Source organism: Cydia splendana, chromosome 26 (assembly GCF_910591565.1).
Source record: "Cydia splendana chromosome 26, ilCydSple1.2, whole genome shotgun sequence".
Classification (NCBI taxonomy): Eukaryota; Metazoa; Arthropoda; class Insecta; order Lepidoptera; family Tortricidae; genus Cydia; species Cydia splendana.
In genome coordinates, this window is record NC_085985.1 from 4,035,243 (window position 1) to 4,100,424 (window position 65,182).

A 65,182-nucleotide genomic window follows, 5' to 3' on the forward strand; every position below is an offset into this window, starting at 1 on the left:
GGTAAAGATATTTATTTTAAATTTAGCTATAAGGGCAATGTGGCTAATTCCGTCATAGGGCCTATTCTGTCCACTAGCGTTATTCTCGAACAACGAACAACATTGATAATTTCGTCGACAAAACAGCAAATGCTTTTAGTTTCAGCAATCAAAAGCAAATGGTTTTTTTCTCTTACGATTGAAAATCAATGAAATATACGCTCGTGGATGGAATAGCCCCTATGACGGAATTAGCCACATTGACCTTATAAATTTAATTAACAATAACGATATACTTAATATATATTAACAGTTTTTGTCTATAAAACCTAATAGAGTTGCCCGGGGCATCGTCAGGACGCTTGCTGCATTTCCCCGTTGGATTGCATTGCTATTGCATTTTACGAAGTTAATGTAAGCATTATGTACTCAACTGATGGGATTAGTTGTCAAGCGGACCCTAGGCTCCCATGAGTCGTGGCAAAATGCCGGGACAACGCGAGGAAGAAGAAGAAGATTAAGTATGTACTTAACTGATAAATGAGCGTTTTCCAAAAAAAAATTACATTTCATTCATGTCTTCAAAATATTGACTTCTTGGGCTCATTTTACTCAAAATCATTTGAACATTCACGCCTCATACATGAAAAAATGTGTCCCAAGATTTCCTTTCCCGATCGTCACCTTTTTGTATGATTTTTTTTTATTTGTATGAACATGACGCACTGGAAAAATATTTTTTCATACAAAATTTTGGGACACACTTTTTCATGTATGATGCGTGAACGTACAAATGATTCTGAGTAAAATGAGCCCAAGAAGTCATTATTTTGAAGATATATTATGAATGAAATGTACATTTTTTTGGAAAACGCTCAAATATGAACTGTCTGTAGAGCGGTTATTACGAATATATCTCGAAATTTAAAATTTCTACGGTGCACACCCTTTATCTCTTTATTTCAGTAACATGCATAAATTTACAGCTGGGCCACTTGCACCATTCACTAACCCAGGGTTAACCGGTTAAACCTGGAGTTACCATGGTTACCAAGACAAATTGATACTGGGTTAACGGTTTAACCGGTTCAGTGGGATGGTGCAAGTGGCGCTAAGCCTGTTAACTCCACAGAGGAAACATTTTATTTATTTATTTTTATTTTAAACTTTATTGCACAGTAAAAAATATACAGTGACAAAAGGCGGACTTAATGCTACACGGCATTCTCTACCAGTCAACCTTTAGGCCAAACAGAGAAGCATAGTTGGTGCGGGGTATGTAAAAACACTAAAACTTGATGCTTAAAACTAATAGGTACAAATAACTACTTATATCATAAATAAAAACAAATAATAGTTATTTGTTTTACAAGGGGGCAAAGTTGTTGTTTCACCGCTCGTGCTAATATTGATACCCGAGCAAGCGAAAGATTCCAAAATTGAACCATACGCTACGCTCGTGGTTCGAAAAATGGGATCTTGAGCGTTGCGAGGGCTTCAAAGCACGAGGGTTAAACAAAATATGCCCCCGAGTGAAACAAAATTTTTCACCACACCAACCCGAAGCAAATGTTAAATGTAAAATATCAAACAAAATCAAACCAAATCAAATCCAAATGAATGTTATTAAATATTTATCATCCAAAATCATCATTTAAAAGTCAATTCTACCAGCAAACATAAGAAAACAACTCAAATTTGCATTTGATTACTTTGCCTCACATGTGAATAAAATGCAACTTTGCTATCAGTTTTTGAAGTGCAAAGTAAGCCTTTCCGAGCTGGTGTGGTGAAAAATAATAAACATCGTGAGGAAACCTGCATATATCTGCGAAGAAATTCAAAGGTGTATGTGAAGTCCCCAGTCCGCATTGGGCTAGCGTGGGGACTATAGCCCAAGCCCTCTCGCGCATGAGAGGAGGCCTGTGCCCAGCAGTGGGACGTTTATAGGCTGAAATTATTATTATTATTTAACTCCATAGATGCGTAGCGTAGTAGTAATTACCGTGGTCAATATACTCGTAAACTGTTTATTTCCAAATACCCGTAAAGCTTCAATTAAACATCTGACCCAGTTCACCATTTAGAGTGGACTAATGTGTTTTAACCCCAAGTGACCATTATAGAGGAGACTCCATTACGAGAAGATAATAGTGATAATAGCTTGTTTTTGGGACACCCGTATCGTTTACTAATTTGATTCTCTGGTGTTACATTACCGAGCTATTTAAATATTATACAGGACACCTAAGCGATGACAAAACTCGACTAACTTTTAACTTCCTTTTTAGGTTAACAAAAAAGCTTAACTTTTAGGCTTTTTAGGTTGGTGGTTATACTTTTGTCTTAGCGCCACTTGCACCATCCCACTGACCCGGGGTTAACCGGTTAAACCGTTAACCCAGTGTCAATTTGTCTTGGTAACCATGGTAACTACAGGTTTAACCGGTTAACCCCGGGTTAGCGAATGGTGCAAGCGGCCCTTATATAGTCTGTCAAGCCATCTCCGTCAGAAGAAAAAAGCATTTGACCGGTTCGAGTCCCGACTGAGGCAAGCGATTTTTCATAAATCCTTAAATGCAGAATTTATTGTTTTTAAAAACAAAGGAAAGTCTCCTTTACACAAAATGTGCTATTTACAATATTTAAGGTAGTTGCCATCCATGTGGCACTCGATTTTTCCACCCTGTATATATATTTTTTTTTTATTGAAAGAGACGTTTGGAACCATGTCGTAGGCTTGTGCCTGCTCGGTCACTACAGAGAGCACTCCGCTCTCGGTCAATCGGTCAAACGAACTAGTTCGGTCTTTTAGTTCCTTTAGTTCAGTTCGGTCTTTGAGAGCTGGGAATGTATGAATCGATTTTACAGTAGTTTTTTCCTAAATCTTTGGCAACTGAATTACGATTCAAGTTGTACGATACTATATGACGATTAAACATCAAAAAGCTAGACATAATAAAATGATATAAAAAATACAGAAAAAAATATTTGATTATTCTTCATACTTTTCAGGTTTAGGACTGTTTGTCACTCTTTTATCTCGTTCGCACTCGTGCCAGCGTCATTGTGAACCATTTCGTTCAGTCTATTTTCTGTTTCACTCATGTCAAGCGCTCACCAATCCCACTGAACTAAAGGACCTAAAGACCGATTAAGAGCGTACAAAAAGATTTAGTTCCTTTCGGTCCTTGATGGGATTACATTCTTAACAGTTCTTAGTTCATGACCGACACAAGCCTACCATGTCGGTTGAACTTCTCTTATCGTAGCAAACACTAATTAATTTTCACTAAGGTTTTTGTGAAGAACTTTGCTAGTATATCTTTTATGTGGACTCGAAGAGCCGATCTTTCATACAAATTTTGAATTTCGAGATTTTTTATACCGACAAATTGATTTGCCAGACTATCTATAGCTAATAGCCATATAGGGTTATGTTTTTAATCTTTTTACTTGTTTTATGATTTACTAGCGACCCGCCCCGGCTTCGCACGGGTTACACCAAAGCTTGACAAATTATACACCTAAACCTTCCTCAAGAATCATTCTATTGATAAGTGAAAACCGCATCAAAATCCGTTCAGTAGTTTTTGAGTTTATCGCGAACATACTTACACACAAACATACAGACGCGGCGGGGGACTTTGTTTTATTAACCGGAAGATCAGCGCTGACTTTTGGGTTAGCATTTATGCTGAGGCGGGACCTTTTCGTGGTAAACTATTTATTCATTTTATGTTTAACATTCTTTGTTGTTCTTTACTTGTGTATGTTATGGTTTATCACGAATAAATGAGATGATTTATGATTTATTGATAACTAGCGAGCCGCCCCGGCTTCACACGGGTTAACAAATTATACACCTAAACCTTACTCAAAAATAATTTTATTGATTGATTAAAACCGCATGAAAATCCGTTCAGTAGTTTTTGAGTTTATTGCGAACACACATACAGACGCGGCGTGGGACTTTGTTTTATAAGGTGTACTTGATAACTAGCGAGCCGCCCCGGCTTCACACGGGTTAACAAATTATACACCTATACCTTACTCAAAAATAATTTTATTGATTGATTAAAACCGCATGAAAATCCGTTCAGTAGTTTTTGAGTTTATTGCGAACACACATACAGACGCGGCGTGGGACTTTGTTTTATAAGGTGTACTTGATAACTAGCGAGCCGCCCCGGCTTCACACGGGTTAACAAATTATACACCTATACCTTACTCAAAAATAATTTTATTGATTGATTAAAACCGCATGAAAATCCGTTCAGTAGTTTTTGAGTTTATTGCGAACACACATACAGACGCGGCGTGGGACTTTGTTTTATAAGGTGTACTTGATAACTAGCGAGCCGCCCCGGCTTCACACGGGTTAACAAATTATACACCTATACCTTACTCAAAAATAATTTTATTGATTGATTAAAACCGCATGAAAATCCGTTCAGTAGTTTTTGAGTTTATTGCGAACACACATACAGACGCGGCGTGGGACTTTGTTTTATAAGGTGTACTTGATAACTAGCGAGCCGCCCCGGCTTCACACGGGTTAACAAATTATACACCTATACCTTACTCAAAAATAATTTTATTGATTGATTAAAACCGCATGAAAATCCGTTCAGTAGTTTTTGAGTTTATTGCGAACACACATACAGACGCGGCGTGGGACTTTGTTTTATAAGGTGTACTTGATAACTAGCGAGCCGCCCCGGCTTCACACGGGTTAACAAATTATACACCTATACCTTACTCAAAAATAATTTTATTGATTGATTAAAACCGCATGAAAATCCGTTCAGTAGTTTTTGAGTTTATTGCGAACACACATACAGACGCGGCGTGGGACTTTGTTTTATAAGGTGTACTTGATAACTAGCGAGCCGCCCCGGCTTCACACGGGTTAACAAATTATACACCTATACCTTACTCAAAAATAATTTTATTGATTGATTAAAACCGCATGAAAATCCGTTCAGTAGTTTTTGAGTTTATTGCGAACACACATACAGACGCGGCGTGGGACTTTGTTTTATAAGGTGTACTTGATAACTAGCGAGCCGCCCCGGCTTCACACGGGTTAACAAATTATACACCTATACCTTACTCAAAAATAATTTTATTGATTGATTAAAACCGCATGAAAATCCGTTCAGTAGTTTTTGAGTTTATTGCGAACACACATACAGACGCGGCGTGGGACTTTGTTTTATAAGGTGTACTTGATAACTAGCGAGCCGCCCCGGCTTCACACGGGTTAACAAATTATACACCTATACCTTACTCAAAAATAATTTTATTGATTGATTAAAACCGCATGAAAATCCGTTCAGTAGTTTTTGAGTTTATTGCGAACACACATACAGACGCGGCGTGGGACTTTGTTTTATAAGGTGTACTTGATAACTAGCGAGCCGCCCCGGCTTCACACGGGTTAACAAATTATACACCTATACCTTACTCAAAAATCATTTTATTGATTGATTAAAACCGCATGAAAATCCGTTCAGTAGTTTTTGAGTTTATTGCGAACACACATACAGACGCGGCGTGGGACTTTGTTTTATAAGGTGTACTTGATAACTAGCGAGCCGCCCCGGCTTCACACGGGTTAACAAATTATACACCTATACCTTACTCAAAAATAATTTTATTGATTGATTAAAACCGCATGAAAATCCGTTCAGTAGTTTTTGAGTTTATCGCGAACATACATATACACAAACATGCAGACGCGGGGGACTTTGTTCTACGTGGGCCATACTGAAAGTTTCTGGATTCTGATATATGAGACGACTTATTTTTTCTGAGTGGGCAGTCCAGGAATTTTCAGTGTGACCTAAGTATAAGGTGTAGTGATAGCTGCCCTGGAGGCGACCTGTGTTGGTCGGCACTGTCCTATATATTATACTACTCTTTGGTCGGCACCGCCCGCTTCCCAAGGGAACCGCGGCTGGCATATCTATAATTCACAGGTTCATTCACCTTTTCGGACTTGCTTCTTTGTCTTTCGGGCCAATGACGGGCTTTGTTATGTGCCACTGTGCAGTTGCCATCAGATTAATTTGTAGCCGTTTAAAATATTTTTCAATCGTAGCTGTATGCCTAAGGTCTGTGCTTTCGATGCCTATTTCGCTTAAAAATCTTAAATTTTAGTTTTTTCTTCACAAGTGTGATGAAAAACATTGTGTGTAACTCCGGGGGTAAGAATGTTGTAAGTTCGAGTCTTTAATTCCTCGCTTAGTTATAGACCGCGCTTACAAAATCTCACTTACCCCAAGTTGCACAATACCTAGTACATTTATAATACATATAGCGCTACTTTCCCGCGCTGGTGCGCTTTCCGTGCCTATGTCGAAAGTTTAAGGGGCCACATGTACTGTAATAGTACATTACGATACAAGTGCGAAAGGCAGGAAATTACCTTTTCACACGAGTATTGTACAACGTTATACAGTACATATGGCTCTTTAAATTTTTGACATAGGAACGTATTGTGCTAAGTACAGACTTAGGGCGGTAAAGTAGCACATAGATAATTTCCTACTTTTTGCACTTGTATCGAAAATAACTATTTACATTTATATAATTTAAAATTAACGTTTGGCGCAGTCGGTAGGATGGGAACCAAAAAAATTACGTCATTTGATGAGAAGCATCACTTTAAGAATAAGAATAACTATCTCATATATTTATCTAGACAAAAATTCACTGATTCTGAATACCTATGCAATTTTTTTTTTGTGGGGTGGCGGTTAGTACGTTGCCGCTTTCTGCCATCGTTATACTAATTTACCCTCTGTTTGAAACTCGCACTAAGGCCCAGTTGCACCAACCATATTTAACAGACCGATTAACGTGAAACAACAGTAAAGTATGAAATTTCCCATGCAATCAAATTTAGCGAACGCATTAAACTCTTAAAAGGATGACTTACGCTAGACCGGGCCAAATGGAAAGCACCACGTGATCACCGATCAGCCGTCATAGAAAATCTCATGTCGGACGCCTCGGCCCGGGCACGGCCCGGTCTAGCGTGAGTCGTCCTTAACGGTGACAGACCGTTTGGTGCAACCGGCCCTTAGCAATGAATTATATGTAGGTATAGGTAGGTAAACGTAAGTTATAATGAGATTAAAGACCCCCCCCCCCCCCCCCGAGTACGTCATCTACCTACTAAGTATTTTCCTGTTCTACTTTTACTTCAAAAGTCATCTCAACTTGTGAAATAGTTCGCGAAGTTTCGTAAAAGTCACAATTGACTTATTTCCTGTTTCCTGCGCTTGGCCTCGGCCCGTGAATAACTTTCTGGTTATCTTCTTATTACTAAATTACACACAAAAAACAAAAAAACCGGCCAAGTGCGAGTCAGACTCGCAAACGAAGGGTTCCGTAGCATTACGCAAAAAAACAACAAAAAATCACGTTTGTTGTATAGGAGCCCTACTTGTTGTTATAGTGGCAACAGAAATACATTATCTGTGAAAATTTCAACTGTTTAGCTATCACGGTTCATGAGATACAGCCTGGTGACAGACAGACGGACAGACAGACAGACACACAGACGGTCATTGGAGACTTAGTAATAGGGTCCCGTTTATATCCTTTGGGTACGGAACCATAAAAAATATGAAATTAGATTATATGCCCGACTACGGGCAAGCCTAAAGTTATGACTTGAACAATCCAAGTAGATGTGGGTTGATAAGTTTTTGACATATTAAATAATGTATAGGCCCCGTGCATGGACTATAGGGGGCAGCATAGGAGTCCTTTCTGTGCGGTAGTACTATTTATATGTATTTCGGCACTATACCCATTCAAAGTTGTCTGGAAGAGATCGCTTTTTAACGATAAGACCGCCTGTTGTTACCTAGTCTTAAGCTTGTATTTCGCTTTCTGTGTATTTTTTAACTTTATGGTGCACAATAAAATATATATTACTTAAAAGTACTTACTTAATATTATTAGTTAATAGAGGCTTCTGGTGACCAGAGGGCTGGCCACTATTTCGCCCAGCGTATTAGTATAGCCATACAGCGGGGAAATACGGCCAGCCTTCTGGGCACCTTGCCCATGGACGGCGATCTAGGCCAAATTTTTTATCTGTAGTTTTTTAAGTTTTATTATGTTTGTTTATTTATTTCTTTGTTCATCATCAATAAAGTTCCATATTATTAATGTATACAAAGTAATGATTGCAAACTTGCACCTGTGACCCGGCCTACTAACATGACAAATGGCGCCCGAATTGGGGTCACACTATGTTTACCTCGTCAATCACCCTCTATTATTGTTTGTCGTACTAACGAGTCTTTTCAAGTTTCGTTGTCGACGAATTAAAGGTTGTTTTCTCAGCGTATAAGTTGGCTGGGAAAACAATTTTTAACAGAGGACTTACGTCCGATTAGCTATTCTGCCATTGAGATATCTTTGATCTTTGTCTTCCTTTAGGACGTTTTGCTGCCTTCAGCCTTAAGGATGACTCACGTTAGACCGAGCCGGCTGGGCCTTGTCCGGGCCGAAGCTTCTGGCGCTTACCTTTCTATGACAGATGACAGGTGATCACGTGATCCTTTCCATAGAAAACGAAGCTCCGGAAGCTCCGGCCTTGCTCCGGCCCGGTCTAACGTGAGTCCTCCTTTATGTGGATCTCGGTCTTCGACCTTCGCAGATTTTTTCGGAGTCACAAGAATCCGCCGCCAAATGCCGAATACCGCATATATTCTGAATAAGTTTGAAGTTGTGTTACACAAAACTTCATCAAAGTAAGTATAAAGTATATGCTTGTTTCAGATCATATAAAAATGGGCGGGAAAACGGGAAGAACTTCTAAACTCGCAGCGACGGTGCTGCTAGTAGTCAACTTCATTGTTATGGTTGGTACTTTTTGACTTATTACAAACTTTTAATTTGCAATGCTGGTTTATAACTCACGTTACCCGTGAACAAGATGCATGTAACTGCGTCGAAATATCGGGAGCTCGAAAACAATACAAAAGGTAATCACGGTTCATATCCCGGTCGATATAAGTCTAATAAATCAACTACATGCAAGAGCAAGATTTGGTGCCATCGTCTCGTTTCTATCACCGCACCTCCCGCCAAAGGAGCAAAGTTCATCCCCACTTCTTAGATACATGGCACACCAAGAATAAGCGGGCATCTCGCTCGTTTCTTCCCAGAACGTGCAGAATGTGGAATGACTTGCCTCCTGAGGTATTTCCTTTGCGCTACGACATGGGATTCTTCAAGAAGCGGGTATTTAGGGTTCTCAAGGGTCCGCAACGCTTAAGTGGCTCCTGTGATGTTGCTTATGTCCATGGGCGACGATGACCGCTTCCCATCAGGCGGCTCGTCTGCTCGCTTGCTGACTATAACAAAAAAAAAAAAAAAAGAGCTTTAGTCACTTAAGTCGGGGGTGCGAAACTCCTCCCTTCGGGCAAACTCGACTCCGTTCGGCTCAGCATTGCTCCGAGCAATTATTAGGGTTGACACAACTTGACGTCCCTTTGCGTGCACGGCCACAGATAAGATAATGTCTTGAATTTTGACAACTCTAAATAGCCGAAAGGGGTAGTGCGATATATTAGAAAGGGACAGCCTGATTCGACCCTGAACCGCTGTCAAACTTCGGTTTTGTAGGAAGTTTCCTTTCTGTACGGTAGTACTATTATTTTTTCTGTGCTTAAGTTTTTTACTTACATATAGAGTCACACATAAACACAAAGTGTGGCGGTGTCATAATTAATGACAGATTTCTATGAAAATATGACGAATGACTGTTTTGGTGCAAAGTTAGCTTTAATATCCTATCACGCTTCGCGATTGTTGCGCCATTTAGGGTCCTAGCTAAATTGGTTGTTCAATACTTACGCTATAGAATTTCCAATTTAGCAAGAACCCTAAATGACATAACATTCCCGTGTGGTGACTGTACCTACAAGACGGACCATAGATAAGTGTATCTCCTATAATCGAAGTACGTGGAGTAATACCAACAGAGCGAAGCAACCGTCACTACTGAAATATTCAGGATTCGAAGGCCAGCTTTGCTTAGGCCTTCAGATTCGGCTGAGACCTATCACGCGATCACCTTGCACCTGTCTCTAGTACTTTACTTGATTAAGACCTTGATTTCTGGGCTTTTGGTCTCAAATAAAGCTTAAAGGATGAATCACCCGGGCCGGGTCCGGGCCGGAGCTTCCGGCTCTTCCTTTTCTATTGAAAGCATCACGTGATCACCTGTCACTTGTCATAGAAAAGTAAGCGCCGGAAGCTCCGGCCCGGACCCGGCCCGGTCTAACGTGAGTTCTACCACAGTCTATCAAACAAAACAGTCATTCGACGAAGTCGTCTAGGCCGTCTAGAAAAAGGTTCCGCCCGAGTTTCTTGCACCGGTATCTTCTCGGGTCTGAGATGTAGATTAGAAGGGGTGCCAGTTTTTTGTACAAAAATACACTTTGAAGGTGATTTAGATCGCAGGTGATTGTTCTGTTCTGTCATATATTCGCTTAGGTACCTTTTAAATTTTTAACTGTCGGTCCCGACTATACATAAACATTAATTACAATTGATTTCTTATAGATGGCGTGCGGAGCAGTGTTCGCGTTTGGTCTTTGGGTGATCGTCTCGCCTGTCACGCTCTCGGCGGTCGTCAATAAGATTGACAGCCCTGTGGTCAAGGTAAGGCAATGATTTTAATACCAAAGGCTGGTAAAGTCTATGTGTAGGTTGAGCTCTAACCGATAGTTTCCTTAATTCACTGTCCCCGTGAAAAATACTGCACCCGTGGATAAAATAAAGAGAAACCTGTCCATAATTTAACACCATAATTGTACCTATGTTTTCACAAATAATAAGATTCTGATTCTTATTCATACGTGCCCTAAAATATGTATAGCTAGTTGAGCCCACTGAGACTTTCCAAGCGGCATAGTTTAAATATTCTGTACTACATATCTAATAACCAGGAACCAATTTCTAAAACAGAAACCAGTAGATCAACAGTGTAACAATAACGAAAGACACAAATATAATTGAATAGAGCAGTAGTTGCAAATTCGATAGGTATTCTATAAATAGTTTCCCGGTGTCAGCCGCACGGCGGCACCGTGCCATCGACCATTCCATAATGCGAGAAGCGCAAGTCATATGGCTCCGTATTTGTGCATCCAAGTTAATGGGTCATGTATATGTAGGTACCTACAGATTTGTATACACAAAAGTTAATAATGTGATGTCGATCACGATTTAATTTTATATGTAAATCACATCCAGAAAGTACTTCCTTACCGTAAGTACCTACCGGCAATGTTAGTACGTAATTTCATTGCCGGCACACCTCACTTATTCGCGGTTAAGAACGTAATGACAAAATTTCTGAGAAAATGTACAATGTTAATACCTTATGTTCATTCTTAACCCTTATTGCATATTCAAACATTCTATTTCTTAAAAAATCTGTATGATATAAGCCTTAGTAAAATGTACCCCTTTACCCAAATCGTAAATTATTACACTGCCCATTTCCGATAACGAATGACCCAAATAATTACCCTTTTTTATCAGAAATCGCCCCAAAAATCTTCATTAACCGACATATAAAAGTGGCATGTCACCGTTATCGGATCACACATCACAAATTGCCGTATCATGTTCGATACGTTCCGGAACCGGGTCGTCCGGACAAAGCCGGATCCGGGTCAGCTGATGAAGCAATGAATGTAATTGTTATCTAATAATGGCAATCATTGAGGGCATGTAAGGTAAACGTACTAGTGCTCGACATGCTAATGCCCAATAGATGACACCCTGCTGTCACCTCTATTGACAATGACTTAAGTTTCAAGATAACATGTACTGGGACCGCGTCGAGCACCCGTACCTTTACCTTAGTTCGAAACTAAATTGTTATTACAGAGAGGCAGTACAGTGATCCCCACACTAGGCTGATGGGAGTCCGAGCTTTGCTCGGAAAACGTATAAAAACTCAATAATGCGCGTTTTCCCAGAGATAAGACAGAGCTACTAGATCGATTTTTCGACCCCGAAAACCCCTATATAGCAAATTTCATCGAAATCGTTAAAAGCCGTTTCCGAGATCCCCGATATATGTAAATATATAAACAAGAACTGTTCGTTTAAAGGTATTATAGATAGATAAGAATAAAAACCGGACAACTGCGAGTCGGACTCGCCCACCGAGGGTTCCCTTACAAATTTAACTTATTTTTTGTTTTATTTGTTATTTCTTTTATTTTTTTAGTATTTAGGTTATTCCCTGTACTTATAGTGTAAGACGATATTACTTGCTTTTACCCTATAAATTTTAATTCCAGTGAGTGTCGAAATATATGTAGAGATATGATTTTTTCACAGCTTCAAGGGACTGTTTTAATTTCAACTCGATATCTCCACGCGTTCCCGAGATAAAGGGTCTTGACAGACAGACGGACAAACGGACGGACGGACAACAAAGTGATCTTATTTGGGTTCCGTTTTCTTCCTTTTGAGGCACGGAACCCTAAAAAGCAGCCAAGAGCTTGCCGGGCCATGCCCAGTGTAGGGTCCTATATTTGTCTGTTATGCATGTATAACTAAATGTTTGATTTACATTCCCTACTACTACTACGTTCTTTTATGTTATTTTTTTTTTATGGTTCAAACGCTCTTTCTAACAAAAGCGCTTGGGTATAAAATGCCCACGAAATCGTTCCACATCCTGACGGCTCAGCCACGAAATTGAGCGACTTGCGACGGCGGCAGCGATAACCATAGGTTGGAGCGAGACACAGCGATTGGACCTTTCGTTCCCACTGGTTCCCGCCTATAGTTGTCGCTGCCGCCGTCGCAAGTCGCTCAATGTCGTGGCGAGCCGTGAACGTTCGGTGAAAATCATGTGAAAATGGAGTTAAGTCGCGTTCAGGGCCGTCTTAACTATGCCGGGGCCCTTGGGCACATAAGAATTTGGGGCCCTTATGGAAAGTAAAGAAAGCGAATTTAACTAACATTTTTCTACTATGATCTTCTATTTATTATGAGTAATCAAATATACTGTTACTGTCTGTCCTTCGGGGCCCCCTGAGGATGGGGCTCCTGGGCACAGGCCCCATGTGCCCTTATGGCAAAGACGGTACTGGTCGTGTCTTTTGCAGACCCTGTTGGCGCCACACACGTTGACCGCGTCCCTTGGCGTGGCCTTGGCTCTGCTGGCGCTTTTCTTTTTCTTCGTGGCCTTCATGGGGTTCTGCGGGGCGCTTACACACTCACAGTTCCTGCTGATCATGGTAAGATGGCAAACTAAAAAACCGGCCAAGTGCGAGTCGGACTCGCGTTTCTAGGGTTCCGTACATAAGTCCGACTCACGCTTGACTGCACATTTGTAATAGGTTTCCCAGTCATCTATAGGTAAAGAACTATTTGGTGTATTTTTTTCAAAATTTTAGACCGAGTAGTTTCAGAGATAAAGGGGACCTTCCCCCTTTCTGGCTATTTTCTTAAATAACTTCGAAGCTATGTATTTTAAAATTATAAAAAAAAGATGTTCATCTTTGGGTAATTTACATATGTGTACCAAATTTCAACTTAATTGGTCCAGTAGTTTTCGAGAAAATAGACTGTGACAGACGGACAGACAGACAGACGCACGAGTGATCCTATAAGGGTTCCGTTTTTTCCGGAAACATGACATTTATTTTTATTTATCGTAGATTTCCGATTCAAAAATTATAGCTGCTTTGTTAGTGCACACCGTTGTATGGGGACATTGCACTTTGAGACTATGCGCTGAAACTTGGCACAGTTGGTTCTTAGCTGGTCCTGAGCAGATACAGACCTGGAGACATCGAGAGCCACCTCTCATTTAGTGGGGGGGGACGGGGAGAAGTTCGACGCCGCCGCGCTTCACTTGGAGCAACATTTCTCTAAAACTATACCTATTAGGGCATGTGATATATCATTTTCGGATAAATTAAGGATGAGAAATCTATTATTAGAATAAAAACAATGCACTTTCTAACAAAAAAAAAGCATAAAGTAGAAAAGACTAAAAAACGTATTTTTGATTTTTTTATATTTACCAATTTTTTTTAAAAGCGTTGTAGGAATCTGAAAACAAAAAATATAGTCGTAAAGCTACATTTATTACGTTTAATAAAATATACGGTTTATTATACAAATCTGTTGATAAATGGGAGATAAAAAATAATATCAAGCGTGGGTCAGAGTGATCTCATATGAAGGTGAGAAGGTTACTTATAATTTGTTTTGCAATCGTTTATTTTTTTTAGTTTTTCGTAAATAACTCGTAAACGGTAGCCCACAGCAAAAAAATATCTTTTACGTAAATAATCTGTTTCAGATTTCTTATAATATAAGTGCTACTTTTTTTCGCTAGGATCAATATAAAAAAATATATTGAAGGGAGAAAATAAATTCTAAGGTCCCCTTTTTTAGTAATTCGTAAATAACTCGTAATCGATGGCCAATAGCAAAAAATGTTTAATTACATGAATAATCTACATAAAATTTCCTACAAAAAACTTCAAACTTTTTCGCTAGGATCAATATTTAAAAAGGGGACCTTAGAATTTATTTTCTCCCTCAGATATCGTTTTTAATATTGATCCCAGCGAAAAAGTTTAAATGACCTTTTTTGTAGGAAATTTTATTTACATTATTCATGTAATAAAACATTTTTTGCTATTGGCCATCGATTACGAGTTATTTACGAATTACTAAAAAAGGGGACCTTAGAATTTATTTTCTCCATTCAATATTTTTTTTTAATATTGATCCTAGCGAAAAAAAGTGGCTCTTATTTTATAAGAAATCTGAAACAGATTATTTACGTAAAAGATATTTTTTTGCTCCGGGCTACCGTTTACGAGTTATTTACGAAAAACTAAAAAAAAAACGATTGTAGAACAAATTATAAGTAACTTTCCCATTTTAATAATATTTTGTAATGAGATCACTCTGACTCACGCTGTATATTATTTTTTATCTCCCATTTATCAACAGTTTTGTATAATAAACTATATATTTTTTTAAACGTAATAAGTGTAGCTTTACGACTGTATTTTTAGTTTTCAGATTCATACTACAATTAAAAAAAAAATTGGTGATTATAAAAAAATAAAAAATACGTTTTGTAGTCTTTTCTACTTAATTTTTTTTTTGTTAGAAAGTGCATTGTTTTTGTTCTTAAAATAGATTCTTCATCCTCAATTTATCCGAAAATGATGTATTACGTGCCCTAATAGGTATAGTTTTAGAGAAATGTTGCTCCAAGTGAAGCGCCGCAGCGTCGATCTTCCCCCCCTCCCCCCACTAAATGAGAGGTGGCTCTCGACGGCTCCCGGTCTGTATCTGCTCAAGACCAGCTAACAATCAACTGTGCCAAGTTTCAGCGCATAGTCTCAAAATGCAAGGTGTCGTGCACTAACAAACCAGCTATTATACCGTAAGCGCAAAAAGATCTTTGACATCAGTGATGCTAATCTTTCATTATTTCTACCAAGGATCGGAAACCTCTTAGAGCCCAACCACAGAATAAATAATAGTACTACCGTACAGAAAGGACACTCCCTACAAAACCGAAGTTTGACAGCGATTCAGGGACGAATCTGTCTATCCCTTTCTAATGTATGGCACTATCCCTTTCGGCTATTTAGGGTTGTCAAAATTCAAGTCATTATCTTATGTGTGGTCGTGCACGCAAAGGGACTTCAAGTGGTGCCAACCTTAATTGCTCGGAGCAATGCTGAGCCGAACGGAGCCGAGTTTACCCGAAAGTAGGAGTGTCTCCCCACTGGTCCAACCAAGTTTACAAGAGAAGCCACAAATTGTATCGGTCTCGATTCGTCATGAAAATTGTATGCATGTGTAAAGGATGGCTCACGTTAGACCGGGCCGGGGCCGGGCCGGAACTTCCGGCGCTTCGTTTTCTACGGAAAGCACCACGTGATCACCGATCAGCCGTCATAGAAAATGACATGTCAGACGCCTCGGCCCGGTCTAGCGTGAGTCTTCCTTAAAGTGGCCTATTTACCGTTTTATCTATACCTACTTTTTGCCTTCGAGATAACGGGGTGTTAGGGGTCTGACGCCATAGCTTTTATAAGGGAGGTGGGACGTAGAATTAGGGAGAGGACCTCTGATGCTCGCGCGGGTTCGTACCTGGTGCAAAGGCTGGCCATCGCTATCCAACATGGTAACGCGGCAAGTGTGATGGGCACCTTTGCACCCGGTACAACTCGCGGAGGTCTTTTAGATTAAAATATTTTAATATTTAGATATATTTAAGTTATTTTTGTATGATTTTATATACCATTAACCTTTTGTATAAATAATGAAATGAAATATATTCTTTTTGTCTACCTCTTTATTAATGAAACAAAATGTTGTTACAGTATTCAGCGCTAATTCTGCTGCTGCTTCTGCTGGAGTGTGCGCTGTTTTATTACTTCTCGTCTACCCTACTTGAGGTCAGTATTTCCATTGTAGACCCCTTTTGAAGTATAGTCCGACAAGAAGTTGTAGAAAATTACTAGCGACCCGTCCCGGCTTCCCACGTACGAACGTGTCTTGCTATTTCAGTCAGTCTCGGCTCGCTACAAAAAGTACCGAGGTTGACTGAAGTATCAAGACAAATACTAATTCAGAGAAAATCCGATAGAAAACAAATATACACTACATCTGTACTTATATATTTTTTATTTTTAAACAGTTTTGTATGGTTGTTTTGTTTCCAGAAAGGTCTACTAACAGAGGATGGACAGTGGACTCACGCGTTTCGCATCGCGTTTAGCTGTTGCGAGAATGTCAAGTACGTGGTCATCAGTTTGTATACTCTGGCATATCAACTTTGTCACTAGAAAAGGGGCGAAATTCAAATTTACTATGGGAGTTCTTCTCTTGGTCTAGGGAAAACAGTGTAGCAGTTGTTATAGTTATGAATTAATTTCCGCTATATATTTCTGAGGTTCAGTTAATAGTACTGTCAAAATTAATCGGTTTCTATTAATGTAGAAAAACAGTAAATTTACATACCTAAAAGTTAGATAAGTAATATTCTAGAACTTCTAGAATATGTACTGGCCAATACATAGTATTTTGGCCCTAAGAAGCACTATAGTCATCGGCACTTACGTTTATGACCTTAGGTATCTGCTATCTACAAGGTTTTTTTCAGCGGTACTACAACCATACCATCTAAGCTACCATGGTCCTGCTGTGGCCGTGCCGGCATCCCTGACAACTGCACTACCGGCAATATGTACCAGAAGGTTAGTGCTACCACATATCATATTATTCTATAGAAATGAAGTGTTCCGTGAACAAAGTTTTGTATGCAAGTTACGGAACACTAAAAAATAAAAATTTACAAAATCATGTAATTCTAGTCATGTGGTTTGTGGATTATAAAATCCTGGCTCGTGCTTTTTTGTAACTTTTACATTTTCGGATTGTCATTAAATTTATCTTTTCATGACGAAAACTATTGTAATGAAACTAGTTTTATCTGGTTGTAACTTGTAAGGTCAGAAAGTGTTAATAAAAAACTAGTTCTTGTAAATTCTGATAAAATATTAAGATGAAGGAAACTTATCGACTCCCGATTGTATTTACATCCAAAAGGGAGCCAGATTGAGAACGCTCTAGCAGGTATCGACTGATGTGTATTCTTTCCGTTTCCCAGGACTGTTTACAAACTGTAACAGCCTGGCTACGGCGCTACCAAACAGCAGCGTACGCGTCGCTAGTAGCCACACATGTGGTACTGTCCTCGTGTGCGTTGCTGCGACGACGAAGCTAGCGACACGCGCGCCGCGGCAGCAGCGGCGGCGGTAAGTAGAGTTACTGGACTATCAGTTAGGTAATCAGCTGGCTACACCGCTACTAAACAGCAGCGTACGCGTCGCTAGTAGCCACACATGTCGTATTGTCGTCGTGTGCGTTGCTGTGACGACGGAGCTAGCGACACGCGCGCCGCGGCAGCAGCGGTGGCGGTAAGTAGAGTTACGGACTATCAATTAGGTAACCATCTGGCTACACCGCTATGAAACAGCGGTGTACGCGTCGCTAGTAGCCACACATGTGGTATTGTCCTCGTGTGCGTTACTACGACGACGGAGCTAGCGACACGCGCGCCGTGGCAGCAGCGGCGGCGGTAAGTAGAGTTACGGACTATCAATTAGGTAACCATCTGGCTACACCGCTCCGAAACAGCGGTGTACGCGTCGCTAGTAGCCACACATGTGGTACTGTCCTCGTGTGCGTTACTACGACGACGGAGCTAGCGACACGCGCGCTGCGGCAGAAGTGGCGGCGGTAAGTAGAGTTACGGACTATCAATTAGGTAACCATCTGGCTACACCGCTACGAAACAGCGGTGTACGCGTCGCTAGTAGCCACACATGTGGTACTGTCCTCGTGTGCGTTACTACGACGACAGAGCTAGCGACACGCGCGCCGCGGCAGAAGTGGCGGCGGTAAGTAGAGTTACGGACTATCAATTAGGTAACCATCTGGCTACACCGCTCCGAAACAGCGGTGTACGCGTCGCTAGTAGCCACACATGTGGTACTGTCCTCGTGTGCGTTACTACGACGACGGAGCTAGCGACACGCGTGCCGCGGCAGAAATGGCGGCGGTAAGTAGAGTTACGGACTATCAATTAGGTAACCATCTGGCTACACCGCTACGAAACAGCAGCGTACGCGTCGCTAGTAGCCACAGTAGTAGTAGTAGTAGTAGTAGTAGTAGTAGGTAGTAGTCGATAGTGGCGGCGGTTAGTATTTATGTACAATTTATTTCATCCACTGAACAATCTAGAAATCTAACCCGAGCTCCGAGGGCCACGGAACGCATGCTCCGAGCGTGCACCGTGCATGCTCGACGCCGACCACCGTACATTTGTTTTAATCTATGGTGCGTGCGTTTTGTGGCAGAAGCGTAAGGGCACAGATCATACATACATACAACGATTATACATATACCTATGTAACGAGGAGGCGTTCGGTGCGGCGTCCATTTTAATTAAATGCAATCCTATGCGAGTGCCTCAGTGCACATTTAGTTAAACAACTAGGTAAAGTAATAAATGACGACTGGTCTGCCTGTGAAGCCGATGGTCCTGGGTTCGAATCCCGGTAAGGGCATTTATTTGTGTGATGATCACAAGTATTTGTTCCTGAGTCATGGGTGTTTCCTATATAAGTATATATCGTCGCCTAGCACCCATAGTACAAGCTTTGCTTAGTTTGGGATTAGGTTCATCTGTGTAAGATGTCCCCTAATATTCATTAAAAAAATATATATTTATTTAAGTATTCATTAAACTACAGGAATAAACATTATTCTCTCTTACAACATCATCATCTACGATAAATAACGAAGATTATAAACTGTTTCTTTATTTCAGAAACTCCTCAACTCCCCAGCAAGCGGTCCTGGCACCTCTCCCGCGTGTCTCCCGGACCTGGACAAGATGATGTGCTCATGCTCGTGCTCGGCCGTGGTAGACTCGGCTGGGTGGAGAAGACTTAGCTTCAATTATTTTTTACGCCGAGCTGAAACGGCCTTCGACTTTGTACCAGTAGCCACCAGGATCGCACGTACCGAGTAGAATGGCGAGACAGTAAAACGAAGTATGGAATTTTTACTCGGCCGAGTAACAATTTCATACTTCGTTTTACTGTCTCGCCACTCTACTCGGTACGTGCGATCCTGGCATTAATACGTCATGTATAGCCGCCGCATATATAGTCCTGCATAATTCGCTGGCCGTTCAAAGAGGCAACGCCAGCAGCGGTCTAGGCACATTTACCCGGGTACCTATCGACCCTAGTCTATAGTACACTTAATTTTTAGATTTAGTTTTTAAGTTTGTAAATTACTGTAATATTACTTTTTATATCTGTTGTATAAATAAATTCTTATCTATAATTATTACAAATGAAACACTGCCATGAATTAATAAAGATTTATTACTATTTTTAGTGAATTTGATAATTAATGCCTTTGTAATATATTTCTACTTTTGTACAAAAAATGTACTGTTACGTCTTGAAAATAGACGCGTGACAGATATTTTAAGCATGGCGATTGAACAGTCAAATTATCTTACGTGACGTACATATTTTTTTTCTTTTATCTACTAAGGTAAACGTGCTCGTCACTGTCCCAGTACATCTTTAAACTCACTTCAATAATTACCTTACTGTCAATAGCAATACAGGAAAATGATGTCAACTATTGGCAGGGGCGTATTTACCCTGGCCAAGGCCCGGGGCGCCAACCCAACCCCCAGGGGCGGCATATGTCGCCCCTGACGGATTGCATTTTGTTTTTCTTCCTTGACTTCTGGGGCGGTGAAACGTATTGACCCGGGGCGCCAAATTTCAAAATACGCCCCTGACTATTGGTCATCAACATGTCCAGCACTGGGACGTTTACCTTACAGATTATGCAAATAAAATTTAATTTATGCTACGGGTAGTAATAAAATAAAATTAGTGCACTTAATTATGTACTTAACCTAGCTACTTAATAACATAGCTCAAAAAAGCTTAAGTATGCTCATGCTGTCAAATAGTGCCTGCCTTTTTCAAAATGTTTCTGTAAAACAAAAGAAAATTAAGATGTGCGTTTAGTAATTATTGAAAATGCTCAATAAACTTTACTACGTGACCAAAAAAATAGGTATTTTATTGTAAGTATAGCATAGCGAAAAGCATATTTGGGCTAAATAATTAATTGTTAAAGCAGGGGGGCGAAACTGTTCCCTTCGGGCATACTCGGCTCCGTTCGGCTCAGCATTGCTCCGAGCAATTATTAGGGTTGGCACAACTTGACGTCCCTTTGCGTGCACAACCACAGATAAAGGGCTATTCATAAATTACGTCATATCAAATCGGCTGATGGTAGCATGACGTAGGAGGAAACGGGGTCATTCGAAGCATGATTTTTGGATGATTTTAAGGGAGGGGGGGGGGTTAAAAATCGTCAAAAATAAATGACGTAATTTATGAACAGCCCCTAAGATAATGACTTGAATTTTGACAACCCTAAATAGTCGAAAGGGATAGTGCAATACATTATAAAATGATTCGTCCCTGAATGACTGTCAAACTTCGGTTTTGTAGGAAGTTTCTATTCTGTACGGTAGGTACGATTACTTATTCTGTGGTTAAAGCTAGAATAACAGGAATAACCCGGTAGCAACACTTTGCTCAGCGTGAAACTTTAATGTCTCCCCAACGAGCCGACGAGGGAGTGAACTGAACACGCAAGTATTGCAATCATAGGCTGTGTGCATAGTGATTTGGGTCAGTGTGAGTACATGTAAATAATTTAGTAAAAGCCCCTTTTGCAAGCGTGTACAGTGGACCTACCGCGAAAATCGAAATTTGTTTTTCTGCCTCTCTATCGGTCGAATAAAGGATGAGTCACGCTATACCGGACCGAGGCGTCCTACATGTCATTTTCTATGACGGCTGATTGGTGATCACGTGGTAGTTTCCATAGAAAACTAAGCGCGGAAGCTCCGGCCCGGTCCGGTTTAGCGTGAGTAAGATTAAGGATTTAAGATTAAGTTAAGCTTCAACTTAAAAAGAGCTTTGAAATATTCGAATAAGCAAGATTTTGAACAGTTTGACACTTTTCAAAAGTTCTACCGCTTAAAATAAGTTGATAAGCTTTTCAAAAACAAAAACCACAGGTAGAAAACATCATTCCACTTTTTTTTTAGGTATGATACCACTTCTTGTAAGAATAAAAACTCAGGCAAAAATTACCTCCTTTGTTGGTCTTAAATTTTAATTTATAAATAACTCTCTGCCCAATGGACTTCTGATCATAAAATATCCATCTGCTTGTGTTTTAATATTGAACAGCCATTAAAATGTCATAAAAACCTACACAGTCTCATGATAAATGGCAGCCAATTGTAAAATAATTGTCCCTTGCTCTATTATTAACCTGACGATGGGTGTAATAGACCCGTCACATACTAGGGAACCGGGATCAATAGCAGGTGACCTAATTGTGGGCTGGATCGCGTGACGGCAGTCGGGATTCAGGGATCACTATTAGACATGCGTGCAAAGTAGTATCTAGTGGCAAAAAGTTTTTGTAGATTCTTTTTTTTTATGTCAGTATTCTTGCTCAAAATGTGATCCGATTAATGATGGGTGTTGATTACCCGACTACTGATGTATCATCGGAGAGTTATTCTACCGAAATTGCGAAAAATTTAGGACACTTCTCGTATTGTTGTATGGTACCTAATCGAAATTTCCAATTTTCAAAATGAAGTTTTTTCTTTATTTATTTGTTAGACTGTTGTGTCCCACTGCTGGGCAAAGGTCTCCCTCTCTTTCTTCCATTCTATGCTGGCAATATTAGGCCAATCTTTCCGAAAGACGTTAAGATCGTGCCGCCACCTCCTTCTAGGTCTACCGTGACACCGCACTACTTATGTTTGGTGTCACTCGAAGACTATTTCTTGGCCCACAAGTCGTTTGGCATATGGCTTTCGTGGTTACGTGAAATTTTTCTAATATTTCCAATAAAATCTTCTACTTTTAGCAAACTTTTCGCACCTTGCTTATCTGTACCCGTCACTTACCAGGGACTATCAGGTGACCTAATTACAGTCTGGATCGCGTGCAGTCACGGCAGCGGGGATTCCAATCCAAAGTATCTGTTTGACATGCGAGCAAAGACGTCGGCGTCGTGCGAACTGATTTAGGCCTCATTCGCACGAGCGCTTTTACAACGCGCGTAAAAAAAGCGTCTTCAAGCTTAAATCTCATAACTAATTTGGATGGAATTTAGTATGGAGATAGTTTGAGTCCTGGGTAAGACAAATAATAGTTTTTTTCATTCATATCGTATTTTTACACTGAAAAAGACTCGGGGAGAAGGTACAGTCTGCATCAAGGAGAAGTGGCCAAACCATAGAAATAAGGATATGTCTCGATATATTTGGTTAGGACACTGTGGCCGTCACTATTTGACGCTGACTGTACAAATGTACCTACAATATAATGATAAATTATGGACAATAATCATATAGAACAAAGATAGCGTGACTGATGAATGATTGAATATGTATAATGGCGGTGCAACCTGCACGACTAGCGGTCAATCAACATGGCGGCGTAATTATGCCTTGTATTATTTTATACCTTATTTATTCATATATATGTATACGGTACAAAAACATGCCAAAAAAATAATATATAAAAACAACTTAAAATTATTCTAAAATTAAAGTAAAACTAAACTAAACTAAATCTAAAAAAAAGGCCCCTGCGGCAAGGTCCAAGATGCTGGCTGCGTTACCCCGCTGAACTGCCAGACTGAAGCGTTGAGCGAGGTAACTGCCAGCTCTTGGGTACAAAAGAACGATGTAGCGATGTCTTCTATTTTATCCTTGATATTCCGTTAATAGAAAAGAGCGGCAAATTTGAAAATTTGAATTTCGCGCCTTTTCTACTGACAAACTTGCTTGACCGGCTATTTGATTGTGATTTGACTATAAATATTATAGACGGAATGGTAACCGCAGAAATGGTATGTAGCCCGCTCCACACTCGTGCGCGAATCGCGGCGCGTAGCCGCGAACAAAGAGAATATAATCAACGCGAGTGTGGAGGGGGCTTATGATAAGAAAAATATTTTCACTTCTCATGTTCAAAAAGTGCACCTTTATGTCGTGCGTAGACGACATAAAATCGCATTTTATGCTCTAGAGCAGCGGTCGGCAACCTTTTTTGCGTAGTTTTAGTAGCGTTGTTAACGATGAGTAAGTTGGCGCGGGCCGCACTTTGTTAATATTTATGACTTTATCAGACATTGTCGTTTCTCAATATTACATAGCCAGAGAGGCTCGCATGCCGCAAGTGACAGAGGGCCTACCGCGAACCACGTTGGACGTGCTGCCTCCCTGTCACACTTACGTACGAATTTACACGCGCGACAGAGGGGCAACACGTCGAACGTGGTTCGCGGTAGGCCCTCAGTTTCACGAGCCGCATGCGGCCCGCAGGCCGCAGGTTGCCGACCGCCGCTCTAGATCATAAAAGTACAATTTTCTTCTAAGACTAAGGTAATCGGTCTCAACAGCCAAACAGTTAAAACATATTGCACAATTTTACTGAGCAATAAAATTGTGTAGATGACAAAACTTGTTATATTATTTTATTTTTGCTACAATTTATTAGAGATCCGTATTTTCTGTCATTAAATTTAGTAAATCACATAAAATAGGAGTTTTATCGTTCGAGAATTATCGTTCAAAAATGCTCCGAAATGTTTGACTTGGCAGAAAACCAAGCGTCTAAGCAACTATGATCACATGTTGAAAATTAAAAAAAAAAATTAAAAAGTTGGCGGGAATTGGTTATGTATTGTGTTCTTTTGCTTTACGACAATTTCGTGGTGTAAATTGCCGTGAAAAATATAATTTATTTTCCTCCCGCAGTCGAAGTGAAAAGCAGAGTGTACATCAAAGGCATAAATGTCCATTTTTACCCTCGTCTACTATTTTCGTCTTCGCTTCGCTCCGACCAAAAAATTGCCTCGGGTAAAAATGGGGCACTTTATGCCCTTGTTGTACAATCTACTATTATTGCCACGACAAAAAAATTGCACATAAAAATTTACAAACATAAGTAAATTCGAACAGTAAACTATATCTATAGTCTGTATCTTTAGGTATTTAAATAAAAGTAAATTACAAACAATTTGTAAATTTTCGGGTAGTTATAACATTTATTGGCTAACCAACCAAATACAAAACCGCCCGGATCAGTCACTGAACGACCTGACTTTAACCTACATTATTTGATCGTGTAATGTATTCATCTACCCTCAACTGGGTTAAGGAGCCATTTGAGGGTAGATTTTGTTTACTTTGTAACTCCCCCTTTATTTATCTACCTAACCTACCTTAATATAACATCCCCTTTAGATTTACCCTTAAAATATGGCCATGTGATCGTCTAGCTAGTAGTTAGGACCCCTCGAAGTGAACCGCAGCAACCTCAAATTCTTTAATGAGTATCAGCTAAATTTTGGACTCTGACTTTATTTATTATTAGTTATTACCTAGATTTTTGAGAACAGATATTTATGGTAATAAAATAATTATTTATGAAAGTAAGAAATAATTTAAAGAAAATTATTTAGAGAAATAGAAAATTATTTAGAATTTATTAGTGCAACTTAAATGATGGTGTAAAATGTACTATAATGTATTTAAGTATTACAGCATATATGATGATATAAATATATAAAAATGTTGTTGGTAAAATCCTGCCACACCTATTAAGCTTCCGGGATAACATAGAAGCAGCACTCCTGAGATAAGCTCTTTTACACCCTAGCATTTCAAGGTTAATTATAATTAACTATCATCTTCTAAACGATGTGTGATTTAATCACACGTGCTGCTCCGTACGCCCGATGCAGGTCTGGAAGCTCTTAGTCCGATTTGCAAGTATTAATCGGAACACCTACCCTACCAGTTTAGCCAGACGGGCTATGACCAACACTTCGTAACCTAAACGCACCTAGATGATGATGAAAAGAAGTGTCAAAGTATCCATCAATCATCATAATTACTTATCTTTTTTATATTCAAAAGCTAGGGATGCTAATCCCATAGTCCCATTCCCCAAAGCTGATAATCTAGACAGAATTCCTAGTTCTCTAGATGTATAAACGAAGCACCGAGTTTATTTGTTAACTATTATGTTTAGTAGAGGTCGAAATTGAGTATTCACTCAATAAATCCTTTGTACTGCTCTTGCCTGACAAAGGTTCCCTAAAACAAACCGTACTTCAATCCCAGAATAGTCTGCGTTCCTAAATCCAGATTGATAATTAAGAGTTTATGTTGTAAATACCTGATTTTATTACTCAGTACCTCGTTCCTACACCAGACAACCAGAAATGAAAAGTAGAAATAAAATTTTATAGAAGCACTAATTCTTTCGCCATATAAATGAGAAATTAGAAAGATTTAGGCAGTTCAACTCTTTACCTTTTTAAACACACATATTTTAGGATTAAGAAACCATATTTTAAAACCCTTAAAGATAAATATATATCAACCGTTTCAAATTTATAGACCCTAACTAATAAAGAACGTTAATAGACATCAAACAAGTGTGTGATTCTACCCTAATCCTACCCTTTGTCCCTAATCTAGTATATTCAAAGCATAGTTCGTTCTTACCATCGACCTAATGCTTTGTAATATACGCAAGTGTAGTCCCTACGAGAGGCTGTAAAGTTCGGCAGGCGAGACCGATAAGGCAACCTACAGGCCAGTGTATTTGACTCCCTCCTTATCGCCCGCGGGCATGGTGGATAAGAATAAGTCGCCCTATTCCGTGTATATAAGTGGATCAGTACCCTAGCACACACACGCACTAATCACGAGGGAAACTCTGCCACAACAAAGACTAAGTGTAATATCAGTCACGACAGAAGTCTGTCCCTGCAACCAGCACTAGCATGAACCGGAGCACCGAAATATATAAATAAATTTAATAGGAGACCTAGTCTCAATTACTGTCGACTACAGTGGGCCCAGATTACTCCGGATGACGCGCACGTGACGTCCCCACATCCATCTAAACAGCTGGGCCTTGAGACTAGTGAGATAATTCGTCTCTTATGTTGATATAAAAGAGACGCCAAGTCCTCTCAAACTTGGAGCAATAGACTCCTAACCATCCAATCCTTTGGCACCGTTAGGCGGAGTGAATGTTTAGCTGGACAAACTGTCAGTCCAAACAATGATCTGGCTTTTAAAATAGCAAAAATACCCCATAGAAAAACACTAAAATAACTAAGTTATCACTAAATTAAACTAACTCAACAGAAAAGTGAAATTCCCCTAAACACTGTCATCAACACTATATTTAACGTTACGAGAATTTCTTCCCGCAAAACCAAACACAGACACTATTCCTAGCCCCGGCTATGCATTGACATTGTCCCTGCATAACATGACGGCACTTAGAACACACAGCGTAGAGAAAACTTCACAATAACTAAAAACCCACACATGGCAGTAAAGAATCTCCACAACAGTCTAAACTTAGCGTTACGACGATTAAAATCCCCGCAAAACCAAGCACAGACACAAATTCTAAGTTTAAATTCACTAGGATAATTCAAACTTCACTTCCCCGCACTACGTTACACCCGAAAACCAGAGTCACTGCTAGCCCGGTCGAAGAATGAATGAATCCCCAACGCTCCGCACCGGCCTTTTATACCTTTTTACTATGGCGACATAACGGCGACATAACGGCGACATATTGGCGACATAACGGCGACATAACGGCGACATAATAGCGACATAACGGCGACATAATAGCGACATAACGGCGACATATTAGCGACATAACGGCGACATATTGGCGACATAACGGCGACATAATAGCGACATAACGGCGACATAATAGCGACATAACGGCGACATAACGGCGACAGAATAGCGACATAACGGCGACATATTGGCGACATAACGGCGACATATTGGCGACATAATAGCGACATTACCTAGAAAGACTTAATGGCGACATAACGGCGACATAACAGCGACATATTGGCGACATGAATCAAAACAAAGACAACTGGCGACATAACAGCGACATAATAGCGACATATTGGCGACATAACGGCGACATAATGGCGACATAATGGCGACATAACGGCGACCTAACGGCGACATATTGGCGACATAATAGCGACATAACGGCGACATAATAGCGACATAACGGCGACATATTGGCGACATAACGGCGACATAACGGCGACATAACGGCGACATAACGGCGACATATTGGCGACATAATAGCGACATAACGGCGACATATTGGCGACATAATAGCGACATAACGGCGACATAATAGCGACATAACGGCGACATAATAGCGACATAACGGCGACATAATAGCGACATAACGGCGACATTACGGCGACATATTGGCGACATAACGGCGACATAATAGCGACATAACGGCGACATAATAGCGACATAACGGCGACATAATAGCGACATAACGGCGACATAATAGCGACATAACGGCGACATAATAGCGACATAACGGCGACATATTGGCGACATAATAGCGACATTACCTAGAAAGACATAATGGCGACATAACGGCGACATATTGGCGACATAATAGCGACATAACGGCGACATAATAGCGACATAACGGCGACATAATAGCGACATAACGGCGACATATTGGCGATATAACGGCGACATAACGGCGACATAACGGCGACATAACGGCGACATAATAGCGACATAACGGCGACATAATAGCGACATAACGGCGACATATTGGCGACATAACGGCGACATAACGGCGACATATTGGCGACATAATAGCGACATAACGGCGACATATTGGCGACATAATAGCGACATAACGGCGACATAATAGCGACATAACGGCGACATAATAGCGACATAACGGCGACATTACGGCGACATATTGGCGACATAATAGCGACATAACGGCGACATAATAGCGACATAACGGCGACATAATAGCGACATAACGGCGACATTACGGCGACATATTGGCGACATAACGGCGACATAACGGCGACATTACGGCGACATATCGGCGACATAACCTAGAAAGACTTAATGGCGACATAACAGCGACATATTGGCGACATGAATCAAAACAAAGACAACTGGCGACATAACAGCGACATAATAGCGACATATTGGCGACATATTGGCGACATAATGGCGACATAATGGCGACATAACGGCGACCTAACGGCGACCTAACGGCGACATATTGGCGACATAATAGCGACATAACGGCGACATAATAGCGACATAACGGCGACATAATAGCGACATAATAGCGACATAACGGCGACATATTAGCGACATAACGGCGACATATTGGCGACATAACGGCGACTTAATGGCATAAACACTATTCCAAAAGTACCAGGATGCCAGAATTGCAGAAGAGGTCGTTTGCCTCGGGCGGGTAACCGACAACAGGTGTCTTGTTGAGACAAACGTTTACCAAAAGTACCAGGATACCAGAACTGAGGAAGATGTCATTAACCTCGTGGCGTGTAACAAGGTTTGATTCAAGAAGAAAGATCATAAGTTCCAGGTTGTTTACTAAACCATATGTCTTAAATATTAAGGTTCACTATTGCTTACTTCAGATCAAAAATCATGTCCTTTTTACTCACGCAGTTTAGAGAAAGACGGAGCTATTTTTAATGACATCTACGCACACATTCATAGGCAATAGTAGAGTAGTCAGTTGGAGTAGACTAAATTATGATAAAAAGGGAACGTTCGAAAACTCTTCGCGTACGAATTTGTAAGCATTATTTTACTTTGAGATATTTTTAGTTTACTTCTGAAAAACGTCCCTGTATTGAAGTATTTTATGTTTATTAGTATCAAATATATTATTTAAGACATCCGGAATTTAGAGGAGTAATTATTATAATATTTTTATTTATCTTATGAATTTTTAGATTTTATGTTTCAAAATTGTACTAAAGCATCAGCGTAACGGAACGTCGAGCTGTCACTGATGTCAACTGATGACAGTTTTATTGTCAACGTCAATACTAATTTGTTGTTGATTATTTCCTGAGGGTTTATTTTGTTTATTTCTAAGTTAAAATAAAGATAAAAAAAAAAGAAAGACACGTGATACCTATTATGGATTACCATGGAATTGCTTCAAGTTTCAACTGTTAGAATATTCGATGGAATCATGAATGAAATATGCGACTGAAGAGGTCTTTAGTTTTACAAGGTATTTCCTTTTATTTTCTGTGTTTCAATAAAAAAGGTGGTTAATACTAGGCAATAGGCATACGACTAGTCACAACTTTTATTTAAATATCTAAAGATACAGAGTATAATAGGTGATTTTATGGTAAATAAGAGTGAGAGATAAATTGATATGACCCTGGTCCTCAGTTTAGTTCTCCGGTCATCTAGCCGCTCTTCATCGGTGGCAGCATTTTAAATTATATATGAAGATGCGAATGCCAGTATCTTGGTGTGGCTGGAAGGCTTTGACCCTCCAAAATGGCGTTAAGATGCTGGATCCTGGCTTGCTCGTGAGATGCCTTCGGCTTCTTCACCTAAATATAATAACGATCAAATTTAACTAGGCTACAATAATTTAAAATGTATAAAATGGTGTGTAAGCTTTTTAGCAACGTCGCAATTTTTGAAATGTCAGTTGTTCGGAACTGTCAAAATTTTGTTCTAACTGACAGGCCGATACCGTCCGGCGGACTATTAATCAGTGGGCCCCTTTACGATGTTGCAGAAGAACCTAGTAATTAGTACATACATACATATAATCACGCCTATTTCCCGGAGGGGTAGGCAGAGACCACGGATTTCCACTTGCTACGATACTGACATACCTCTTTCGCTTCCTTCACTTTCATAACATCCCTCATACACGCTCGCCGGTTTAGGGTGCTCTTGACCTGGCCTTTCTTAATAGTAATAGGTACAGAAGGTTCACTCTCTAACAAAACGCGTCTATTACGAGAGATACAAGCGCAAGCGCGAGCATGCGTCCGTTCCATAGCAGTGCGCGGCAACTACTACTGCTAGACACCAAAACTGGTGTGACCGCGTGTACTTCTAGCGACGCCACGAAATCGCGGAGTGAGCCACGCCTGGTAGTATTTAAAATCCATGTTAATCACTGCGCTTAAAGGATGACTCACGTTAAACCGGGCCGTGTCCGAGCCGGAGCTTCACGTGATCGCCTGTCATGTCATAGAAACGTAAGCTCCGGAAGCTCCGGCCCGCGGACACGGCCCGGTCTAACGTGAGGTACTAACCGGAAGTTCCGTCTGATCATGGCGGACAGGCCCAATAAGCCATTCTGCCGCGAAAAACACGATCTCAACGAAACTGATGAAGCTGGCACCTAGGAACAGTCCCGTGGCTCCACCGAACGACACTGTGGACAATACAAATTATTAAGCGTTAGCAGTGGGGAGACACTCCTGCCTTCGGGCATTCTCGGCTCCGTTCGGCTCAGCATTGCTCCGAGCAATTATTAGGGTTGACACAACTTGAAGGCCCTTTTGCGTGCACAACTACAGATAAGATAATGACTTGAATTTTGACAAGCCTAAATAGCCGAAAGGGATAGTGAGATAAGTTAGAAAGGGACATCATGATTCGACCCTGAATCGCTGTCAAACTTAAGTTTTGTAGGAAGTGTCCTCTCTGTACGGTAGTACTATTACTTATTCTGTGATACAATTCGGCATGAACTTTAGGTACGTAACATAAATAAAAGAAAATAGTGTTAGTACAAGTTTTGTCTGCAAAACATTCAATTAATTTCAATTTCTAACAACGAAAACTATAGTACGAAAGACAGGTATATGTTACTGAATGTTTTCGCGCGTAGCTTATTCTTTACATACTCCACTCACCAATGAGGTCCTGGAAGTAGAAGACGATTTCTCTGGTGTAGCGAGTGCGGGGAGCCTGTACCTTGACGCGGGTGACTCCGTTGATGCTGAAGGGTCCATCCCTTAAATAAAATAAATTTTCAGGAACTAAGAAATCAAACACACGGTGAATTGGTCTTTAAGGCTTCTAAAGACGTTGCAACAAATGGAACGTGGTTTAAATTTCAATTTATTTATTGAATGAAGGTAACAGTGATCTTACTTTTATTAGTAAGTACCTTCTTAAAAATAATGTTAAAAAGCTAAATTAGATTTTACCATGGTATAATAATATACTCCGCCTGGTACTCCATTCCCGTCTTTTCTAGGTCACCTAACTGACACGGGCCTACGTCATCATGCGACAGCGCTATATGATAATATGCGATAGCGCTATATATAGCGGCCATGTTGTTGTGACGTAGGCCCGTGTCACTCTGGGAATGGAAGACCATGTTTTATTAGACTATGGATTTTACATTTCAAATTATTGCATAATTTCAGGACAACACATGATCAGCAGTCATCTTTAGGATGCTGTTTGGGCTGTCCCTTGTTCTAGTTGTTCTGCTTAACAGAGACGCTGGTTTTTTGCGCAAAATTGCTGCAAATCCATCGGTGCGTATGTTTAGGTAACTGCTGGCTAAGTTGGAGCATAAATTCAGTCGGTCAACCAAATGCCGCAATGTACTGCAAATCACGTGCGATTATGATCAGGGCTATAGATTAGGGCTCATGTAGACGATGCGAGAACTCGCATGCGAGTTTCATTACATTGCGGGTTTTGATAGGTCGGTCGAATTGGATGAAACCAACAGCGGACTGTTGGTTTCAATGTAACTAAAATCGCATGTGAGTTCGCGCGCCGTCTAAATCACCCCTAGAAGTAAAAATCTTACAGTTTCTTCGTAACTAAGGAGAGCATCTCGAAGAGCGCGTCGACGCACATCAGAGGGCATTTGCAGCCGTCCACAATCTTCCCTGGCGGCATTACTTCTATATCACCTAAGGCAAGTAAAAAAAAAATAGTTCATATTGCCAAAGAGAATTTAATAAGAGGCGTATTGTCAAAGTAAATTTTGTAGTCACAGTTCACAGTAAATTTACTGCCATCTTTCAACACAGGATTATAACTTTTAGAACGCCATTTGACTTGAATACTTGTTCTTTCACTGATATGTGTTAAAATTGTTAAATATTAAACGGTGTCGCCATCTAGCCGAGTATAGGCCAAAGGTATGGCGCCATCTTTCCGAACATAATGTTTTCTTGATTTTCTGAGGCAAGTCTTTTTCCTAGAGTTTATTTATCTTATACGGAGTTAATATATCCTTGATATTGCGTAGGTTGTGAAAGAAGCTTAATATGACATCGAAAATGTGAAGGTTTCGTTAGGCAGTGAGAACTTGACATATTGTTTATATTTATACCTTTAGTGACGACAGGTTGTATGCGCGCAGCTTGTTTCGTAGCTTTAACGCGAGCTGCCTCGGAAGTCGCGTGTTCTGCCTCGCGCGCCGAGCGTAGGGCGAGGCAACGCATGCCGCGCAAAGAACACGCAACGCCATCTATGGGCAAATGAGCAATTTATCATTTGATTAACACATTCAGGGCCAAGAACCCGACTGTTCGTAGCGACTACGTGCTACATACGGCGAAACCGTGGCTACGCGCTACGAGCGTAACCCGTAGCACTTAGTGGCAATGAATGTGTTAAGAGCGTTTTCACATTGTCCGATCCAATATCCTGATATCGGATAGAAATATGCATAACATATGTCTTTCTGTATCTATTTATTCATTTAAGAAATCTGCATGGCATATTATTTATTTATTTATTATTTATTTAAGCCATTTAATTCCTTAATAAAAAAATACATATTTAATTATTAAATTAAATAATAATACATTATTAAAAAAATTAAATATTATCAAACTAATGTACATGCAAGTTTAAATTGTAAAATTCTATTAAATTCTATTAAATAATTTAGTTTTTATTATTAAAGACCTCTTGACGAGTAAAGCCCTCCTCCATTTTACTCCACATTTCCCTGTCTTCGGCTATTGTTACCCAGTCGTCGCTGGCAAACTTTTTTAGGTCTTCTGTCCATCTTCCCAGTGGGTGGCCCGACTTTCTTTTACCCGGAGGTCCCGCCCATGTAGTGACTCTCTTAGTCCATCTTTCGTTGTTCATTCGTGCCACGTGGCCCGCCCACTTCCATTTTAGTTTCTTGCAATGTGATAGAGCGTCGATAACTTTAGTCTTTTCCCTTATAGCCGAATGACGTTGTTTGTCTCTAAGTTTTAGGTTCATGACATATTAAGTAACGCAAAAAAGGCGAACTTCATGCCACAGCTCTTCAATTCAAGGGTCCTTCCGAAATCCGGTACCGGAATGGCACTTCCGATATTTTCAGACATGGCTGAACCCCGTTAGCTCTCGGACCGATATCTAATTTTTGTTTGTATGTATATGACGTATATGTGTAGGTATAATATTTGCTGAAGTGTGCGTGACCGCTGAAGCCGGCGTTTCGCGCCGTTGCTACAGCGACATCTATCAACCAAATTTAGTAAGATTTACAGAATTAGACTCAAATAGTACCTTCATAGTAATTGTAGAAGGGTTTACAGTTGCAGTCGCGCAGGGCCTCTTGGTTTCGGCACAAACGCCGGCAGCTGTTGGTGCCGTACACCTACAAGTTATAAAAACCGGACAAGTGCGAGTCGGACTCGCCCACCGAGGGTTCCGTACTTTTTAGTATTTGTTGTTATTGCGGCAACATCAATACATCATCTGTGAAAATTTCATCTGTCTATTAGTTATCACGGTTCATGACACACAGCCTGGTGACAGACAGACAGACGGACAATGGAGTCTTAGTAATAGATTAGTTCACGCTACGCCACTGTGTATGTACTCGTACTTAGGCAAGACTAAGCTCTTATTGTGATGTTTTTACTAAGAATATTCTTACCCCCGGGGTTGCACACAATGTTTTGACGTGATAACGTCTTATAAATCGATGAACACCGGTAGCATGCACGAAAAAGTATCACTTTGTGGACAAATCTCCATGGTAACGTTGTGGACGGATCTCCATGGTAACGTTACGTAAATTTTTCATCAATGTTTTCTTATGACGTTATCACGCAAAATTATCGTCCGTAAACCGAGTCCGTAAACCGTATTTACAGACAACCATTTTTTTCTTCATATCACTTATTACTAGTGGCTCTGTGAGCTGTAGACCTCGCGAGCAGAGTTTAAAACTGAATAAATTCCGGAAAGAAATTCGTGTACACACAGCACACGCAGTTCCAATGTTATTTGTGCCAGTGTCAAAATCTCTGCAGACTTTTCTTGGTCTAACTCTACTTATGTTAGGAAACCAACATTACCTTTGAATTAAGGGGTCATCCATTAATTACGTCACACGAATTTCTAGGTTTTTTTACCCCTCCCCCCCTCCTTGTCACACTTGGTCACATTTGGCAAACCCCTCCCCCCTGGTGTGACGTCACATTTCTTCAACGAAATCGGCAAATATTTATTTAATATTTTATCAAAATATTTTTGACAAAAGAAATATTAGTAATTTTATAACCCAAAACTGAGAAATAAAATTAAACGAATAAAAACGAGTATCGTTTCAAAACCTTGTTATTTAAATGATAATTAGCGTATAAAATAATTTAAATACATTTTCGGTTACTGATGAAGTTAAAGTGACGTCACAAAGTTTATGACTCCCCCCTCCCCCTTGTCACAACATGTCACATTTTCTTGACCCCCTCCCTCCCCCTAAACGTGTGATGTAATTAATGGATGACCCCTAACCTGTAAACTGCAACTAAGAAGCTTCGTGCGCGAGTGTGGCCCATAATTTCCGAAAATCATTTTTTCTTCGAGGCAATTACTCAGTTCTCATATTTTGCGTTGCCCATAATTTCCCGAAATCATTCATTCTCGGTAGCAATTACTCCGTTCCCATATTTTCCCAATGGTTTTCTTCCGCAATCGCCTATTTTTAATATTTTTAAATTAATATTTTCCTTATAGTTTTCGTTCTTTTAAATATCTAGGATAATATTTTCTTGTTACTGTATGTTAATAGTGTAGTAATTATATTTGTTACTTGTAGGTATTTCACATACAACAAATATCAAAAACAATAAAATTAAAACATAATCTAAAAAACTGCAAGTAAAAAACCAAACGCTGTCAGCCAATAACTCTAACCTACCTATCTCTGGGAGCAGATTCGTTTTTAGGGTCATCAAAAAAAAAATAACCCTAACCTACCTACCTCTGGGAGCAGTTTCGTTTTTAGGGTCATCAAAAAAATAACCCTAACCTACCTATTTGTACTACCTAAAACCTGGTTATATAAACGTAAGTGGAAATTGACTCCTGGAACAGCCATGCCCTTGAACTAAAACCGCTAACAAAATGTTCAAACAAAAACTCAAACGAATACGCTTACCTCGCGCTTCGCGCTGCTTGATCAATCAGCAATACGATGTTTAAGTGCAAAAAATAAATAAAAAAAATTGCATTTACTGGGGATCGAACCGGGTACCTATCCCATATCCTTGCTTATAAGCGTCTTTCCAACTGCGCTATGATAGCATTTAGATGAGCTGACGAAATTTGGTTACTTATTCTCGAGTAAGAATTTAAATATCTAATCTAAAGAGAATAAAGTGTATAGGGGACGTGCATGAACTATAGGGGGCAGCACAGGAGCCGTCAGATCTTTGGCGCGAAGCGTAGATGTGTAGTTTATGATTCCGATGTAGCCCACGAGATGGCAGAACCTACTATGCACAAGGAAACGTACTTACGAGAACGGTAGATGGTAGCACTTGCTTTGGCAATGTACATGTGCACATATGTTTCCGATTCAGGCCACAAGATGGCAGGCCCTCCAACGCGCACGGTCCCTATAGTGGGCGTGCGTGAACTATAGGGGGTAGCATAGGAGCCGTCAGATTTTTGGCGTGAGGCGTAAATGTGACGTTTATGCTTCCGATGTAGCCCACAAGATGACAGAACCTACTATAAGGAAACGTACCTACAAGAACGGTAGATGGTAGAACTTGTTTTGGCAATGTACATGTTTCCGATTCAGGCCACAAGATGGCAGACCCTCCAACGCGCACGGTCCCTATATGTAGTAGAGGGTTATTGTCATACTAAATTTTGTAGTCACAGTAAATTTGCTGCCATCTTTCGATACAGGATTACAATGAAAATGAAAAAAAAAAATCAATAAATGTATAAATGATTTTTTTTTATTTTTAGAACGCCATATGATTTTGACCCATGTTCTTTTACTGATATGAGTAAAAATTGTTAAATATAAAATGGTGTCGTCATCTAGACGAGCATAGGCCAAAGGTATGGCGCCGTATATTCAAGAATCAAATTTTCTTTAAAGCGCAAAAAGCCATCATCTCTTGCAAAAAATAAACGAATGCGCTTAGCCCGCGCTTGATAAATAAAAAATACGATTTTTTTAATTTTTTCAAAATAAAAAAATAAAATATAAAACAACAATTGATACGAAATTTAAGGATAAAAAAATACAAAAAGTTATGTAGCAGCATACAATTACTGGGGATGGAACCAGGGACCTCCCTATGCAAACAAAAAAGCGAACGTTTGCAAAATGCGCCATGATAGTTCTTACTAAAGCTGACGAAATTTAGCTACTCATTCTCAGGTAAAAACTAAATATCTAAATACCGCCGAAACCAGCGATACAAATTTTCTGAATTTTTGGCCATTTAATCTATAAACATATATCAAAAAGAAAAAACTCTTATGATATCGATACGACTATTTGTTTAGGCGACAGGTATCACGACTCCACCATTTTTAAAAAATTCCAAAAACCGGATTGACAAAAAAATTTTATTTAGTCATAGAATCTGGTCACAAAATTTCATGAGAATCGGTTAACAATTGCGACCTGTAGAGGAGAACATCCGGAAATACAAAACTAAATATCTAAATACCGCTTAAACCAGCGATAATTTTTTTCTGCATTTTTTGCTATTAACTCTGTAAAAATGTCTCAAAAAGAAAAAACTCTTATGATATCGATACGACTATTTGTTTAGGCGCCAGGTATCACGACTCCGCCATTTTTAAAAAATTCCAAAAACCGGATTGACAAAAAAATTTTATTTAGTCATAAAATTCGGTCACAAAATTTCACGAGAATCGGTTAAGAATTGCGACCTGTAGAGGAGAACATCCGGACATACGAAAGCAAAATGCCCGAGTCAAAACGTAGACCTTCGCTTCGCTTCGGTCAATAAGCGTATTATTTTCAAAGTAAAACTCATTTATACCTACTTGATTCGTATAAATTAGTGCCGTAATTAATTACACCTGCATGAAATAAGATCTTTTTCGAGCAAGTGTGATGAAAAAGAATATTCGCGACGATCACACCTTTTTCTTCTTTCAGAATACGCTGATGCAGTGCGGTTATCTAGTAAAATCTCTAGATAAGTTAGGACATAATTTTTTTACCATTAAATTTCGTTTTTTTTTATTAAAGATTTCGTATCGTTGATTGATCAAGCGCAAGCGTATTCGGTTCATTTTTACATTTGGACCAGACATGTATTGTAGTCAGCGTATGTTCGAATAGCGACCGTAAATATTAAACGGTAAGGTTGAAAATGTATTAGCTTTACCTAAGCTTTGATTAAAAATAAATATGACGTATAGAGCCCATATCTTATTTTCGCTAAGTCTTCCGAATCCGATATGGTCTAGTGGCTAGGATACCTGGCTCTCACCCAGGAGGCTCGGGTTCGATTCCCGGTATCGGAATAACTTTTTGTATTTTTTACACGATGTTGTCATCGGCATGAAGTGGGGCACTTTATTCAATTCAATTCAATTCAATTCAATTCAATTATTTATTTCAAATCCAGAGATCCATAATATTGTTAGTAGGTACAACAAATCTTAAAATTAATTAAGGTTAGTTACAGGTATTTACAGCTAAATATTTTTCAGTTTTCGGATGTATTATGATAACTCTAATCAGAATCACGAGCTCTTTTGATCCTAGACAAGAAAAATAATAATAATAATAATAATGATCGCCAGGAGGCTCTCTCTGCTCGCGCGGACCTCACCTCGGTGCGAGATCTGCCCGCCACGTCGCCGGATCCGGTGCCCGCACCCGACCTGGCACCGGGGGCGCCACGGGTTGATTTCTGTACCGACGAGGGGGACTTCGCGAGTCAGAATGTGAGTACAACTGCTAATGAGCAACTGAGGAGGACTTTGGAAGAGGCGATTACGCAGTATCGCGCCACAACCAACTCTAGGCCCCGATTACCACGTTTGCCTATGAATAGACGCAATCTAGCGCTAATGGGAGCCCTAAACGCTTTACTAGAGCCATATTTACGGACTAGTAAAGATTTAGATGATACGCACTCGATCATGTACTGCGGAGCCATCGCGGCGTGCCGTGTTGCTCGCATCAAGTTCCCGGACGCTGAACGTGCACCTAGGACCGTCGGAGGTGTCCCTGCATGGCAAGCGCGGATCGAGCGACGTATCAGCTCGTTTAGGACTCTCATCGCAAAGCTGATCTGCTTCAGGGGGGGCAACAATCGCCCCCGAGTAATGCGCTTTGTGAACCAGGCGTTCGCGGGGACGGATATCAGGCCCTGCGACTACATGGCCAATGTCACAGAGCGCATCGACTTTCTAAAGCAGAAAGTCTATGCATGGGCAAACCGTATTCGCCGCTACAGAGAGCGTGTGGATCGATTTCAGCAGAATCGCCTTTTTCAAAGTGACCAAAGGAAGGTGTACCGAAGGTGGGAGGAAGCCAACCTTCGTGCGCCCGACACGCAGCCGCCGGATGCTACTGCCATGACCGACTTCTGGCGTAGCATCTGGTCGGTGCCTGTCGGACACACCGAGGGGGGTTGGATGAGTGTTGTCGAGCGTGAGTGCGAGTCCATCGAACCTATGGGGGCAGTCACCATCAGCCCCGATGACGTCAGTTGTGCCATCCGCACGGCCCAGAACTGGAAAAGTCCTGGGCCGGATGGATTGCACAACTTCTGGCTAAAGTGGTTCCGATGCTCGCACTCCTGCTTGGCAGCACAATTTCAACAAGCCCTCGAGCTTGGTTCTCTCCCACCTTCCTTAACAACTGGTGTCACCTTCCTGCTCTATAAGTCCGGTAGTACCACGGAAGCGAAGAACTACAGACCCATCACATGCTTGCCTACACTCTACAAGCTCCTTACATCCATTTTGAGAGCAAAAATCAACGCGCACATTGTCGCAAACAATATTCTAGCTTCCGCTCAAAATGGATGTAGGGTTGGGTCCCGTGGTACTAAAGAGCTCCTCCTCATAGACATGACCATCTGCCAACAAATCCGGCGGAATAAGGGTGCCCTCTCGGCCGCTTGGATTGACTACAAGAAGGCCTATGATTCGGTGCCTCATTCATGGTTGGGGAGGGTCTTAGAGCTGTATAAAGTTGATGCAGCTTTGAGAGCCTTCCTAAGCGCGTGTATGAGACAGTGGACCACAGTCCTTCGTCAACCAGGAGGCCGGGATGACCGCCCTGGCCCGCAGGATTTTATAAGGATTGAGCGAGGAATCTTTCAGGGCGACAGTCTGAGTCCCCTGTGGTTCTGCCTAGCTTTGAATCCCCTCAGCACCCTGCTGAAGGATTTGGGACTAGGTTGCCGGCTTCGGAGAGAGGGTGAAGTCATTTCTCACCTTCTGTACATGGATGACCTCAAATTATTTGCACCAAATAGCCAAGACTTGTTGGGGCTACTGAAAACCACCGAAGTCTTCAGTAGTGCCATCCACATGGAGTTTGGTGTCGATAAATGTGCGGTTATGCATGTACAGCGGGGGAGGGTTGTAAATTCTACAAATTTACAACTTTCTGAGACAATGTCTTTCAGATCTAACTCTGAATCAGAAACCTATAAATACCTTGGTATGTCACAGTCGTTGGGTATTGAGGACGAGGGTATTAGACGGTCGGTGAAGGAGCGCTTTTTCAGTCGGCTCACAAAAGTCCTTAACAGTCTTTTGTCAGGAGGCAACAAAGTGCGCGCCTTCAACGCCTGGGTAATGCCCCTACTCACATACTCCTTTGGCATACTAAGGTGGACTCAGACCGAGCTGGACGCCCTGGATCGGAGGGTCCGATCACTGCTCACCGCACATCGCATGCTACACCCACGCTCGTCAGTTATGAGATTGTACATCCCACGGAAGTGTGGAGGCCGAGGCTTCCTAAACGCCAAGGATCTCCACAACCACGAGGTGTACAATCTCAGGAACTATTTCCTTAACAACGAGTGTGGGATGCATCGTGATGTGGTGGCAGTAGATAGGAACCTCACCCCGCTTTCCTTGGCAAACGAGAACTGGCGCAAACCTGTGGTACTAAGTACTGCGGATCGCAAGGCGGCATGGGAGAGTAAGGTGCTACACGGGCGGTTCTACAAGGCCCTCACGGGACCCGATGTGGACCTGCTCGCGTCGGTGAACTGGTTACGATTCGGGGACCTCTTCGGAGAAACCGAGGGTTTTGCCTGTGCAATTGCGGACGAAGTGATGATGACGAACAACTATCGGAAATATATCCTGAAGGACGGTACGGTCGACATCTGTCGGGCATGCCGCCGTCCCGGAGAGTCACTCAGGCATATCATTTCCGGTTGCTCTCATCTTGCTAACGGCGAGTACTTGCACAGACATAATCTCGTAGCCAGGATTATTCACCAGCAACTTGCTCTTCTATATGACCTTGTGGACCGCGAAGTACCGTACTACAAGTACTTACCTGCGCCTGTTCTCGAGAATGGTCGTGCCACGCTCTATTGGGATCGATCTATCATCACTGACAGGACTATTGTAGCCAATAAGCCTGATATTGTGATAATAGATCGATCGCAACGTCGGGCCGTGCTCGTTGACATCACCATCCCCCATGATGAGAATCTCGTGAAGGCCGAGAAGGACAAGTCCAGTAAGTACCTAGACTTGGCTCACGAGATAACCGCCATGTGGGATGTTGATTCGACGATCATCGTCCCGATAGTCGTTTCAGTAAACGGTCTAATAGCGAAGAGTCTCGACCAACACCTTGAGAGACTCTCGCTAGGTGGTTGGATCAAGGGTCAGATGCAGAAGGCGGTGATCTTGGACACGGCGCGGATAGTCCGCCGGTTCCTCTCTCTGCAGCCCTGACCACCGGTAGCTTGGGCCTTGCCCCGCTGCTGGCGGCACCCTAGGTTAGGTTTTTTATAATGTGTTTATATTAATTTTTATTGTTTTGTAAGTGTTTTTATATTTTACTTTTATATTCATATTATAAAATAACCTAACTTAAGATGAGAAATTAATAAAGAGAATAATAATAATGATTGCACTGGTTTTACCAGTGCAATCAGTCAACGCAGGGCAGCTTGTGGCGAGCTGTTGGGGATTAGCGACCTCACGTACCCGAGTGCTCCTGGAGAGTTCTGTTACCCGCAAGGAGGGTGGGTGGGACAGGATTCTCTGCCTCTGGCTTGCCTTAGCCGGCCGGCCAGAGTGGAGTCGTTAGAGCTATAAGCTCCAGGGGTGGAAAATATGCATAAGACGCGAATTGGCACAGTGGCTGTTAACAGCCACTGGGTAGAAAGCGGCGCACACCTCTCGACACCCCTGAGCCGCTCACACCGGTGTTGCCCTTGAGCCATCCTAGATGTCGCTTTTTGTGGGGGCCCATCTTGTGAGGGCGAGTCACCGTCTGCCGGAAATAAAATTGCATACCGTTTTATTAGGCAGGCGTCCGGTTTTTTACCCCATAGCTCAGTTCTTAGTCCATCGCTTTCACCCAATAACCTAGTTCATTTTAGATTCCATCAACTCTCAATAGTCCTTACACCCTGGCGGGTGCTGCCTCTGCGTGCGTCCCATGACACGGGCAAGGGCAGCCTCCGCTCGGTGTACCCCTTACATTTCATTAAAGTGTCAAAAGGGCCTCTACGTGTTGGCTTCGGCTCCGCGCACGCCTCCCAAAGGTCCGGAACACCATTGTTCCGTGATGGGAAAGACATACAAATAATAATGAAAATTGATGACAGATTGGTCGAAATCCGCTCTCAATAACGCTGAATTCCGTCATTCTATCTTGGTGGTAGTCAGTGAACGCATATGTGGTAGTCAATAGAGAATAAAGAAAACTGGAAGTGTCGTAGTTGCAGTTATAATCGAGAAGATACGTTAACTTTATCAGCTGAAGTAACAATGGCAGAAAATAGGCTAGCATTGACGGCACCAACTCACACAATTATTTCGCCAAATAAAAATGACTCGATGACGACGAACCTAGTCACACCTTATCAAGATAAGTCTCGATCAGTCCATAGTGTGCTAAATACATCTATCTTCGACGCAACCGACGATAACAACACGTGGAAATACTGTAGCCCGCGCTCGTCTATTGTTAATCACCCGAATATATCTTTCCTCGACACCTCTCAAACGCAGCAATTGAAAGGAGAAATAGAACAACTGAAAATACAACTACAAAGTGCGCATGATGAAATCACACGAATAAATGCAGAAGTCTGCAACCTTAAAAATACTATGAAAAATTGTACGAGCAAGCAAGACTCGGATGAAACGCCGAATAAAACTAAAAAAACAAAAAAAGTTAAACGACAAATGTTGAAGAATAAGCTAAATAACACACAGTCACAAAGTGATACACCACAAAGAACGAATTTACCGATACCGAATAGCACCAGTACACCTCTGCCAGATCCTGAATCCACGTCCATCGCTAAACATACTAATACGAACGAAGTTGACCAAAAAACTCACAACTCAACAGTGTCACCAAGTAAACTGCAAAAAGAACATCAGAAGCCCAAAACAAGTAATACAAAAAAACAAATACTCATCTTAAGCGCAAACAATCAAAATAAAATACTAGACATCTGTAAGAGCGTAATCCAAACAAACACACAAGTCACGCATTTTAAATCGCCAAATGCTGGTATCAAAGACCTGCTAAAAGATATACAGTCAAAAACGAAGGATCTTACTATAAATGATTACTGTATAATATTACTTGGAAATAGAGATTTTGAAGAAACAAGGAATTACCACGAATTAATTATATACATTAGAGAACAGTTAAGAAATATATTAAACACTAACATAATTATATGTGCACCGACGTACAAGTGTAATGACAACAGCAATATATACAACTGGAGAATAGAAACGTTTAACAATTTGCTATATCCCGATGTCGAATCATATAACTACGCATACTTGTTGGACTCTAACCAAGACCTATCATATGAATATGACATGTTCTACAGACGAACTGGCGAAATAAACAACAATGGAATAAAAAACATTTTTCATAACATATACCAGTCAATGTTATACATTGATCAACTCAATAAAAATAATACAAATAATGATGATAAATCTGCAATGATTGGTTTACAAAACACAACACACACACCAACGAGTGAAAACGGAATAGAAGAGTTTTTTCGTGTATAACACGTTACATGTGATGCATCAAAATATTGCTGGTCTTGTAAATAAAGCGGAACTACTGACTGTGCACATCAATGAGCTAAAAGAGAAACAAATCGACATAGACATTTTGTGTGTAACAGAACATTTTTTGATGGCTGGGTACGAAGATCTTTTAACTTTACCAAACTACCAACTAGCAGCATGCTATTCAAGAAAAAATAAGAGACGTGGTGGCGCCTGTATTCTCGTAAAATCAGGTATTCAATACAAAGTAATACCAGACATTGAAAAACTGTCATTAGAAGAAAACTTCGAATGCTGTGCCATTGAATTACTCCAACATAAAACTATAATTGTTTGTGTATACAGAATCCCAAGTAGAAACAATTTTAATACTTTCTATGAAAAACTAGACATAATACTGCGTAAAATATACAATAATTTGGACAAGAATATAATAATCTGTGGTGATTTCAATATTGATATATTAAATAGAAATAATGTAACACTGGAATTTGAATCCTTTCTATATAGCTACAATTTAAAATTAGAAATCAGACAACCAACGAGATTAATCAGTAACACATGTATAGATAATTTTGCCCATAATCTTAAACGAGGACATAAAAGCTATGTACTTGACCTTGGACTCTCTGATCATACAGCTCAAGTGCTCAAAATACCTATTAAAAAATCGTGTACATTAACATATTGGAGAGTTCAAAAATATGATTACTCAAGGGAAAACATAAAAAAGTTTAGAAATTACTTATCGTGTTTGTCTTTTTCTGATATCTACAATACGTGTGATCCAAATATAGCATACGAGTCATTCTTAGAAACCTTTCGTTTACTATACAGTCTTTGCTTTCCTAAGAAAATAATAACTATTCAAACGAATAAAAAAATTAAGTGGATTTCTCGTGGCATTAAAGTGTGTAGCAAAAAACAGAGAGCTTTACTGTGGCAATACAGATATTCACCCTCTGAAAATAATAAAATACGCTTAAAAAACTACACGCGCCAATATCGAAAAATTATTAGGTTAACTCAAAAAGCTCAAAATAATTACAAAATAAATGCGTCTAATAATAAAGCAAGGACTACATGGCAAATCATAAACAACAGTAAAATTAATTTACCAAAAGAAAGCATTACAAAAATTAAGCAAGACAGTAAAATTGTAACAGATCCTTCAGAAATAGCTAATGCACTCAATGATTACTTTATACACAGGCCTAACAGCTCTACACAAAATGAACAAGCACAAACAAACATAGATTTAAACCCTCAATCCATGTTTATGACTCCAACATCAGCACAGGAAGTTAGATTAATCATACGATCATTAAAAAACACAAAGAGCGTTGGTTATGACAACATTAATACAAACGTCATAAAATGTGTTAGTGATATACTTGACAAACATTTAAGTTACATTATTAACTTATCAATTAGTGCTGGCATTTATCCGAATAGTCTAAAAAAGACCGTTATTAAACCATTATATAAAAAAGGCGATAAAGAAAATCCACAAAATTATAGACCAATAGCCCTTATCCCGATATTTGCAAAAATATTTGAAAAAATAATATATCAAAAATTATATGACTTCTTTGATAAATTCAACATTCTATGCAAGGAACAGAAAGGTTTCAGAAAGAATATCACTATAAACATGGCAATATATGACCTATTAAAAATTGTAATAGAAAATGTAGATAAGCGAACACCTGTTTGTGCTGTGTTTACTGACATGACCAAAGCGTTCGATTATGTTGATCACAAGTTATTGCTCTACAAATTAAATAGATATGGAATAAGAAGTAATGTCTTAGATCTCATAGAATCTTATCTCAAAAATCGCCCTCAATATACGGAAATATCTAGAATATGTAAAAATAGTAACTTCGAAAAAATATATGTTTCTGAAGAATTAAATATGCAATATGGCGTCCCTCAAGGCAGCGTACTTGGCCCACTCCTTTTCTTAGTGTACATAAATGACTTCCCGAGTAAAGTTCATCATCCAATGATCATGTTTGCTGATGATAGTACCTCAATTGTAAGTTTTAACGAGAATGTTAACTATGAACAAGATATAAATTCAGTTTTAAATGAAATGATAAGATGGCTCAATAACAATAATTTAATTATTAATTTAAACAAAACCAATATCATGCACTTTCACCAACGAAAAACGGTTCTTAATATAAATATTAAATATGATAATAATACAATAGAGAGAGTAGCTATAACAAAATTTTTAGGGCTTATGATTGATGATCAACTCACATGGAAAAACCATATAGAATATATATGTAAAAAAATAAACAAATCAGCATTTGCACTACAAAAACTTGCAAAAGTAGTCGATAATAATGCACTAATAACTGCATATCATGGCCTTGTAGCCTCTATATTACGATATGGTGTTATTTTTTGGGGGAACTCAGTCAATAGAGAAGCTGTTTTCAAAGCCCAAAAAAGATACGTACGGGCCATTTGTGGAATCAATATGAGGGATAGCTGTGTTCCATTCTTTAGATCTTTTAAAATCCTAACGTTTCCAGCACTATACATATATGAACTAGCAAATTTTATAAAAAACAATTCACACCTATTCAAATTGATATCTCAACAACGCAAGCTTCCTCTACGTGTACAATATCTTAACAACATCTGCAATAATCAACACAACACAGCTTTCTTAGGTAAGAGTATACTAGGTATGGCTCCAAAAATTTTCAATAAAATCCCAAACTATATAAAGTGCCTGAAACCTGACCAGTTTAAAATACAACTAAAAACATACTTAATTAACAAATGCTATTACTCAGTAAGTGAATTTCTTGCAGACACCTGAAACAATTATAACTTGTCTATTTTAGTAAACACCCTGTATAATAGTAGTTTTAAGTTATTTAGTTTTTGATTGTAATTGTGTGATTTCAGAAATTTTATTATTTTATTTGGAAGTTAAACAATATAATATTCTATTCTCAATGTTTATTGCCGTAATATTACTAATAGACATAGCTATTGTTTAAATGTAATAATTTATGGTAAACATACTCGTAATGAGTCACCATTATTTTTAAGTTTAATATTTGTACGCCAATAGGCAAAACACAGAGCTCTATTTATTATTTTATATATAAGACCTTAACTGTACCTGTGTTCCACAAATAAATTTTTACTTACTTACTTACTTTACTTACTTACAATAACCTATATGGGCCATTTGCACCATTCATTCACGAGGAGTTACCATGGTTACCAGTACAATTTGATACTGGGTTAACGGTTTAACCGGTAAACCCCGGGTTAGTGAAATGGTGCAAGTGGCCCTAACCTGCACGTTATATACATTTAAAAACGAATTAATCAGGTTATCAGGGGCTAGATTTAAGATTATTAAAGGAAATCTAAACTTCGCGTCAAAAATTTTCAAATTATTAGTGAGAAATTGGTTTGTCTGACTAAGATTTGTAAGCAAAAGCGCTATTTTGGATGGCAATGCCAAGTATCCACTTATACCTGTCGGAATCTCGCTTGCGGCTCGTCGGTGTACAGACAGCGCCGCCGTCTCGGGTTCAGTTCCCGCACGCCGCGCCCGCAACCACTCTCGATGACACTGAACTCTGTGGCCCTCTCCTGCCGTGGCTGGCCTTCGATCGGACTGGTTTTAGTATCACACGTGTGATACTAAGGCGGAATACCTGTCGGAATCTCGCTTGCGGCTCGTCGGTGTACAAGCAGCGGCGTCGTCTCGGGTTCAGTTCCCTCACACCGCGCCCGCACCCACTCTCGATGACGCTGAACTCTGTGGCCCTCTCCTGCCGTGGCTGGCCTTCGATCGGACTGGCCTTCGGGTTCAGGATGTCGTAGGGGGAGTGGATGTATAACTGGAAAGTGGTGTAAGGCCAAGGAGGAGAGTATAACGTTGTCGTGAAGCGAGATGCTATGGCGACGTAGGTCAGAATCTTGTTAAATTAAATTCTTCTTCTTCCTCGCGTTATCCCGGCATTTTGCCACGGCTCTTGGGAGCCTGGGGTCCGCTTGACAACTAATCCCAAGAATTGACGTAGGCACTAGTTTTTACGAAAGCGACTGCCATCTGACCTTCCAACCCAGAGGGGAAACTAGGTCTTATTGGGATTATTATTAATCTTGTTAAATCACAATAAGGGGAGGTAAAGGATGACTCACGCTAGATCGGGCCAGGGCCTGACAGGAGCTTCCGGCGCTTCGTTTTCTATGGAAAGCACCACGTGAGCACCGATCAGCCGTCATAGAAAATGACATGTCGGACGCCCCGACCCGGGGCCGGCCCGTTCTAGCGTGTCATCCTTAACGCGTCCAACATGTCATTTTCTATGACGGCTGATCGGTGATCACGTGGTGCTTTCCATAGAAAACGAAGCGCCGGAAGCTCCTGTCAGGCCCCGGCCAGGTCTAGCGTGAACCTTAAAGCATAAACTTACCAGAATAGGCACGGCCACCTCAATGGTGACGTAGCAGTTGAGGGACGAATACTTGCAAGTCAGGGGGAACAGGCTGGTCTGGTTCACGCCTGGCTTCCTGTTCATATCAATGTGCAATAATCGTCATTAAACTATCGTGAGACATATGTGACGCTATCTATAGTTCGTTTTTTTAGCAAGAAAGAACTTGCAAGAAGGTAAGCGATATTGACATGTCTTTTAACTGAAAAAATCAAAAACTATTACTTATGAAAGCAGAAGAATATAAATGATCGTATTAGATTCATAATTGTTACATATTTGCCGTGACTTATTTTTAAAATGTGTTTTTCAATTAAAAGACACATCAAGATTGTTTACCTTATTTCTAATGCTAATAAAAACGAACTATAGTTATCTACCTTAAGTCCTTATTGTCCTTAAGTATTGTCGATGGCGCTTACGCCATTATTAACGATGCTCCGAAATAGATACATTGCCGCGCGTCGCTGTGCGGCGTAAGCGCCATCGACAATAAAGTTCCTTTTCATAGATAATGCCCCATATTTTAAAATATACAGAACATTCTCAAAATTGCCGGAAATTCTTAGAAACTTTAATGAGAGATTCTTATTGCAAGTTTCCACTAAGAAAATTCTCATCTGATTAGAGGTTGCAACATAAAATGCAAATGCACTTAGGAAAAATTGACTTCAAAAAGGATTTAAAGCAAATCGACCGAAGAGCTGGCAGCTTTCTCGCGCAACGTATTAGCATCGCAATACAGCGGGGAAATGCTGCCAGCATCATCGGCAACATGCCCAAGGGGCCACATTTTCTAGATGTATTTTTGTTTTATTTAGTTTTATTCTATAGATAAGTTCGTTTTTAATATCACAAATGTATTCCTATTCCTTTAATAAAAGCTGTTCTAATAATTTATATGCGCTAGCACCTGATCTGTTTGAAGTCGTGCATCAACAAATTGCAACTGAAACTAGCTAACTCTAATATATAATCTAGTAGGTAATCTAAAAGTTCTGGCGAGGTTGCGGAAGAGTACTTCGGCGTTCCTGGGACCAGGCAATAGAGGGGTTTTAGTGGGTAAACCTGGGGTCTCATTAGCCTACAACAGGGAGTCCCACATAACCATCCAGGCCCGTCCCCGCGCCGGGTGGTATGCGTAAAGCATTTCCCCTCTTAAAAAAAAAGGTAATCTGAAAGTTACCCGAATGTCTCGATAGCATCATCAGGGATTGCCAGGGAGTTGGTGGCGTAGCATGCGCCAACCTCGGTCATGATGGTGAACCAGGGAACCTGCAGACTTGGTATGGACCAGGTAGGCTTTATGTTGTACTCCGGAAGTACCTGTGAAGTATAGAGGATCACTATTAGGTATTGTATACTATATTGGAGGTTCTATTGTAAATTTTATTAAAGTACAAGCGACCCGCCTCGGCTTCGCATGGGTTACATAAAACCTTAACAGATTATACACCTAAACCTTCCTCAAGAATTACTCTATTCACAGGTGAAAACCGCATGGAAATCCATTCAGTAGTTTTGAGTTTATCGCGAACATACATAGGTACACACAAACAGACAGACGGTATAAGTTGTAGTGATAGTAAGAGTAAAGTCAGGATTTTTGTAAAGTTTTCTTTCATTTTCATTATGTTAAGTCTATCACTACAAATTCTGTCTAAAATTAACTTGCTCACTTCACTACCATTCCTACTTTTCAATCGTACCAATAACTTACGTCAACAGCAAGTTGGTACAGATCCACCTCCAGGTCTTCGCCCTCATGCTGCAGGAGATCCTTTAAATGTAGCATGCTGGAGTTGGCCACGTCTCGCACGAAATGCTCGTAGCGGGCGTACTTCGGGTCTTCGGCGTCCACGTTCCAGTATTTCTTGATTACTGAGGGTAGTTTCTTTTCGTCTACTCTGTTCTGTGAAATACGTAATAGTTTGAAGTGAGACGATACATTACATCAAAGAGTAAAGTAAGTGTAGAGTGTAGACTGTAACTTGAGTGATGAGGGGTTCGTTGGGTGAAGCGTAGAACTCGGCAAACTGGAACGCGCCGGCCGATATGCTGTCTCGAAGTCCGCTATACCTCCATTTACCGTTATATGTGTTGTGTGAAATGAAAACACATATGTTTGATTTATTTACTGGAGAGTGTTCAGGCTGGTACGAGTGAAGCTCTCTTGATATCTCTGATATCTCTGAATAAGCTACAAACGGCTCCGGTTTATATAGTAAAATACAAGGCCGTTAGGTGCCTTTTTCAACTAGTGGGTGTATCATGCAGAGTCAGTTATGTATATTTTTGCCAATCTCATTAATAATTAACACGTATGAAAAGAACATGGATCCTAGACTTATAACTAGATACATACATTCCACGCAATTCATTAACATAATATACGAACACAAAAGTAAAAAATGATAAAACGCACACAAGTAAAATGATTAAAACTTAAAATACTAAAAGATTAAACTGAAACATAACAAGACTCCTAGCTATTCACGACAGTAAGTATATTATGAGTCGATGTCGGAGTCGGCGTCGGACCAAAGAGTAATGTAAGTATGTGTCGGACTGCAGAGCAGAGCGGTCATACCGCGTGATGTTTGTGTTGGCGAACCGTGGTAAATACAGTACAGTCGACATCAAAAATATGTTTACATTTTTGCACCTTATCCCATTGTAATAAGGCGAAAAGTGTCTATATCTTTGACGTCGACTGTACATTACACAGGCAGCATAGAATTTTAGCACCGGTGTCTAAAAAATCAAAAATAAGTTATATGTTACAGGCTGCGTATATAAACCTTGCATAAGCAAGTGGCATGACGTCAGGCTTCCAAGTAAAGGCCGATAACCCGGTGCCAGTGATTTTTAAAATCGTACTTATGTATGTACGTCAACATCATTTTATTTTCTATCTCGCAGCCCAAAGCGTGAGATAAAGCATGGATAATTGCCAAGATCTAAACTCCTGGTGCCTAGCTAAAATGCCAATCGTTTACGCCCCATAGCAAACGAAATGCTATGTCTCTGTCGCACTAATATGGAAGAATGATAAAGTGAAATGACTATCGTTCGCATTGACTGTTTCATTGGCATGACTGTATCATTGGCATCTTGGCTAGACACCCTGTAGTCCTATAATAATGCTATAAATTGAGTTTTCGCTTGATCGTTCGTTTTTCATGAATGGAGCGAGGTTAACTGGAAGAAATCCCCTATCCCTTAAGGATGACTAACGCTAGACCGGGCCGTGCCCGTGCTGAGGCGTCCGCCATGTAATTTTCTATGACGGCTGATCGGTGATCACGTGGTATTTTCCATATGCCCAATGACGACAAATATCGCATGACAACAACCTCTCTCGTAAATTAATAAATTAAAATAAAAACAATGGGTTTTCGTGTCGCGTGTAGTGTTTAAAGTGTTAAACAAACTATAAATAAGTGACACAAGTGTGGACTAAAAAGTTAATTACTGCATAAAAGACTATAGTTGAAAAATCCAAGTGCATTTACATACCAAACTTTTTACGCGAAAACCGTGTATTTTACTAAAACTATAACATTATTCAGTGTAGAGTGTACATTATTCCATCATTTCTGTTCCGTGTAAAGTTACAGTGCATCACAGAAGACTTTCATAAATCTAAAACTTAACCTACAAATTCAAAAACTTAATAACTGCCACCTAGAATTTCAAGCATTACTGGCATTACGCGCGTCGCCGCTTACCGGACGTTGACCCTAAGCGTGCCATTTCAAGTGTTGCCGTACAGCGCCATCTATGAAGGGTGGAGAAAATTAGTGGAAGCGCGCTAAGTATTGTTGTTATTTACCAAATATGGCGCGTCAATGCGAAGGGTGTAAGTTACCAATTCCTAAAAGACTTTACTTCACATGCTCCAAATGTAACAAAATATACGACTTACAATGTGCTAATCTTTCAAAAAATTGTTTCGACACCATGGCACCTGAAGATAAAGCTAACTGGATTTGCCAGGAGTGTAAGTCTAATATGCCTAAAAATATTAACAATGAAACTCCTGCGACCCCGCAACAGAGCCGGCTCTCCGCTACTAAGACTTGCCTTGCGCCTGACGCTGAGCGCACCGCCACTAAGACTAGCGCCGCAAATAAGACTAGCCAGGTGCCTGGCGCTGAGAGCGCCGCAACTAAGACTAACCCCGCGCCTGGCGCATTGAGTAATCTATGTACTGGAAACGTAGCAAATACAGGCATTTCGATCGACTGTCAAACCGAATGGCCGCATCTTACTAATAACAGCTGTGGGTGTGTCATTGACCCTCTACTTATGGAACTTAGAGCGTTTAGAGAGGAAACTACGACCCGTTTTCATACTCAAGAACAGATGATACGTAACATGTCAATTCATTTTCAACTTGTGAATTCATCCATTAACGAAATAGGTGAAAAATACGAATTTTTGAAAGATGGCATTTCTCAACTACTCGGTACAGTCGGACACCTAAATAGTACGAAAGATTTTCAACAGACCAGCGACAACATTGCAGAACATATTAAAAACCTTCAATCTAAACAAAATGAATTTAGTTTCGAAATAGAAAGAACGAAACAAAAACTGGCCGCAGCCGAATGTGTTCTCAAGACTTCTCGTACTGCGCCATCATCAGAAGAGCCGTTTCATCTACCACAAGGTATGTACACTAACACGCCAAAAGAGAGTAAAGATAAGACTCTATCATCGGCAACGAAGGTCAAACCAATAAATAAAACATCAACTTGTGGAAATGTAAAACCTAAGGCAGCGATAACCGAGGTCAACGACCTGACATCTGAAAAAGTTACAACACCGTCAGCCGTTAACACACCTTCCTCCACCCCGAGCCTGCTGAACGAGAGCTGTGACGAGAGTGAAGTTGATTCCCGAGCCGACACCAAATGAAGGAAGGACTGAAGTGAAGCATAAGCGCCAGCGCCGATCAACATCAAGCTTGGTGAGAGGTTCAGCGGCCCCGGGTACTACCTTTCTACAAGCTTCAGAAAAGATGACATACGAGTACCTACACCTTTTTTATGTCAGACTGGGAACGTCGGAACACCAAGTTAGAACACATTTAAATAATATCTGCGACTCCGAAGACGCGTGCACTGTTAAAAGCCTCAAAACGCGCGGAAATTATGCATCGTTTAAAATAGGTGTACCGCCAAATTTTACACACCAAGTACTAGCTTCCGAGAACTGGACCCAAGATATATGTATCAAACCTTGGCGTGATAATTTTCTTAATTGTGATATTATTGCACTTACCGAGACCTTTCTAACTAGCTCTGTCATGGACGCAGAATTATTTCCTCCTGGTTATGTCGTATTAAGGAAGGATCGCGCGGGGGATACCGGGTGGGGGGGTGTGCTGCTGGCGGTACCCAATCTTTATACTGCGCGCATAGTAACTGACGTTGATGATGGTATATCCGATTATATGGAATTATTAATAGTAAAATTAGAATATAAGGGAACTATGTTGTTATGTTGCGTTGTTTACTTACCACCGAACTATACGGACGACCAATATTTAAACGTTTTAAACTGTTTAGAAAATGCAATATGTAAATATTCAGATTTAGACGTGTTAATTTTAGGTGATTTTAATCTTAATTCATGTAGTGTGCAGGTACGCCAACAATTTGAATGTTTTCTTGAGTTCTGTGAAATACATCAGCACAATACCATTCGCAATCATCAAGACGGGTTATTAGACTTGGTTCTAAGTGGTTTAGGGCAGGAGCGAGTGATAGTAGAGCTCGCTGAGGCGGCGCTCGTGCCGCCCGACAACTACCATCCGCCGCTACAGGTGAGTATAAAGTTGCCGCGGGCGCATGCCCATTCTCTCTTCGTTTGTAAGCAACCACCAACTGTCTCTCCTGTACCTGAATGGAACTTTCGCAAAGCAGACTTTAGTGCACTATATGAAAGCATAGCCAAAACCGATTGGACATCTGTGTTAGATTCGGTAAGTGTTGATGCAGCAACCGAAGAATTCTATTTTAAATTAAGGGAATGCATTTCCCACCATGTTCCATTAAAAAAAAATCCACCACCTACAATAGGAAAATACATTTACCCGATTTGGTATACATCTGAAATTAAACAAACCCTACAAAACAAATACTTTCATTTAAAAAAAAATAAAGTAACTGGCGCTGAATTCAATAAAGAAATGTTTAAATATTATAGAGGTAGAGCTAAATTTTTGATTGACTGTGAGTATAAAAAGTATAAAACAGGTGTTGAGCGAGACATAACTAACGACCCAAAAAAGTTTTGGAAATATGTAAAGAGCAAACGTAAAAATATGAACCAAATAAGTGACGAATAAGACCGAACGATTTCGGGCCAGGACGCGGCAGATGCCTTTGCTCAATATTTCAGCTCAGTCTTTCATAATGAGGTACCGCGACTAAACGCCGAAGATGCGGCGCGGGAAAGCGCAACGCGCAGCGGAGATGCACGCGACTCGGCGCGGGTTGCCATTGATGCCATCAGCACCACTGACATACGACGCGCTGCAAAGCGGCTCAAGCCGAAGAGCGCTGCTGGGCCTGATGGCATACCTACCTTTTTAGCGAAGGATTGTATATCTGCTCTTGAGTCACCCCTTCTAGCTATATTCAATCTCTCTCTACGGTGTGCGGAGTATCCGACCTGCTGGAAATTATCGAGAGTAACCCCTGTCCCCAAGAGTAGTACAGGATCCGATGTAACAGGATATAGACCCATTGCTGTGCTGTCAGTGTTTGGCAAATTGTTTGAATCCATTGTAGACCATCTTATCGCTCAACAGATCGCAGTAAAAATGAATGACGCTCAACATGGTTTCCGTCGTGGTCGGTCAACAACGACAAACCATGTTGTGTTAGTTGACTACATTACGGAAGCTATGGATGCCCGGATGCAAGTTGATGCAGCATACTTTGATTTTCGTAAGGCTTTCGATCTTGTAGACAATGATATCCTGCTGCGAAAATTCGCAGACATTGGTTTCACTCCTAGGCTTTTACACTTTTTCGCCAATTATCTACAGGATCGAAAGCAATATGTTAAACTTGCCGGATATGAATCTCCACACTATTATACTCGCTCTGGTGTAAGCCAGGGCAGTACATTAGGACCTACCCAATTCTTAATAATGATTAATGATTTGCCAGCCGTTGTCAGTACAGCCCAGTGTTTGATGTTCGCCGATGACATCAAACTTTTCCATCGTATTAAGGACGACCACGACCGACAGCAACTACAAAAGGACATAGACGCTATTGCTGAATGGAGTAACGACAACCGCCTACACTTTAACGTATCCAAATGTATCCATATAACTTTCTCTAGACTCCGAACGCCGATTCCTACCACCTACAGACTACATGACACACCTTTAGTACAGACTGACAAAATACGCGACTTAGGACTAAATTTGGACAAACAACTTGACTTCAGACTTCATATAATAACAATATGCAAAAAAGTTTCGAAAACGCTAGGTTTTATATTTAGAATATCTTTACAATTTTCCAACATAAAGGTGGCAGTCATGCTCTACAACGCTTACATCCGTAGTCGCCTTGAATTTGGTGCTGTAGTATGGGATCCCTATGAAACTAAATATACCACGATGTTGGAAAGAGTGCAAAAGAAATTCTCGAGACATGTCTACAAACGTCTGTATGGATATTACCCCTACATGTATCCGTCTTTATTCGTAACAGGAATGGTCGGCCTTCAAACACTAGAGACTAGACGAAAGCTGCTACACATAATGCACTATCGACAACTACTTCACAATAAAGTAGATGGCGCATCCGTGCTTGAGAGAATGGGACTGCAAGTGCCGCGGGCGAACGTCGCAACAGGCGTGCCGGGCGGGTGTGGCGGCGCGGGCGGCGCGGTGCCGGCGCGGCGGCGGCGGCGCCTGTTTGCGGGCAACGGCGGCGCAGCGAGGCGCCCACGCTCCCACCGCTCGGGCCCGAACTGCTCTTAACCGCATCATACTGGAGTCAGATGATGTAGATATATTTGCTGATAGTGCTGGTGTATTTTACAGGAAACTGATAAGGTGCATAGAAAATATTATAATGTAAAAATGCGTCCCGGATCTTATTGTTATAAGTTTATTTGTTGTTGTATAAATATTTTTTTGAATTTTAATATTATTATGTAATATACCACATAAGTGCTTTGGTGTCATACTGTTAATTTATGTGTAAAGTTTAATAAATAAATAAATAAAATAAATAAATAAATAAAATAGAAAACGAATAGAAGGTCCCCGGCCCGGTCTAGCGCGAGTCATCCTTTACCCTTTGTAACTGATTAACTAGGTACAGTCACCAGCAATAATATGTTACACAACGAAGGCCACAAAAATATCTGACACGATCTTATTTGTAGAGCCATAAGAGTGTGTCACATATTTTTGCGGCGTCCGAAGAGTAACATATTATTGCAGGCGACTGTACTACTGCTGTACCATAGCACAGAGTGTGAGACCAGGCATGCAGAACTCCCAGGATCTGAAGTCCTTCTCCAGCGCCACCACTGTGGGGTTCTCGTTGTACCTCTGCCACTGCCCCAGAGATATCTCCACGGCTCCCCAGATGGCTACAGCCGTTGCGAACGCCCACAGCAGTCTGTGACAAATTCAGCGATTAATAATAATCAATAAATTAAATTAATAACACGCAGTAGCGACAACATTGTTAGAGTCTGTTCGGAAAGAGAAGAGTCTTGGAATGTATTGGGCCCCATACATTTCACGACTCTTCTCTTTCCGCACGGACTCTATAGGTGGGCACGCCTAAAGTTATATACTCACTTTTTAGGGTTCCGTACCCAAAAGGTAAAACGGGACCCTATTACTAAGATTTCGCTGTCCGTCCGTCCGTCCGTCCGTCCGTCTGTCACCAGGCTGTATCTCGTGATCTGTGATAGCTAGACAGCTGAAATTTTCACAGATGATGTATTTCCGTTGCCGCTATAACAACAAATACTAAAAACAGAATAAAATAAAGATTTAAATGGGGCTCCCATACAACAAACGTGATTTTTGACCAAAGTTAAGCAACGTCGGGAGTGGTCAGTACTTGGAAGGGTGACCGTTTTTTTTGCTTTTTTTTCGTTTTTTTTTTTTGCATTATGGTACGGAACCCTTCGTGCGCGAGTCCGACTCGCACTTGCCCGGTTTTTTTAGATTTCTAAGTACAGACTAGAGGGTATGATTATAACTAAGGTGAGGGTAGTGTTATTATCAATAAATTTTGAAAAAATCTGTTAGCTTCCTACTGCAGACTTTCATTGGCGATAACTCGGGAATAAAAAGTTTTTAACGTAGGTATAAATTTACAAATTCGTCATAATTTTCGATACGCGGGGTAAATATACCGATCGGTAAAGTCATTGGGGAGACAACTCCGCACTTCGGTCGAACTCGGGTCCGCAGCTCCGTTTGGCTCAGCTTTGCTCCGAGCAATTATTAGGGTTGGCACCATTTGACTTCTTTTGCGTGCACGACCACAGATAAGATAATTGCTGTACTTTGACTTTAAGAAGGCTTTCGATCGCGTGGATAACGACATACTGTTGAGCAAGCTATGTAGCGTTGGCTTCTCACCGAAGTTGCTCCGGTTGTTTGCCAGTTATCTGCGCGATCGACAGTAGTACGTGCAGCACGGATGCTTCGTATCGAAACCCTACCACACACGTTCCGGAGTCAGTCAGGGTTCAATTTTAGGTCCGTTTCTCTTTGGCTTAATGATAAATGACTTAGCTGCAGTCCCTAAGCATGCCAGATGTTTGTTATATGCCGACGACCTAAAGCTCATTTATGGAGTGCAGCAGTTGTCCGACTGCGCGTCTTTGCAGGAGGATATTGATCGCCTTCATCAATGGAGCATTAACAACAAGCTCCTCTTCAACAAATCAAAGTGCTCCGTGATGACCTTTAGCCGTGCCAAAGTCCCATATTTGCTCAATACCTGCTAGGTCCTGATCCCATAACTCGTGTCGAGTCTATACGCGATTTGGGTGTTATCCTCGACACGCAGCTCAACTTTCATGAGCATATGAAAGCGTTGGCTATAAATTGCTATCGGAGGTTAGGGTTTGTGGTTCGGAATGCGCGAGATTTCGATGACGTCAGGGCTATTAAATTAGTGTACACTGCGTTAGTCCGGAGTAAACTTGAAGCCGCATCGGTCGTGTGGAACCCGCATGAGGACAAGTACGTCTTGCTTCTGGAAAAAATCCAGAAAGCCTTTCTGCGGTTCCTTTATAAAAAGATGCACGGTTATTACCCATACTTGTACCCTTCAAAGTTCCTGCTTGGCGTTTTAGGGTTTAATTCCTTAGAGGTAAGGCGTAACTACGGGCTCTTGACCACAGTATGTAATGTCTTACGGGGGAACTGGGACTGCCCTGAACTGGTTGCACAGCTCGTACGCCTGTTCGTTCCATCTATGGCTAAGAAGGCCCAATTTAATTTTCGACCACGAAGTCATCACCTGTTAGATGTGCCTAAAACACGCACTATGTCCCATGGCAAATCACCACTTGTCCGCGCACTACAATATATCAATGCGCTCCTCGCATCAGCACCGGAATGTGATGTATTTGGAAGTAGTTGGATGGATCTGTGTAAAGAATGTATGAAGTTCTGTGAGGCGTTGGATAAGCGTGAATCATCTGTCTTGTATTAGTTTTTCTTTCTGACATTTTGTTCTGTTTGTCCTTTCTAGACTGTATCATGTACCTTGTTTGTATAAATACTGTCTATTATAAATTTCACAGTGTATTAGTCCGCTGTAATGCTGTGTACATTTTATGAATCAATAAAAAAAAATACTTGAATTTTGACAACCCTAAATAGCCGAAAGGGATAGTGTCATATAGAAAGGGATAGCATGATGCGACCCTGAACCGCTGTTAAACTTCGGATTTGTAGAAAGTGTCTTTTCTGTACGGTAGTACTATTAATTATTCTGTGATAAAGTGTAAACTTGTGATGAGATTTACTAACCTCTCCCCCCACCACCGGTTAGGAGCAGCTATGTGGATAAAGCCATGCATGGAGGTCTGCTGGCAGAAATCCCGGCCGCAAGCCATTATCGCGCGGAACGGGGTGAACTTGCGTTTTGGTTTGTCCATTCTGTAACAAGTAATCTTGAGCTTAATGGGAGATTAAATGAAAAACCAGGCATAGAACGATTTATCGACAACTAGAATTTCAACTTTAGCATTCCGATTTAAGATTAAAATTAGATTGCACTTTCGGGAAATTTGACTTGTCTTCAAATGAATCATCAAAGCTGGATTAATTGGAATATATTTCGATTTTTTGGGAAAACCTTGTAGATCGGTGCGGCCTGGAAAAGGGTTCAAACAATAAGAAACCATGTTATATAATTACGTAAACAAATTAGCCCTAAGGCCCAGTAGACCCGGACCTAAAGCGGCAAAATATAAGGGGCGGCAGGCGGCAGTCTAATTGATGCGTGCTGAGAAAAGGGTGGCTAGTAGTTACTACAGGGCCAGGGTCCTAGGACAGCCAACACTGCAAATCCGCCACTGTACGTCGACACTTTTCGTAAGGGGGCCGGTGTACAACGGATTTCCGATGGCCAGGCTGAGTTTTCCCATGGTCTAATAAAACATGGTCTTCTATTCCCAGAGTGACACGGGCCTACGTCACAATAATATTGCCACTTTATTTCAACATAACATGTTACATGGGTACATTATACCTATGGTTAATAAGTTAAAATATTTCTTTATAATTTTATAATTTTCATTTATATGTATTTTATCTTAAATTTTACAATAACACGTCATTTTTAATTATTCGTTAGCAATATCTTCCGATTCACGAAATAAATTTCAGACGTTCGGGTAATTCTGTTTACATTACTGGCAACACAGGATAGCGCTGTCATATTTGACAATTCGGATCTAGATAACTTCATGCCCTGACCGTCATCCTTGTCGAACGCGTGTTAATTGTTATTTCCTTCTCGCTCAGTGTCAGCAGTCGCAGTGTTTTCCAAACTTTTTACGTCGTAAGCTTGGTAATTAATGTGTAACTGTGAATTAGTTTTTCAAACGTTTGTCTTGTATAGATAAATAAAGTTTAATTTAATACATTAGATTTGTTTTATTTTACTATGTTTCTACATGAATAACTTAAAATTAATGCCGTTAAAATAATTTTCACCGTTGGTTAAAATTCTCCCACATTTTAAAGTTTGAGAACCTGTAAACAGCATGATGACGTAGGCCCGTGTCAGTTAGGTCATACGCGAATCTCGGAATAGAGTACCAGGCGGAGTATATTATTATACCATGAGTTTTCCGTTTCACGAAATATCAGAACAGCATTGCCACAAATATTTTTAAACTTAACTCAACTAATGCCGATTGTGTAAATAGATTTATTTTAATTTTAAAGTATATTGGTAATGGTGTTTTGATATTATTACGTAGAACGGAAAAGTGCTGTTAGGCATAGATGTTAGGATGCTAACTTATTCTGTATCTTTATGCATTTAAATAAAAGTAAACAAAATCTACCCTCAAATGGCTCCTTATGCCAGTTGAGGGTAGATGAAAACATTACACGATTAAATAATGTAGGTTAAAGTCAAGTCGTTCAGTGACTGATCCAGGCGGTTTTGTAATTAGTCTTTTAACCAATAAATGTTATAACTACCCGAAAATGTACAAATTGATTGTTTAAAACTTTTATTTAAATTCTTACCTAAAGATACAGGCTACAAAAGGTGTCCGGCGACGGCGTATACAGGTGGAATACCACCCCTAGTGACGTATCTAACCAAGGTATAAAATATAAGCTTTTTAGACAAACTATAATGACCTCAAGTTACCTAGGTTTCTACATTCACAATTGACCATAGTTATGTAGAAGGCGACCAACTTTTTATTTTTGTCAAAGTGACTTACACCCTAACTCGCTTTGGTCGCTTTCTGCATTGATAAAAAAATTGAGTTGGTCGTTTTCTGCATAACTACGGTCAATTTACGTTTAGCGTACTGGGTTGTCTCTAGCTGACTTTAACTGTAAATATTTCAACACCTTCCTAGTCGTTCGTACATTTCCTATTTCAGTTAAATCATTACTTATCGTAACACGATATTTTACTTACTTTAAATGGATGTTAATTATTGTAGCATGTTTGACACCATTATGTGTTGCATGGTGGTGTCATTGTAATGTGGTTTAGTATTTATTTTAATACTAACTTATATTCTAACAGCCGTATTCATAAAAAATCCTTAAATGAGGAATGATCAGCTTATAAATAAGTACTGGCTCACCAAATACACCTAACTATGTTCCAAATTTCATTAAAATATTCCTTATAGATTTTGAGAAACAGTGCCATACGGACGGAAGGACGGACAGGCGGACATGAGGAAACTATAAGGGTTCCGTTTTTGAAATTTTGACCCCCAGACAGGGCTCGGAACCGGTTTTTTTTTTGAAAAACCCGAAAAACACCATATTTTTTATTATTTGATGTTTTTTACGTAGGACTGAATCATGTATTTAGATAACAACTTCGTATTATTATCTGTCCCATTAATAACGTAATAATACCGGTACGGTAATACGGTACCGGTTCTTTTTTGTATGAAGAAAAAACCGGTTCCGAGCCTTGCCCCCAGACACATTTTCACATTTTTAATATTGTACCTATCTGCATAACGGTTTAACATTTATACAGCATAAAAACAAATTAACTAGAAATCGGTCAAGCGAGAATCGTTTTTAAGGAAAATAATAAAAAACTGTATTTTCAGTGAGCGACAGAAAACTCGAGAACATATTAAGGTAAACGTACTAGTGCTCGACGCGGACCCAGTACAGGTCATCTTGAAACTTAAGTCATTGTCAATAGAGGTGACAGCAAGGTGTCATCTATTGGGCATTAGCATGTCGAGCACTAGTATACGTTTACCTTAATCCTATTGATAAGAATCCGATCAAAGACATATGTAACTCCGTATAAGATGAATAAAGTCTAAGAAAAAAACGTGCCTCGGAAGTCAAGAAAAAGTCATTCTCGGATAGATGGCGCACACACCTTTGGCCTATGGTCGGCTAGATGGCGTTGACGACACCGTTTCATATTTAACAATTTTAACACATAGGTATCAGTGAATGAACATGGGTCAAAATGATATAAAAATAATAAAACCATTTATCCATATGTATAATTGTTTTCGATAGTTTTATACGTTTTCATTTTGAGTTGTAGTCGTGTGTCGATAGATGGCAGTAAATTTACTGTGACTACATAATTTACTATGACAGGATCCCTCTATACTATTTATTCTCTTTGATCCGATCTACGATCGTTCTAAAAATGATAATTCAAATAGATAACAAGTTACAAAGGAATCGATTGATTCATCAAAACAAATGAAACACGCATAATTCTTAGAAAACCAAAGGAAATACACGGTTAAAATTACACTGATTCTTAAAGGGTGACTCACGTTAGAGCGGGCCGGGCCCGAGCCGAGGCATCCGACTTGTCATTTTCTATGACGGCTGATCGGTGATCACGTGGTGCTTTTCATAGAAAACGGAGCGCCGGAAGCTCCGGCCCGGCCCAAGCCCGGGTTCCGATTTCGGGAAGCGAAAAACTCAACCCGGCCATCGGAAATCCATAGTACATACCTTTCAAAAGTAATTTGAATAAGCGACCAAGAGCATGTCGGGCCATAATACCCAGTGTAGGGTTTCGTAGTTACCATTCTGTCAAAATAGGCAAAACGGGGGCCTTTAGTAAGTATCATGTACATTACATACATATATAAATATAAGGGAGTACCTTTGCAGCGTTTTGTACGTCTTTTTACCACTGAATGCTTTTTACTAAGAAAAGAAGATTTTTTGCAATAACTCAAAAACGACTGGACGAATCATGTTCGCTATAGTTTTCATTGAAAGTATTTATTAAGTTTTTGTTTCACGTTTTTTTTAATATTATTTGGACCCATGCTTCAAAAGTTAGAGGGGGGGGGGCACATATTTTTTCTTTAGGATCGTGTATTTCCGAAAATATTAACTATATCAAGAAATGGTTTTGAAAGACATATCCAACGATACCCCACACTATTGGGACAAAGCAATAAAAAATAAAAGTAGAACAATTTTTATGGAAGGTACACAATTTTTTTTTTTACTGTTTTATCGCAATGCATGATTGTATAAATGCCAAATTGAAGCTTTCTAGCACTAACGATCACAGAGCAAAGCCTGGGACAGACAGACATGGCGAAACTAGAGTTAGACCAAGAAAAGTCTGCAGCGATTTTGATAGCCCACGCAGTGCCAGTGCTATTTATACGTCATATTAATTTTATAGAAGTTTGACGTTTAAAATAACACTTGCACTGCGTGGGCTATCAAAATCGCTGCAGACATTTTATGGTCTAACTCTATAATGGTTTCTAGGTGACTACGAAACCCTAAAAAGGGTCGATTTAGTGAACGCTATTTAATTATATTTTTAGATTATGAACACTATTCTGTATGTCATAGGATTCAAATTTAAAGTAAAATTTCCTATTAATGCATGTTGTCGTACCTTATCAAAATATTTTCGTAAGTGCCGTTAGTAGCATATCCGTATGTTACTAAATGAATGATATCATACGCTTTCTTATCATTTGGCTATGTAAACACGGTGTTCGAAGAATTACGAAAAAAGTTCCTTTGATAAGGTAGTTTTATTATAGAGTCTGTGCGGAAAGAGAAGAGTCGTTAGAATGAATATGACCCCATATATTTCACGACTCTTCTCTTCCCGCACAGACTCTATTATTGTGTAAGTTCCTTTGATTATAAGGTAGTATTATTATAGAGTGTGCGGAAAGAGAAGAGTCGTAGAATGAATTAGATCCCATATATTTCACGACTCTTCTCTTTCCACACAGACTCTATTATTGTGTAAACTATTTTAAAGGATTTGTCAATGCATAAGCATAGTATATAGAACGTCAACTTATACACACATACCTTACAAATACACCTATGACCACCTATATATCCTGAGCCATAAATTTGTGATTTGTGTTTTGTACAATAAAGAGTTTATACATACACATACATACATACCTATGTTAGAGTCTGCGAAAAGAGAAGAGTCGTGAAATCTATGGGACCCAATACATTCTACGACTCTTCTCTTTCCGCACAGACTCTAGTACTAGTTAGTACTTTGATGTTGCCTAAGAAGGAACGAAGAGAAAGGTTCGACCTGTCTTTGTTCCAATGCTTCATGAGAGACGCCTAGACGACGCACTCATGTATATAAATAAATACATGTGTTATTTTTGGCAAAATATTATTGCAGCTTGCTGTCATTCAATTTTGCCCCGTAAAATCCAATGACTGGATATAATTCTCATAATAAGTATATATACTAACTAACTATTTTGGCTCAGCGATCCAAAGAGAATCTTGGCCTCCGAAACGAGAGCGTGCCACCTGTCCCGATCCTGCGCAACTTCCTGCCAGTTACTGACG

General features: G+C 40.3%; 2 protein-coding genes and 1 non-coding gene across 4 annotated transcripts; 2 read left to right on the plus strand and 1 right to left on the minus strand.

The window, feature by feature from the left end:
* The first annotated feature begins 8,788 nt into the window (after positions 1 to 8,788).
* Positions 8,789 to 19,542, plus strand: LOC134803389 (CD63 antigen-like). Of its 2 annotated transcripts, XM_063776206.1 has the most exons (8): positions 8,789 to 8,867; positions 10,576 to 10,674; positions 13,146 to 13,277; positions 16,404 to 16,478; positions 16,746 to 16,819; positions 17,186 to 17,279; positions 17,693 to 17,840; positions 19,418 to 19,542. In XM_063776206.1, the coding sequence occupies exons 1-7, from the start codon at positions 8,796 to 8,798 to the stop codon at positions 17,807 to 17,809; spliced, it is 663 nt and encodes a 220-aa protein (XP_063632276.1). In that variant the 5' UTR covers positions 8,789 to 8,795; the 3' UTR covers positions 17,810 to 17,840; positions 19,418 to 19,542. The 2 variants fall into 2 exon arrangements, with proteins under 2 accessions (XP_063632276.1, XP_063632274.1); XM_063776204.1 differs by lacking the exon at positions 19,418 to 19,542 and having other exon boundaries at positions 17,693 to 17,884.
* Positions 19,543 to 29,964: 10,422 nt separating this feature from the next.
* Positions 29,965 to 59,779, minus strand: LOC134803054 (uncharacterized). Its single transcript, XM_063775759.1, has 13 exons — positions 59,648 to 59,779; positions 57,104 to 57,263; positions 50,321 to 50,512; positions 49,787 to 49,926; positions 48,580 to 48,676; positions 47,815 to 48,000; positions 47,633 to 47,758; positions 34,127 to 34,217; positions 32,949 to 33,086; positions 32,418 to 32,523; positions 31,501 to 31,601; positions 30,895 to 31,016; positions 29,965 to 30,174 (listed from the first exon to the last, which is right to left on the minus strand). Exons 1-13 carry the CDS (start codon positions 59,773 to 59,775, stop codon positions 30,058 to 30,060), a joined length of 1,704 nt encoding a protein of 567 aa, XP_063631829.1. The 5' UTR covers positions 59,776 to 59,779; the 3' UTR covers positions 29,965 to 30,057.
* Positions 38,303 to 38,374, plus strand: Trnae-cuc (transfer RNA glutamic acid (anticodon CUC)). The gene has a single exon. It is a non-coding gene; the product is annotated as a tRNA-Glu (tRNA).
* Positions 59,780 to 65,182: the final 5,403 nt, after the last annotated feature.

What these genes read in the sequence shown, in the direction of transcription:
- LOC134803389 (XM_063776206.1), top strand. Translation starts at nt 8,796, where the DNA reads ATGGGCGGGAAAACGGGAAGAACTTCTAAACTCGCAGCGACGGTGCTG. An exon ending in CACAGTTCCTGCTGATCATG is followed by an intron (nt 13,278 to 16,403) that starts GTAAGATGGCAA and finishes ATGTTGTTACAG; the next exon opens with TATTCAGCGCTAATTCTGCT. An exon ending in TCTCGTCTACCCTACTTGAG is followed by an intron (nt 16,479 to 16,745) that starts GTCAGTATTTCC and finishes TTTTGTTTCCAG; the next exon opens with AAAGGTCTACTAACAGAGGA.
- LOC134803054 (XM_063775759.1), bottom strand. Translation starts at nt 59,775, where the DNA reads ATGGACAAACCAAAACGCAAGTTCACCCCGTTCCGCGCGATAATGGCT. An exon ending in CGCAAGCGAGATTCCGACAG is followed by an intron (nt 47,759 to 47,814) that starts GTATTCCGCCTT and finishes ATCGAAGGCCAG; the next exon opens with CCACGGCAGGAGAGGGCCAC. An exon ending in ATGATCAGACGGAACTTCCG is followed by an intron (nt 30,175 to 30,894) that starts GTTAGTACCTCA and finishes TATTATATTTAG; the next exon opens with GTGAAGAAGCCGAAGGCATC.